Raw genomic sequence first — 69,604 nt, forward strand, 5'->3', positions numbered from 1 at the left:
GTGAGTTTTTGTCAGTAAATGTTGAGTAGTTTCAACTTATATACCCAGTGTACCTGAAATATTTATAGAGAAGTATTTAAAGGACACACAGTATGAATCTCCTGGTATTCTATTATATTCTTGGATCAGGTAGGACTATACCTTTGTCCACTTTGTTCCTTTGGCCCTCTTTTGTCCCCTGAAAAGATGTTTAGTGTGTCCATCTTTTAAATCCCCGTACTTATATTTACAGACACTGAGGACTTAATGTTGTATGTGTCTCAGAGTTAGGGAAAACTATCTGCTCTATTATGTAAAGAAAGAGCATTGAAGAAATATTTTCAGACCTTAGTGACAGAAAATGTCCATTTCCCATGGATACAGTTTATTAATGGTCAACTGTTTAAAAGATTCTTCGTTTTTTTTGCTGTGCTCTCAGGAAAATCAGAAGCAAACTTATATTTCAACCATGTTTCAGTATTAGATACCTATTTGTCCTGGAACTAGTCTAATACTACTATATTTTTCCTTATGGTGAGTTTTAAAAGTATTTATGAACTTTTGGGTATGAACCCAATATACCTCTCAATGTTCAGTGTCCCTCAAAATGAGTTAACAGACTGGAGATATACTATAGCGGATAGGGTCCTTGCCTTGCATGCAGCTGATCTGGCTTTGATCTCCAGCACCCCATATGGTATCCTGATCCCTGGCAGGTGTGCAGAGCCAGGAGTAACCCCTGAGCACTTCCAGATGAGGCCCCAAAAACAAACCAAAAAGAGTTAACAAAAAGCAGCTGTCACTACTGGAAAAGAGGCATCTGAGGGGTTGGTAATATCTTATTTTTATTTATATATTTTTGATGTCAGGGATAGAACCCAGGTCTTCACCTACGCAAAGCATGTGCTCTGTGCCCACAGTGAAGGGGGGGAGGAGGGCAACATTTTTTTAAAATAGAAACTCTAAAAAAATAGAAAATATATACTGTATATTGTTTGTGAAAATTGTGTTATATACTAAAGTGGAATCTTCTGTATGTATGTTTAGGAAGGGCCTGGAAGATGGTTCCAAAGGCTCTGTGCAAGCTTTGCATGCTGGAGCCCTTGGTTGAAGGCTGATGTTTCACCCCAGCACCACATGGTTCCTAGGCATTGCAGCACTTAGCAGGAAAAAGCTTCAGCACCCAAAACAAAGTTACATGCAAACACAAAAGTGGAGAATATAAGGTGTTTATATTCTACCAGCTTGTGCTATAGCTGCAATCCTAGAAGTGGTTTTATCGTTTGTTTTTAATTGAAGTAACTGCATCTATCATATGCGTTATGCAAGTTTCTGTTTTGTATCACTGCAAATTAACATGCAAGACACAATTCATTTCTGGTCCGGATTATTATTTTTTTTTCTTTTTGGGTCACACCCGGCAATGCACAGAGGTCACTCCTGGCTCTGCATTCAGGATCACCCCTGGCGGTGCTCAGGGGACCATATGGGATGCTGGAAATCGAACCCGGGTCGGCAGTGTGCAAGGCAAACGCCCTACCAGCTGTGCTATTGCTCGAGCCCCATGGACTGGATTATTCTTGTGTCACTAGTTTGCTCCTTAAAGCTAAACTTTCAGGGGAAGGTACAGTACAACTTCTGAGATAGCACAATAGGAAGGTTTTTGTCTTGTGCGCAACTGAATCGAGTTCAGAACCCAGACCTCTGCCAGGAGTGATCTGGAAGCACTGAACCAGGAGAATCGCTGGGAGTGACGCAAAATGTAAACCAACCCTAAACCTTCAATTTAAGCCCCTGGCACCTGGCCGCCCTGGAACTGCGCTCATCTCCACCCCTTCATGGTGAAGGGGTGGAGATGAGCAAGGCCCCGAGGACGAGGACGAAGCACCGCAGCCGAATGAGCCTCTAGCTCCTGCCCTTCTCCTCTATGGATGCCCCGCCACTGGCCCCAGGGCTCAGCCAGAGAGCAAGGTGAGCGAGGCGTGGGGGAAGTCGTGAAGCAGACCGCCCACCGGTAGTCAGGGGTGGCCGCTGGTCGGATGCTCTCCAGCCCCGGAGGCCCAGGCTCTCCGCTATTAAACGGCCACCGGGGACGGCGTTTTCGCAGAGCTGGGCTCCCGGGGCGGAACGGGCTGAGGAAGGAAGAGGAACCTAGGGAGGGGGAATTTCTCGAGCGAGCTGCCGACACTTCGCGCTCGGCCCACCAGGTCCTCGGCGCTCCGGGAGCGAGCACGACTTCCCGGACGGAGACGGGCGCAAGCGCGCACACCCGGGCGTAGCCTCGCACTGCGCGCCTGCGCGGGGAGCACGCCGGCCCCGGGCTCAGCTCTGCGGAACGCCCAAAGGCCCTTTGGGCGGGCCCCGCCGGAGAGCCGGACAGGGGGCGTGGCCTCGTCCCGGGGTGGGTTCGGATTCGACACAGTAAGTCGAGAGGGCGGGAACTTCGGCAGAGACCCCTAGCGATTGGCCAGACGCTGGAAGGGGTGTGGCCTGGGCCGGCGGGGCGGGTGGAGGGTGGCGGGGCTGGGCGTGAAGCTGAGGTGGTGGCGGCGGCCTCCAGCGAGTGACCCCTCGGCTCCTGCCACCGCCCTGCCCCGGGCCGGGGTCAGCCTGGGACTGCCCAGGGCCCCGGCGAGGTGTCGGGCCGAGGCGCCGTTCGGTGAGTGCGGCGCGAGGAAGGCGAAGTGTCCCGCCTTCCCTTCTTCCAGGCCCGCGCCTCCCCTCCGCGCCGCGCCGCCTTGGCCGTGCCGGCGAGGTGCTCTCGGCCAGGTGCTCGCCGGCCCGCGCACACGGCGCTGGGGGCTGGGGGCCCGGGCTCCGAGGGCGGCATGGCAGAGCCCCTGAAGGAGGAGGACGGCGACGGCGCCGCCGGGAAGCCCCTGGGGCCGGTGAAGACCGAGCCCGCCGAGCCCGCCGTCTCTGTGGCGGCCAAGAACCTCGCGCTGCTCAAGGCCCGCTCCTTCGACGTCACCTTCGACGTGGGCGACGAGTACGAGATCATCGAGACCATCGGCAATGGGGCGTACGGGGTGGTGTCGTCGGCGCGCCGCCGCCTCACGGGTGAGCTGCCCGGCGTCCCGCGTGGCGCGCGTGGGGCGGAGTCCGCCTGGGTGCCAGCAGGGCGCCGGCCCAGCCTCCCACGCCGCTCTCCGAGAGAGTGGGCTTTTTTCTGTGTTTTTGTTTTCGCCTTCGTTGTCTGCCAACTTCCTCCTTGGGCCAGTGACCACCTCAGACCCGCGTGGATGTAGATGCCTGTTTTCCAAAGGAGAAGTGTATTCGGACGCCGGAGGCTGGCACCAGGGGCGGGGGTGTGAGATGGAGTGAATTTAGGGAGGAGAAAGAAACACAGGCTTTGATTCACAAGCGTTGCAGAGCCCCACAAGTGACGGAGCCGGGCTCCCTCTCTTAACTTTGAGTCAGTGTCTGCCTTGGGGGAGAGATGTGAAGGGAACATGTGCTCACGTTCGCGGACTCTTCTGCAGGGCCTGGCATAGATTAGGCACAGGATGGCTCTTGCGTTCTAGGAGGTGTGAAAAGGGGCCTGGTGCCATCCTGCTGCTCCCCCAGATGCGTTAGGATATCAGCCTTTTCCTTATTCCCCAGGCCAGCAGGTGGCCATTAAGAAGATCCCTAATGCTTTTGATGTGGTGACCAATGCGAAGAGGACACTTCGGGAGCTGAAGATCCTCAAGCATTTCAAGCATGACAACATCATTGCCATCAAGGACATTCTGAGGCCCACTGTTCCCTATGGCGAGTTCAAGTCTGTGTAAGAATCATTGTTGGGAGAGGGAGGCGAAGTTGACTTTTTCTGAAGTCTGGGGCCATATTGCTACTTTTCTGGAAGGGATGCTGAACCTAAATGTCAGGCAGACTTGCCTGAATTGCTATGAATTGAGAATTAGTGCTCTCGCAGAACTTTGAGCCCCAATTGGGATTTCTTAAGAAGAGTACAGATGTATATAGGATAGTAAATGTAGGGTTCTCCTATTATAACTAGGGCTTCCTTGCCACATAGCAAACATTGCCAGTTACAAAACAGTTTCCTACAGAAAAGGAGAAGCCTCCACAGCTTTCATCAGAGTCCTTCAAGCTGTCACTACCAAATAATGGTGAGAGTTCTAAACACAAATCTGTTGGCCTGTCCTGGTTTAGTGTAATTTCCTCTTTTCTCTTGAAGGGAAAAACTAGTTTAAGTGAGAAAAATACTTCAGCTTAAATTCCTGGAAAAGTTAGAGTCTAGAAACTTTGTATCATACTTTGGCCTCTGTAGAGTCAAGGCTACTGCCATTACTTGCCTGGAGCTGGGATGGTGCATTGAGAAAGGGGCTGGGGTATTGGGGGTGGGGGCTCACATCTCTCTCCCCTTCCAGCTACGTGGTCTTGGACCTGATGGAAAGTGACTTGCACCAGATCATTCACTCTTCACAGCCACTCACGCTGGAACATGTGCGTTACTTCCTGTATCAGCTGCTGCGTGGCCTTAAGTACATGCACTCGGCTCAGGTCATTCACCGCGACCTTAAGCCCTCCAACCTGTTGGTGAATGAAAACTGTGAGCTGAAGATTGGTGATTTTGGCATGGCCCGTGGCCTGTGTACCTCCCCTGCTGAGCACCAGTACTTTATGACTGAGTATGTGGCTACACGCTGGTACCGGGCTCCTGAGCTCATGCTCTCACTCCACGAGTACACACAGGCTATTGACTTGTGGTCTGTGGGCTGCATCTTTGGGGAGATGTTGGCCCGGCGCCAGCTCTTCCCAGGCAAAAACTATGTGCACCAACTGCAGCTGATCATGATGGTGCTGGGTACCCCATCACCAGCGGTTATTCAGGCTGTGGGGGCTGAGAGAGTACGGGCCTATATCCAGAGCCTGCCACCACGCCAGCCTGTGCCCTGGGAGACAGTGTACCCAGGTGCAGACCGCCAAGCCCTGTCACTGCTGGGGCGAATGCTGCGTTTTGAGCCCAGCGCTCGCATCTCAGCAGCCACTGCCCTTCGTCACCCGTTTCTGGCCAAGTACCATGACCCTGATGATGAACCTGACTGTGCCCCACCCTTTGACTTTGCCTTTGACCGAGAAGCTCTCACCAGGGAGCGCATTAAGGAGGCTATCATGGCTGAGATTGAGGACTTCCACGCACGGCGCGAGGGCATTCGCCAGCAGATTCGCTTCCAGCCTTCACTGCAGCCTGTGGCCAGTGAGCCCGGCTGTCCTGATGTGGAGATGCCCAGTCTGTGGACTCCTAGTGGGGACTGTGCCATGGAGTCACCTCCTCCAGGCCCACCACTGTGCTCTGGCCCTGCACCTGAAACCATTGATCTGACCTTGCAGCCACCCTTGCCTGCCAGCGAACCCGCTCCCCCGAAGAGGGAGGGTGCCATTTCTGACAACACCAAGGCGGCGCTCAAGGCTGCCCTTCTCAAGTCCTTGCGGAGTCGGCTCAGAGGTTCCTTGTAGAAACTGGAATTGGCTGGGGAGGGGGTGGCAGTGGGGAGCTCCTGGCTGGCATGCGGCTGCAGGCTTTTTATTTTACTGCTGCCCAACTTCCCTGCAGATGGCCCCAGTGCCCCGCTGGAAGCTCCCGAGCCTCGGAAGCCAGTGACTGCCCAGGAGCGCCAGCGAGAGCGGGAAGAAAAACGGCGGCGGCGACAAGAGCGAGCCAAGGAGCGGGAGAAACGGCGACAAGAACGGGAACGCAAGGAGCGAGGGGTTGGGGTCTCTGGGGGCCCATCCACTGATCCCCTGGCTGGCCTAGTGCTCAGTGACAATGATCGTAGCCTGCTGGAGCGCTGGACTCGCATGGCCCGGCCCCCGGCTCCGACCCCAGCGCCAGCTTCCATACTGGCACCAGCCCAGGCCCCTGTACCCACAGCCCCCACAGCCCCCACAACCCAGTCCACCAGTCCTCCCATGGGCCCTCCACCACAACCTGCAGGTTCCACCCCAGCTTCTGCATCTCAGCCTGTCTGTGTGCCCCCTGGCCCTGTCCCCAACCCTGCCGGTTCTGGGCCCCTTCCTGGCCCTGCTGCACTCCAGACTGCCACTTCCTCTAGCCTCCTGGCCCCCCAGACTCTGTTACCACCGCCAGGGTTGCCTGGCCCCAGTGCCCCTGGTGTTCTGCCTTACTTCCCATCAGGCCCTCCCCTGCCAGACCCTGGGGGGGCCCCTCAACCCTCCACTTCAGAGTCACCCGACGTCAATCTGGTGACACAGCAGCTGTCCAAGTCACAGGTGAGATGCTTATGCTGTGGTGATAACTGGACTTGGCCTAGGAAAATGGGTTTGGGGAGGTTTGGGTATGTTCTTGGTCATGATAACCTAGCAGCAGATGGACTGTATCTCTCAGAACTTGTTGCTTTGCTCAGTGAAGGAGACAAGGGCAAACAGGGAGGTTGCTGGGAGACACTGAGGTGCTCCCTGGGAAGTGCAGGGCCTGGAGATGGTGGTGATGGGGCCTAGCCAGTAGTCAGTGACTGTTGAGTCAGCCAGTCAAATTTACGGGATGCCCGTAAATTTCCAGGCAGATTTGCTGTCTGCAGTCCTTGATTGACCTCTTGGTTATGCCACATAGTAATCTGCCATCATTCCCTACAGGTAGAGGACCCTTTGCCACCTGTGTTCTCGGGCACTCCAAAGGGAAGTGGGGCTGGCTATGGTGTTGGCTTTGACCTGGAGGAATTCCTAAATCAGTCTTTTGATATGGGCGTGGCTGACGGGCCACAGGATGGGTAAGATGGCTGGTCAAGCTTCTGGGAGGGGGTTATGGGAGGGGTTCTCTCCAAAAGGAGGTAGCCAATGGGACAGGTAGAGAGTCAGCCTCAGCTAACAGCACCTCTCCCATTTTCCATGCAGCCAGGCAGACTCGGCCTCACTTTCAGCTTCCCTGCTTGCTGACTGGCTGGAGGGCCACGGCATGAACCCTGCCGACATTGAGTCCCTGCAGCGTGAGATCCAGATGGACTCCCCGATGCTGCTGGCGGACCTGCCTGACCTCCAGGAGCCCTAGGACCACAAATTTGTGCCTTGCTGCCAAGAGCAGACCCAGCCCTGAGGTCCTTTGGAGCCTTCCGAACCAGCAGGGGATGCTTGGCTTGGATTATTTTGCAGGTTCATCTCAGACCGGCTTGACAGCTGTAAGCAACCACCTGAGCCACCACCGAGCCATGACAGATGGGGAATCTCCTCCCTGAGAGAGCTTTTCAGTATTGTATTTTTATTATTGTCATTATATTATTTTATTATTACATAACCTTTTCATTGTCTAAATGAGGCCTTTGGAATACAAGGTTCCTTCCAGTGCCTGACTCCGGCAGGGTGCCATAAGTAGGGGAGCAAAAAGCACCCACATTTTTGGGGCCAAGTATCCACATTTGCATGCACAAAAGTCAAAGCCACTTTATTTAGGTGCTGAGGTTTATTGAGACCTCTCATCCCCACTTACTCCCAGCCCTACAGAGGGTGCCCTCTGCCTTTCCATGGCAGAGGGTGAAGGGCCAGGTGGACCTCAGCTCTGTGCCCACCTTGGTTGTGGCTGCTTGGGGCTGGTATGCAGTAGCTGTGGTAAAATAGTCTCAGCATTGAGCTTTGGGGGTCTGGAATGGATAGGTGAGGGAAGCCGAGTACAATAGATGGGATTGGGGAGGTCCATGGTGCTCACTCCTGGGTGGTAAGTGGGTGGGAAGGAAAACAAGGGAAGATACCCCATGGCTGGAGGGAATGCAGGGATGAGACTTGGCATGTGCTGTGGATATTGGTCAGACCAGATGACCTGCCAGGGCAGCCTCAGAACAGTCCACGGCATAGATGCTGGGCTAAGGCGGAGCCCCTCAGGCTAGCTCTTAACCTCCGGGAGGGGACAGCGGTGACTCCTAGCATTAGGGAGCCCAGGCTGGGGTCGCCAGGCAGCTGCTGGCCACATTGTCGCAGGTGGAGGGACCAGAGGCCTGGCTTGGCTCTGGCTGTGGGTGGAGTTGTGTGGAGCACAAGCCTGCTTTGAGAAGCAGGTGCCGAGAGCTGCAGAGGGGACAGACTGGGGGCTGTGGGGCCAGGGCACAGGCAGGGCCAGCGGAGGGAGCACTCAAAGGAACTGGAGTAGTGGGGCAGGGGGCGGGGAGGGGGGGAACTGATGCCAGCACCTTAGGCCCGGCGAATTTTCATCTCAGTGCGCTTGAGGGAGTAGTAGAAACCTTTCCATTGGGCCCAGTTGATGCCATTGGCATAGGAAAGGTGGGCACCGCCTAGGTAGAAGCCATTGAGATTGGCAAAGTGGCAACTGCGGAACCAGAAGGCTCCCGAGGAGAGGGCCGCGCAATTCTGCACAAAGAGGTCCTGGTCCCGGTCGAAGGTAGAGAATTTCTGGCCACTGTGGTAGGATAGGGAGTCACCTGGTGGAGGGCAGGCGTGGGGACTGCTCAGTGTGACACAGCGCTGTCACTGTGACAGCCCCGCCACACCGGGTCAGCCAGGAATCCAAAGGCTGTTCTGCACAGGGCTGCTCTCCCCAGGACTGAGCCCAGGCTGGCTCTCAGCCAGCGGCGACCCTTCCAGGCCCCAGAGGGGAAAGGAGGGGCCTTCAATGTTTGGAGCAACTGAGCAGTGCCAGCCCTGCCTCCTCCCCTTCCCCCGCGCCCATTCCCTTTACTCAGCCTAGGGTACCTGCGCCACCGTCTTCAAAACCTGCCACATAGAGGGTATAGCCGTCCTCCTCAGCACTTATCGCGTTGGGGGAAATGGAGAAGTCCACATACTTGGCATAGGCCGTGTTGTTCTCAAAGTCTTCCAAGTCCACGCGCAGCTCGTACTTCTGCTTCAGGGTCAGGAGGTGCAGATTCTGCAGGCCTGTGGGCATGGGCAAAAGCTTAGCAGGGCCCTGGCTCGGGGCAGCCCCCCAGTCTGCTTGGCTTCTGCCTTACCTAGCCAGTACTCCCCGTCAGCGCGGCCGAAACCCAGCTTGTAGTCGTTCCACCCCCTGAAGAAACTCACTGAGCCGTTGAATCTCTTCTGGAAAATCTGGAGCAGAGAGGATGGGCCTGAACCTATAAGGGTCTGGGTAGGGGCCACCCCAGGCCTAGACCCTGTGTGCTGAGGCACATTGTTAAAGGACTGAGCTGTGGGTAAGAAAAGGCATATGCTGACTCGGGGCCCCTCAGTGAGCAGCTGCTGAGTGCCAGGAAGAGGCTAAAGGGGCTGTAGAGGATGTTTCAGAGTTCAGCCACCTGAATCCTGCTGCTGGCTCGTGACCTTGGCCAGAGACTTCACCCCTCTTGGGCTTGAGTTCTTCAGCTACACAAGGTACCTTCCAGAATCACTTGAGAATTATTTGTGCTAAGCAGTCTGAATCCCTTAGAATTGCCTGCACCTCACAGATGGTGTACCCTGTTTTCCCCACCCTAGAGATGAGGAAATGGGCTGGCAGAGATGATGCTTGGTCTTACGGCTGGGACTAGATCTGGGCACTTCCCCTTTGCATCCCCACTCACCGTCCACTTCCCGCCCTCAGTGGTCATATCACAAAAGACGGGCACAGGCACGCTGGGGCCGGAGGGGTAGATCAAGTAGACGCCGTCTGCCTGGTAGCCCTGGGCATAGATGTCATCACAATCCAGGGGTTGTTGAAGGCAAGACTTCTCCAGAGCTGGGGATGGGGTGGGGAGGATGAGGCCAGGGCCACCGAGGCTTCACAGACAATACCCCACAGTCCCTAGGAGGGAAATCCTTAGCAGGAACAGCACCTTCTACCTGCCCTGTTACTGCAGGGCTGGAGCTCGGTGGGAGAGGGGCTTCAGAGATGACTCAGAACAGCCCTTGCCTAGCCCGGCTAATGGTGACAGTGTGGGGGCCTTACCATCTCCCCGGATCCCAGCGGACTGAGGGGTGCAGGGATGCGTGGACAGAAGCAGGAACAGTGGCAGGGCCAGGAGGGCCTAGGGACGATGGAAGACAGAGTCATCCCACACTGCAGTCCTCCCCAAATCCCAGAGACCCCCGAGCCCCCTCTCACCAGCACATGAACAGCCCCCACCCCTGCCTGAAGCCCCTTGCCTAGCGTTTGACCTTTTCCCCAGTTCTCCCATTCTAGGTGTCAGGCCCAGCCCCCTGCAGGCTTCAAGAGTTCCTGCTGGGTCCCAAGCTTATGCCTTTAGAGCCACTTCTCTGCTGAGGGGCCCCACCAGAGTGGGCTCAGTCCCCCCATCCTGTGAGCCCCCCGCCCCAAGCCTGCTACCTCCATGCTGTCGGTTCAGCTCCAAGCGCTGGGTGTCTGCTGCCACAGACTGCGCCGCAGACTGCAGCCGCCCAGAGTTATGTGCTGGGGCCCTGCCAGCCCCCCAGCCCCGCCCCCTTAGCTGCAGGAGCCCCCCTTCACACCCCCTCCTGCCTGAAGCCGACAGTGGAGCATCAGCTTACAATGGGAGAATGGCTGGCGGTGTGGGCGCGGGCCAGGGGCCACCTGTGTCTCATTAGGCCTCCCAGGGGCAAGCACTGCAGACATTAACTCCCTGCTGGCTCAGCCTACTCCCGGGCCCCTCAGACACCACCCCCTGGACCTCTGGTCTATCTGGCACCCCAATCCTGCCATTTCTGATGCCCCTCCCCCGCAGCTGTCTGTTTATTCTCTCCCTCTCCTTCCCGGGCCTGTGTTCCATCAGCCATTGGAGAGGGGCTGAAGGGGTGGGGGTGGGGGTATGTCAGTGCTGGGAAGCAAAGGCCCCTTTTGGGGGAACAGAAGATGGGGTAGGGGGGCTAGAAAGGGGGAAGAGCTTCAGAGCTCCTGGTGTCTGCTGGGGCCTGATGGGCTGTGGGGTACAGGAGCATTGAGGGCCAGACCATCTGCTGGCAGGCCTAGGACATTTCTGAGCCATGAGCGCAGGCTGCAGGCGTCCAACTGCTGTCTGCCCCAGCTCAAGCCAGGGCCCCTCTCCAAATCCCCTGGCTCTGGCCCCCTCCGGCCCCCTCCTTTCCTTTCCAAGGACTTCCCTGGCCCATCTTTCTGGTCTACATACACGAGTATAGGGCCTCCTTTGTTTTCTGCCCCCTCATCTCTTCCTTTTAGACCTCTCATTTTGGTGCCCATTCTCCTCAGACTCCCACCTCAGCCCCCCTAAGCCAATGTCTCCTTGACAGGCCACTCCTTTGCGGCACCCATTGAGCCCATTGAGTTCCTGACCTGTCTTCTTCCCCGGACTGTCTCTGAGCCCCATCTGCTTCCTTCCCTCAGCCCCCTGAGAGCTGCACCTGGGAGTTCACTGCTGCACTGTCTTCACGCAGCATCCGGCTTCAGGCGACCTCATCCAGATCATCTTTTTAGATGGCCACTCTGACCATCACCACCTGTCTCCAGACTGGTGGCTTCCCATTGCCTCAGGCAGAGGCTCTGTTTCTCACTTGGACTGGAAAGGAGTTAACTCTGGCTCCTGACTACCATTATTGCTCACGACCAGAAAGTACAATCCAGCCACACACCGGCCCTCTCTGGAGATCCCCGACCTTGACTATTCTCACCATAGTGCCCACCTGCCAACTCCTTGTTGGCCTTCTGGGCTCACAGAGGTCTGGGTCTGTGCTTCCTATTCCAGTGTATTCAGCTCCCACCAACGAGCATGGCAGTCTCTCACCGAACAGTTAGCTTTTGAGCACCTATTTGTACCGGCTTCTGACGATATATCCAAATTCCAGGGTTCTGAAAGTGCTGAGGGAGCACAGGATATTAGATGAGAAAGTTGTGAAGAAAGGCCACTAAGCTCAATGAGAGAAAACAGTAGCATAGAAGGCTCAGCTAGCACCTACCAACTCAGCATATCCTCAGGCTTTAGTAATGTCATTATGAGATACATGTTGTAAAGTAAATAAATAAATCATCATCATAATAATAAATTATTTTGTGCCTTCTAAGGAGACAGGCTGGGGAAGTGTGGATGGGTAACTTGGGACATTGGTGAAGGCTGGTCACACTGGTGGTGGGATTGGTATTGGAATATTTAATATCTTAAATGACTATATTATGAACAACGTTGTAAGTCATGGTTTTTAAATAAAGTTCCTTTTTTTTTTTTGGTGTGTGTGGGGTACATTCAGTGGTTACTCCTGGCTCTGCACTCAGGAATCACTCCAAGGACTATATGGGATGCTGGGAATAAACCTGGGTTGGCTGCATGTAAGGCAAGCACCCTACCCACTGTACTATTGCTCTGTCCACCAAAAGTTTCAAACATTAAAAAAAAAAAAGAGGTGTAGTTATTCCTAATTTATTGTGTCCTGGAGATTCTGGAACCAGGCTGCATATGTCCAAAATTAGCCAGTGCAACCTGCTAGCTGGGGAATTATGGACAAGCTCCTTACCATCTTTATACTTCAGTTTTCTCCTCTGTAGAGTAAGAACTGTAGCAGTACTGGGGAATTGTGGACAAGCTCCTTACCATCTTTATACTTCAGTTTTCTCCTCTATAGAGTAAGAACTGTACCATACTTCAGAGGGTATGGTAAGGACTAAATAACCACATAACAAGTACCCATTATTGCCCATAATTAGTTGCTCATAATTATCCAAGTATTTAGTCTATATTAGCTGTCACCATTATATAAGCATAATGATTGTTTGTACATGAATGACTTGTCTGCCTCTCAACATCTATTTTTTGGTTTTGTTTTGGGCCCACACCCAACAATGAATGGTCAGGGCTTACTCCAAGCACTACACTCAATAGTCACTTCTGGCTCTGCTCAGGGACATATGAGGTCCTGGGAATTGGACCTGCTCAGCTGAGTGCAAGGCAAACCCTATCCTCTATATCACCTCTCTAACCCCTGAATATCTATTCTTCCCTGAGTCTTCAAGTAGGTAGGGCCTAATTTTTAACTGGGCTTCACCCAGTCTTACTGGCCAAGAAGATACAAGATACAACTATCAAAAAAGTAGGTAACTACTTCCTCTCTTGCTTCCCACCAAACGCACTGGACACGCTAACTAGGTCTCCAAAGACCTATGGATAGGATGAAGTCACATCAGGGCATGGGGCCCGGTAACGAGGGAGAAACTGGGTCCCTCATGATTTTGTGGAGTGAGTCCAAGACCAGCTCTGGACTATGGCTCTCTAGACCCCTTTTGTGTGGAAGAGAAAGAAACTTCTATCTAGTTTAAGCCTCTTGGTTTTTGCCTTCTATTGCACACCAGCTGAATCTAATCCTAATACATCACTCGGCAAATGCCAGCTAATTTTAGCAAAGGCTGCAAAAGAGGAAAATAATGAAAAATCAGTCATCAAAACAAATAATAAAATGTGCCCTAAGTCAAGTGTCAAAGACTTTTGGAATACAATAAACAAACATTGGAGTGAGAGACAGAATTAAGCAATTTAGTATTAGTCATAGTTTACCTATCCACTTTTTAAAACAGCAATGTGTATGGGTGCTGCAAAGCAGGTACTTTGTTCATGGGATATGATTGGAAATTTGTTTGACTCATTAAAGAAAGACACTCAACAATTAGTTCAAGACTCAGCATCTCTGATGATACCCTCTGTGGAAATGCTCCATCATAACCAAACTTAGACTTATATAGACTTGTGGACCTACTTGTTGGCTTTCCAGCGTGGGGAATCTCCCAATGTTTGAGGTTCCCCTCCTCATGTGAATTCATTTTCCCACGCTTCCCTGCACTTTGGTTGAAAACATGCCCTTGGTTTAGCTGATCAAATGTGCGGCCCTGGACTTCCTTTTGCGGGGAGCATATGAATTTTGGAAGCAGAAGCTCACATGTTTTGGGTGTTGCTAACCTCAATGGTGTCTGGATCCTTGGGTTTTGGACTGGTTAGTGGTGGATTTGCAGGCATAGTTCTGAGTCATACTGGTTTCAGTGTGAACTGCAAAGCCCCCAAATTGGTCCTCAACTCTCTGGCTAGGCTTGTTACTTTTTTGAGAAAGACCCCTGACTTCTGTGCATGAAGAGGATTCTCCCAGGGCTTCCTCATTGCCAGCAGTAGATGCCAACTCTAACCAACCTTGCAAGGAGTAGTCAAGACTTCAGGGGGTGCTGGAGGTGGGCTGGACCTTGAGGCTTGGGTAACAGGAGCTGGGGCTGCTCTTAGGTTCTGAGATATAGGTCTCAGGGCAACACTGTACGCTGGCATTATCTGCTCCAGAGCCAAATTCCAGGGGTGAGCACCCATGCATTGACCTTGTTGGATCACTTTCCCTCCCTCCTGACACTTTCTCCACAATTTTGCATCTTGTTCTGTCAGGACCAAACTGAATTTGGGTCAATAGTGGCACCAGCAGCAGGCAGTTGAAGAGAGAGAGGTTGGGGCTTCCCTGGCTCCTGCCTTTCTCAGAATTGAGGTGGCTGTGTCTCCTTTCTCCCCACCCCAGTTTCCTCCCTTCACTCCTTCAGCTTGGGATGGTAGGCCTTCTCCTGGTGCTAGTCCTGGGGTGCCTCAGTGCCCCATCCCATGCTGGTGTTCTAATACCCAGCCCAAGTAAATAACCCCCTCATTAAATTCTCTTAAAAACAAAATAAAACAAAACAGCTGAGTCTGCCTTTTGTTTCCTGCCAGGACCCTGGCTGACACAAGATTCGGCTTCATTTTTCTTCTAAAAGTCTAGCAGCTGGTTGGACGGAATGTTTTTAGCTTTCTCAGGCAATTCCCAAGGACTAGACCCCACTTCCTCCCCAGGGTACAAAACACCTGCTTATAGGACTTGTCAAACTGCCCGTTGATTATGTTCCCATTTTTAGTCTGAGCCAGAGAGGGTTGAGCGGGAGTGTTTTGCAAGGAAACCTCTAGAGAAGAGAGCTCTGGAGGAGGACAAAGGGTGTATCCTCTAGCTCAGGCCAAGTGAGGGACTCCAAGAGAGGCGGGGTTGTCTGCAGAGGGAAGTAGGCTGCTCCCTGAGGGGGATCCACTGGGGGGACAGGAGGCAGGGACAAGGCACTGACTGGCACCACAGATGTGGGACCCAACGGGTGTTGTGGAAGGTCAGGTCAGATGGCATTAGGGACCTCATAAGTGACCTCATTTTAATTTAAAGTCACATTCTGAAGTACCAGGGTTGGGGCTCCAACAGGCGTCTCAGGAGACACAGTCAAGTAGGCAGCATAACCTCCTAGAAGGCCCGGGCTGTATTTGGACCCCTGGAGAAAGAGCAGTAAACAGACTTCAGAGTGAAATTATGCCGATATTGTCAAAGGGAAAGTGAAGCAGGTGCCCAGGGAGCAAAGGTGTTAGGAGGGTTAGGCTGGGGCTGGGTCTAAAGGAGGCACATTTCCCCTACCGCCTAGGTTTTCTTCTTTGTAAAGAAGGAAATTAGGATGGATCAGGGCTTTCTTTCTACTTGGGCCATAGTTTGGGGCAATTTTAGTTGCTGGAGCTTAGGGTATAGCTTAGAAAAGAAGACGGTACTAGGGCAATAGTACAGTGGGTAGGAAACTTGCCATGGATGCAGCAATTGAAGTTAATCCCTGGTACCCCATGTGCTCCCCCACTGCCCCCAACAGAAGTGATCCCTGAGTACAGAACAGGAGTAAGACCTGAGCACTTCAGAGTGTACATCCCCCTAAAAAAAGAAGCAGGTTAGTCATGGGAGTATATTGGAAGTATATTGGAGTATATTGGAGTATATTGGACAAGACATTCAAACTGAAGGTCTTAGGATTTTGAGTATGTTAAGATATCAGCCTTGGGGCTGGAGTGATAGCACAGCGGGTAGGGCGTTTGCCTTGCACACGGCCAACTTGGGTTTGATTCCCAGCATCCCATATGGTCCCCTGAGCACCGCCAGGAGTAATTTCTGAGTGCATGAGCCAGGAGTAACCCCTGTGCATCACCGGGTGTGATCCAAAAAGAAAAAAAAAGATATCATCCTGTTTGAGCCATCTCCCAGCCCTGTGTTTGGCTTTCTCAGTAATCAAATGAACATGTAGTTGGAAAGAATGATTCAGAAAGGCTTGTCACTGAAAAGCAGCAGTCTCACTATGGTGGCGGAGGCCTGGGCCAGCTTTCCTTCACTGTGTGGGCCCTTGGGCTCTTGGTGGTCCTTCTGTACTGCCCGCTCATGTCATGGTTCTGAGAAAAGTCTCAGTGCTTCTTCATTAAAAAAAAAATCGCAGTTTTTTTTTAATCATATATATAAGATAATTTTATTCCTTCATCTTCTTGGTTGTTTCTTCCTTATATTTACCCTTTTCCTTTCTGATGTGGCAAGACTTGACTTTGCATTCAAGTATCTTTTTGCGGTCTTTGACTAGTTTTAGCCTAGTGATAACCGCCTTCCTGGAGAGGATGCCCGCATGGACAGTGTGCCCCTTGCTTTCTCCTGCTGGATTCATTCCACATAGATGGCATGTTTCTCTCTGGACTATTTTGCCCATTTGCTGACCTTGGTAGTGGCCTCTCACCACCTGAACCTCGTGGTCCTTTTGGAAGGGCGTGGATTGCACACTGTACTTCTGTCTCAGCTCTTTGGAAAGAAGGGAAGACATAATCCTCCCACAAATGTGGTGCATTGAAATGCTTCTTAAGGTCCTTGTTCTAGTCAGAAGTCACAAAAGGACCAGATTCAATTTTGGCTGTTACCACTTCAGAGATGGTCACAGAAAGGAAGAGACTCACACTCTACTTCCAGTTCTCTGGTGCTGCTTCTCCACCTTCTCTGTTCTTTCTGATCTTACATTAGTTAGAATTTGAGGTTTTCAAGTTGGCTTACCATCCTCTTTTCAAAACAAGAAAAGATCATGGGTCTGGAGAGATGGTCTAGTGGGTAGAGAGCTTGCTTTATATTTGGTCAACCCTGTTCTGATCACCAGTACACCATATAGTCCCCCACACTCCACCAGGAGTGATCTCTGAACTCAGAGCCAGGATTTGGTGCTCTGAACTGAGCACCAAAATGCAAACATCCAGACAAAAAAACATCACTCAGTGCCCTTCTGGAACTCCCCCTCCTTTAAGCAAATGAGCAGAAGCATCTCCAGTTACCCCAGAGGCTGCAGCTGCCTGGAACAGTATCACTCATGATGGAAAACACTGAGTTTCATGTTGTGCCCCACAAATTTATCCTTAATTTGTTCTATGTCTGTTAATTTAAATTTGAATTTGTGGGGGGTCTTGGAGCCACACCTGGTGCTACTCTGGGGGTATCCCTGGCTCAGGGGTGACCCCCAGTTGTGCTGGGGGACCATTTGCAGCACCAGGGAATTAACTAGGATCACAGGGACCAGCTGGATCAAAGTGCCTTGTCTCCTGTACTATCTCTCTGGCCCGTGTTTTTTTTTTTTTTATACCTATTTTTTTAAATTTATTTTTATTTATTTATTTATTTTTGCTTTTTGGGTCACACCTGGCGATGCACAGGGGTTACTCCTGGCTCTGCACTCAGGAATTACTCCTGGCGGTGCTCAGGGGACCATATGGGATGCTGGGAATTGAACCCGGGTCGGCCGCGTGCAAGGCAAACGCCCTACCCGCTGTGCTATTGCTCCAGCCCCATATTTTTTTTATTTTTAAAATAAAGTATTTTAATGAAGTTCTACTGATACACAGGCACAATATATTTAGTATATTTTCCCTCTTTTTTATTTTTGGTTTTGGGCCATACCCAGCAACCCTACACTCAGGAATCACTCCTAAAGGTGCTCAGGGGACCATATAGAATACTGGGGATCGAGCCTGGGTGGGCCACATGCAAGGCAAGTAACTTATCCACTTATTGTACTATTTCTCCATCCGCAGCATATTTTTTCTTTTGAAAAAAACTTTATACTATTTATTCATTTTGTTTTATTTTATGAAAGTCTTTTAAAAAGTCACATCTGTTTCGCTGATTTATCAGCCTAAAACCAGTTTGAAGTTCTTTTTCAAAACTATTGTTTTGTTTTCTTTTGTTTTGCTTTTTGGGTCACACCCAGCGATGCTCAGGGGTTACTCCTGGCTTTGCACTCAGGAATTACTCCTGGCAGTGCTTGGGGGACCACATGGGATGCTGGGGATCGAACCCGGGTCGGCCGCATGAAAGGCAAACGCCCTACCCGCTGTGCTATCGCTCCAGCCCTTAATTTCTTTAATTAAAATTAAAAAAAATTTTTTTAATCACCATGAGGTACAGTTACAGACTTACAAACTTTCGTGCTTATGTTTCAGTCATACAATAATCGAGTACCCATCAGTGCCCATCCTCCACCACCAATACAATAATCGAGTACCCACCAGTATCCCTCCCACCACCCTCCATTCCCCCCTGCCTCTGTGGCAGGTATATTCCCTTTTATTCTCTCTCTCTTTTTGGGTGTTATGGTTTGTGATACAGGTATTAAGTGGCCATCATGTTTGGTCTATAGGCTACTTTCAGCATGCATCTCCCACCCTGAGCTAGCCCTCCAAGCATCCTTTATTTGGTGTTCCCTTCTCTGTCTGAGCTGCCTTTTCCCCCAGCATGTGAGGCCAGCTGCCAAGCTGTGGAGCAATCTTCCTGGTCCTTATCTCTACTATCCTTAGGTGTTAATCTCCCATTCTGTTACTTTATATTCCACAAATGAGTGCAGTCCTTCTATGTCTGTCTCTCTCTTTTTGACTCATTTTACTTAGCTTGATACTCTCCATGTCGATCCACTTATATGGAAGTTTCATGACTTATCTTTTCTAACAGCTGCATAATATTCCATTGTTTAGATATACCAGAGTTTCTTTAACCAGTCATCTGTTCTCAGGTGCTCGAGTTTTTTCCAGAATCTTGGCCTGTGTGTTTTGTAAGAACTCTTTCTTATCTTAAGTGACTATACCATTTTTCATTCTCACCAGCAATTAATGAGGGCCCCTGTGCTCACACATCCTTGCCAGCACCCGGAGTTAGGATTTAGGATGTGTCCTTAAGTAGCTGTGTTGCTTTATTGCTTCAATGACTAAGTCCCCAGTGCTTATGACGTGGAGCACCTTTGCCATCTCCACATGACTTACTTTGGTGCCTGTTTCCTCATCACTGAGCTGCACTCTCAGTCCCCCGTAAGCATCCTCTCTCTCAGGCGCATGCTGGGCGGCCCAGCAACAGCAGCGAGGGTGTCTGTCTACCCCAGAGGCAGAGCAGAAACAGGCCTCAGATCACACTCCTCTGTCCCCCATTTCAGCTCAACCATTGGGTTCCAAATATGCCTGGGACCTGGAGAGAGTGGGGAGGATGAGAGAGGGAGGGAGAGGGAGAGGGGAAGAAAAACAGAGAAGGAGAAAGAAAGAGGAAGGGAGGGAGATGAGAGGGGAGGAGAGAGGAAGAGAGGGAGAAGTAAAACAGAGGATAGAGGGAGAGAGAGGGAAAGAGGAGGAGAATGAAGGAGAGAGGAAAGGAGAGAGGGATCGAGAGCAGGCTCTCTGTAGCCCCACAGGCGGTATATTTCCACGTCAGCTCTAGGTCGCCACTACTCCGACTCCTCAGTGCTTGCTTTTGAGTTCTCTTTAATTGGAGTAATTCGATAAATATTCTCGGTACCTATTTTCCCCCTGAAAACAACACGTAGCTACAACGATTTTTTAATTGCTCCATGGAGTGGTTCTCAAAGCACTTTGGGGGCCCACTGAGGGGCTCCCAAACTCTGCCAGGGTATCTGAGGGATGAGAGCAATTTTCCTTGTCACTCTGCTTTCTCTTGAGTCTCCAGGGGGCTGCTCTGGAGGCTTATGGTGTCTGGCTCCCCACAGTGTGGATGAAGACAGGAGAACCAGCTGCTTCTGACCGAGCCCGACAAGAGATTCACACACATGTAAAACTAATAACCCTGCTCTTGTTAGTTATTTTTGTGTTATTTGGAAATACAGCCTTAAAAAATAATGTTATTTATATAATGTGCAATGGACTTACTATTCTAAAAAATTAATAAATGCATACTTTTTTTGGAGAGACATGTCCAGCAATGCTCAGGGCTTACTCCAGACTCTTAGCTCAGTGTCACTTCTGGTGGGGACTGGGAGACCATATGGGTTGCCAGGGATTGATCATGGTTTGGTTGTGTGCATGTGACTTATCTACTATGTCATCACTATTATTGCCCAGGCCCTAAATATATAATTTTTTCTCTTTGTTTTTGAGTCACATACCCAGCAATGCTCAGGACTTACGCCTGTCTCTGCATTCTTGGAGTGCTCAGAGGACCATGCATGTTGTTGGGGATTGAACCTAGGCTGGCCGCATGCAAAGCCAGTTCCCTACCCGCTGTACTATCTCTCTGATGCCCCAGATAAAGCATTCCAATCTGCCCTTCAGGAGCCTCATCCTGGGAAGGACATGCTTCCATTTACCTTCTTTAGAAAACAGCTTGGCTGCTGGTGGAGGCAGGACTGGTGGGTGAGAAGGGACAGTGGTCTGGACTCTCTGTGATGGCCCTCACCATCTGCTCCAGCAGTCAGGGAAGCTGGGGGGAACTTGAGTCTGCAGAGGGCTTCCAAGTTTGCTCAGGCCTCTTGGCTGACCACGTCCATCATATCTACATCCGCAGGATGGAGCAATGGGGCCCCTCTGCACTTTGAGGGTAGCCCCTGTGCCAGCCACCACTAGACTTCTTGTTGGAAGCCAGAAGCAAACTCCAGCTTCCGACAGCCTCCTTTCAGGCTTTCCTGGGCAGCTGCTGCTTCCCAGCTCCCTTCCTTAGCTTTCACAGGCTGCACTGCTCAGGACCTGGCTGCCCGGCTGAGGCCATGGGACAAGGGTCATAACAGGGAGGTAATCGGCAAGAGAAAGGAGAGGTAGGAGTGTGTGTGTGTGTGTGTGTGTGTGTATGCAAGACACACACACACACAGAGAGAGAGAGAGAGAGAGAGAGAGAGAGAGAGAGAGAGAGAGAGAGAGAGAGAGAGAGCGCCAGGTTTGGTTGAGAGCCACTTTGATGACCTTGGTTCTTCATCAATAAAAAAAAGCCGATATTTTCACCAGGAATCTTTTTTTTTTTCCCACCAGGAATCTTAACATGTATGAGATCCAGGGATCCATCTCATCACAAATTTAAAATTTTTATTTTATTTCAGTTTGGGGCCACTCCTGGAGGTACTTAGGGCTTATTCTTGGCTTTGCACAGGAATCACTCCTGGTGTTGCTTGGGAGACCACATGTGGTGTCAGGGACTGAACTGCCTGTAGTCAACAGCCTAAAGCAGGTGTCTTAACCTCTTGCTATTTCTCTGCTGGTCTGGACCTCTTATTTATTTTTTGTTTTGTTTTGGACCACACCCTGTGATGCTCAAGGCTCTGCACTCAGGAATTTCGCCTAGCGGTGCTTGGGGGACCTTATAGGATGCCGGGGATCAAAGCCGGCATCATGCAGGTCAGCCTCATGCGTTTCCCACAGTACTCCAGCTCCTCTTACCCTCTTATTTGATGAAGAAGGGGGAGGACTTGGGAAGAGGCTGAAAACCAGGATGCTGTGTGGGGAGGTCTGGGCCCTGAGCCATGAGTCCTAGGATTCCCTCTAGGGCTGATGAACATTCATCAGCATTCACTGAGCACTGGCTGCACTTTCAGTGCCAGAGCAGCCTGCACAGAGTCATTATCTTCAGTGTTACAGCTGAGGAAAATGAGGTTGGGTGAGGGAAGAGGCTGGATGCAGGTAGCTGGGTGAAACCGGCGCTGGAAACAAGGGCTGCCAGGTGCGGCAGCTCCCCGCAGGCTTACTGTCCTGTTTGGTTGCTGAAGGGGGCTCCGGCAGCTAGTGAGAGCAGGTCTGTCTGCAGAAGCTTAGCCCAGCACCATCAGCCCTGGTCAGTGGTTGTCTGCCCACTTCCTGCCTAGGTACTGCTTCTCAGTGACAGGGCAGGGCAGGCCCGGGCCAGAGGTGAGGCCCTCATGGGGAGTCTTCTCCCCTGGGACCAGAAACTGCAGCCTTCTGTTTCCTGAAAGGTCTCGGACCTGGAGTGGTTGGCATGGGAGTGGAAAAGGGGGTGATGCAGAGAAGTGGAAGGGTCTGGAGTACTTGAGGGCCAGAGATAATCAGTGACTTGCTGGAGTGGTTAGAACCATCCAGAACTCAGTTGTCTGCTCAGAATACTCCCATAGACGGGTATAGGTTGGTTATTCCCACTGCAGGCTTCATACCCCAGAGGCAACTGAATGCAAAGAGCAAGATTAAGAATTTTCTCCCAAACTAATTAACGTGATTAATAGGATTTCCAAAACCAAGGAACATAGTGGGCAAGAGCTTAGGTTTAGAACCTGATGGTCTGGGTTTCTGGGCTTCTAACTCTGCTATTAGAAGTTGGACCTTGGACCAATGATTTTGCCTGTCTGATCTCAGTTTCCTTATCTGTAAAACGGGAGCATATAGGACCCCTAGGATGTATTGTTGAAGTGTGTGTGTGAACTCACACATAAACACCTTTGGAGAAACTGTGCATGTTCATCTGAGAACACGTGATGCATCCAGTCAGTGCGGGACTGGGATCTGGAGCCACTCCCGCCTGCCCTGCTGCCCACAGCCGTCTCCACCCCTCCAGCCTCTTCTTTCAGGCACATTGATCTACCATGGGTAACTGTATGCTAGTGAGGTTGTATGGGTCCATGCATCCATGAGTGTGTGTTTGTGGATCTCTGTGGACAAGGAGAATGATACAGGGGAGTAGGCAAGGTGGGGAGAGTTATGATCATGTAAATGTAAAAATTTACATGCCAGGCCTGGTAGGGGTGGTGGAATGAGTGCATGTGTGAATGTATGTGCAGAGTGTGAATGCACATGCATGTTCTTCTGATGGATAGTGTCTCTGGACTGAAGCATGAGATCTAGAAACTTCTTCGAATAGGGTTCTGGTTTGGAAGACTTTCTTTCATGGTCTTTGTTACCTTTTAATTGAAGTCACAGTGGTTTACAAGAATATTCATTTTTTAGGGGTATGTTACAATCTTATAACCTGATACCTACCAGTATCCTATTCCCCCTCCGAGACCTCCTTTGTCCCCGCCCATGCATACACACACACACACACACACACACACACACACTATCCACAAATCCCTTCCCTTTTGCCTTCCTTCCACCTCTGCTTGGTAGACTCGTTTCTTTGTCAGAGTCTAAGATTTGCCTCCATTGGCTGTTTTCTGTTCCCTTGTTCTGTTGCTTTGTATTCCTATGGTGAGATCCTCTGGTACTTGTCTTTCTTCTTCTGGGTTTTTTTTTTTTTTTTTAATCTAACATGACCTCCAGTTCCATCTAACTTGTAGCAAAAGACAAGGTTTCATCTTTCCTTAGTATTGAGTGGTATTCCATTGTGAATCCAGACCACAGTTATCTCCTTCCCTCCCTTCCTCCCTTCCTCCCTCTTTCTCTCTTTCTCCCTATCTCCAGTGTGCTCAGGGCTTACTCCTGGCTCTGCACTCAGATATCACTTCTAGTGGTGCTCAGAGAACTGTTTGGGGTGCCAGGGATTGAACCTCGGCCAGCCAGATGTAAGGCAACTCTCTGCCCACTGTACTATCTCTCCAACCCCCAGACCAAACCTTTTATTCACTCCCAGTTGTGCACTTGAATTGCTTCCAGATCTTGGTAATTGTGACTAGTGCTAGCAATGAACATAGCTATCCATGTATACTTTCAAATGAGAGTTTGTGTACTTGGGATAGAATACCTAGGAGTAGAACTGCTGGATCATTTGGTAGTTCTATTTTTAATTTTTTGGAGATGTCTAGGAGATTATATTTTCCCTTCCTGTAGCTGGTTATTCCAAAAGTGACTCCAGTCCCTCACTTCCTGTGGACTCAGAAGTTGGAGCCCAAGGTCAAAGCAGTCAGTGACCTGCACCGGACACCAGATACCTGGTCCCACAAGGAGGAGGAGGCAGGAAGCAGGAAGCAGGTGCTGAGAACTGTCAGTTTTGGGACCTGGAGACAGAGGGCCAGATTGGGACAAAAGGGCTGAAAAGTGGGTTTCAGAGGGTGACTTTTCTGGGCAGGAAGGAATCTCTTCCTGGGCAGGGAGGCTGCTGCCCCCTGCCTAGGACTTTCCTGGTCTCTGGGACTGTCCAGGAGTGGGTCCTGCTGGAAGCTGAGCTGTGGACAGTGGCAGATATTGGGGCATCTCCTGAGCCCTTCCAAGGTCCTTCTCAGTCCTTATCTAAACACTGCACAGTTCTCAGTTCCAGAGAAGGAACTTGAATACCAAAGGATTAGCCAGACGGCAGAAAAGTGCATTCCCTTCCCAAGGTCATGCAGCAAAAATGGTGGCCCCCAGCTCTGTCTGTCAGTTTGTAGAACAATGGGGCAGCTTTGAGGACACCAAGGCTCTGGGACACTGTTGGGGACCCTATCATTTCAGTGTTTCACTGGGGTCTCATCAGTGTGAGGGGGAATGGAGTCTGTGTATGTGTGTGTGTGTATGTGCGTGTGTATACACATGTGTGCAGTTGGGTGAACTTGAGCTCCTGCCAGGCTGAGCTGCCTCGGGCACAGACTCTAGTTGCCCAGTCACCACCGTCTATCCCCTCTTGAAGCTCTGTATGTGGGTTCAAGGAGGATTGGGGACCCTGGACATCATGGAGTGGGGAATGGGGCTGCAGACACTTCTGGGGACTGAAATGCCGGAGGGTGATTCTCAGCCCGAATCCTGGCAGGAGCACATCTTGACTCAGAGGTGGTTTCCTGGTACCCATCAGCTCTGTGTGTGTGTGTGTGTGTGTGTGTGTGTGTGTGTGTGTGTGTGTGTGTGTGTAGGGGTTTGTGTGGGGGAAGGAGGAGGTGGGGATGTGGGAGGTGTGGGAGGGGGACATTGGCTTTCCTGATGGGGTCTTGTCACTTCCCTTTGCAGCCAGCACTGTGAATCACAATAGCACCCCTCACTTCTGCTGACCCTACCCTTGCCGGGGCCAAACCCTCTCCTCTTACTCCCTTGGCTTTTTGGTGCTCACCGAGCTTCTCCTGTGAATGACCTCCATGTCCCCTGCCCTCCTGTGTGTTAGAATAACTATCTGGACCAAGAGCCTTGGAGTCTTTAGTGAGGGGACACACCACACTGGCTGGGACTCAAATCTGCATGAGCCAGATTCCAGGCCAGGCACCAGCGAGTGGGAGGGATCCACCCAGCAGGATGTCAAGTAGGGTAGTGTGGTGGGATGTGAAAGTGGGGTCCCCAGAAGTCCCTTGCAGGCATAGGCAGGGCAGGAGGGCTGGATGGTAGGAAGCTATGTTAGGCATTTGAACAGTGAGAGGTGGGCTGGGCTGGGGCATCCTGCTGGCTGTGTTCTGGACAGCAGATGGGAGGCTGAGTCCAGGGCCAGTCGGAAGGTCCAGAGAGATTCCTTCTGCAAGCCCGGGGGAGGTGAGAGTCTCAGAAGGAAAAGACAAGACCCAGGGGAAAACAGATAACCAGGTCCGGAAGCTGTGGGTAGGGGTGGGGGCCAGGCAGGGTGCTGAGATTTAGAACTAAGGAGATAATCATGGGGAGGGGCTGCACTGGGTGGCACGGCGTGGGGGCCTGGCCACATGATGCTCTGGGGAAGGGCACTGGTGAATGGTGAGGGAGGCTCGCTCAGCCCCTCATGCCGGGTTCACTTCCTCTTACCCCTGCCTGGGCCCGGGCAGGGCTGTCCCTGCCTCGTTGCCATCTGAGAACGCATATGTTTCTCCCCTCCCCCTCTCGTCCTCATCTTTCCTCACTACATCTCTGTCTCATCTCCGTCTCCATGGCGACTCACCCCCTCAGCTTGCCTGCATCCAGTCAGTGCGGGACTGGGATCCGGAGCCACTCCCGCTCGCCCTGCTGCCCGCAGCCGTCTCCACCCCTCCAGCCTCTTCTTTCAGGCACATTGATCTACCAGCTCCTCTCATCCAGGGTCTGCTCCTCTGGGGAGCCTCCAGCCCCACCTGCCGCAGCCTGACCTTGCAGCAGAGAAGCCATCCTCCTGCCCACTCTCCGGCCCCTGCTCTCGGTTTTGGGGGGACCAGTTCCCCACTGCCAGCAGCCCATGCCGAGGTCGGCCTTGTCAGTCATTTCCTTTTGTCACAGGCTTGGCAAACAGGCAAGTCCTGGGTCAGATCTCTGGTGGGTGGGGGTGGGGATCCAGGGAGGATGTGGCCTCTGAGGGAGACAGGGGTGTCTCTGAAATCCCAGGAGGAAGGGAGAAGTTGGGGTGCTCTTCTAATTGTTTCTTTTGTAAAACATGCCATTTCTGTTGTTTCTCCTGAAATTTTCTCTCCAAGGAGAGAAAACGAATCTTCATGGGAAACAGCAGCAACAGTTGGTGAGTGGCTGCCTGTCCCCAGGAGGCGCCCGGCAGCTGCTGCCCAGTGATGGGCGAGGCTGGAGTCATGGGGGCCTGGGGGTCTGGAGGGAGGACCCCAGCCTCAGCCAAAGTTGCCTCCTAAGAACCAGAGCCACCTGCCCTGCCTGAGCCAGGGAACTCCCTTAGAACCCTCCCTTGGTTAAGCTGCTGAGGGAGGTGGAAGGGACCTTCTTTGGGGTCCAGCCGAGTCAGAGTCAGGGGCGGCGGGAAGGTTTGCGTGACAGAGACCTCCCCAGTGGGCCCTTGGGGCTGGTGCTGGTGGCCCTGTTGACAATTGGAGTCCAGGCACTGACGAGTGGGGGTGCAACCTAGGTTCTGGGGTGTGAGCCAGCGAGGGGCGAGCAAATCCCCCGTCCAGATCGGTCCCTCTGTCCCCCAGGTCCCATCCGCCGTTCCCCAAGCTGGAGCTGGGGCTGGGCTCGCGAGCTGCGGCGCCCGGGGCCCGGGAGGTGCCTGCTTGCTCCATCTGCCTGGAGCGGCCGCGGGAGCCCATCTCGCTGGACTGCGGCCACGACTTCTGCTCGCGCTGCTTCAGCACCCACCGCGTCCCCGGCTGCGCGCGGCCCTGCTGCCCCGAGTGCCGCGAGGTGTGCGGGCGCCGGAAGGGGCTGCGGAGTCTGGGGGAGAAGATGCGGCTGCTGCGGCGCAGGCCCGCGCCCCCCGCGCCGCAGGTCAGGAGTCGGCCCGTCCCGAGGAGTATGTGTGTGTGTGTGTGTGTGTGTGTGTGTGTGTGTGTGTGTGTGTGTGTGTGTGTGTGTGTGTGTTTGTGTGTGTCTGTGTCTGTGGGTCTGTGTGTGCGCGTGCGCGTGTGAGGCTCGGGGATCGCCCCCCCGCCGGAGCCCCAGGGAACCCTCTCTCTCGGCCCAGGAGACCTGCACTGTGAGGGCGGAGCCGCTGCTCCTGGTGCGGATCAACGCCTCTGGCGGCCTCATCCTGAGGATGGGGGCCATCAACCGCTGCCTCAAGCACCCCCTGGCCAGGGACACGCCCGTCTGTCTCCTGGCAGTGCTAGGGGAACAGCAGTCCAGGAAGAACTTCCTGCTCCAGCACCTGCTTCAGGGCCTCCAGGGCCTGGTGAGGCCCAGGCGGAAGGGAGGGTGGTGGGGGAGGTGGGGGGGTAGGGGGTGGGGGGGGCGGCTGGGGTCCAGTGAGGGCTGGACTGACCTGCTGCTCTCCTTCTCCACAGGAGTGTGGCGAAGGTGGTGGGCCCAGAAGTGGGGTCCCCCTGCCCAGTGTCAGGTGGGGGGCCAGCAGCCTCACCAGGGGCATCTGGATGTGGAGCCAGCCCTTCCTGCTGGGGAAGGAGGGGAGGAAGGTGAGGGGAGAAGGAGGGGTTGGGTGGGGATGAGCAGGGGATGGCCAAGGGTGGTGTGGGGCAGGAGGAGCCGGGGTAGGCTGCGGGAGCCTGGGGCAGGGGGAGGCAGCCTGATGTCTCCCATGCCCCCTCAGGTGGCTGTCTTCTTGGTGGACATGGGGGATGCCATGAGCCTGGAACTGAGCAAGGAAACCAGGACCAAGCTCTGCGCTCTTACCACGATGCTGAGTTCTTATCAGGTGAGCCCCACCCTGTGTGCCGGCCCGTGCACTCCTGCCTCACACATCCCTCCCATGCCCCCTCCCCTAGTGCCTCCCCTCTGCACCTTCCGTTCCCTTGTGCCCCCTCCCGCTGTTCAGCTCTCTCCATGCCAGGAGGCCCTGCTCTCACAGGCTTCTGTGTCCAGGGTGCCAGGGTGGGGGGTGCCTGCTAAGGGGAGAGGCTCCCAGTTGGTGAAGGAGACATGGTCTGTTCTGAAGGTGAGTTAAGGGTCTCTGGATGAGCCTGGGGGTCTGTAGGGTCACCTCCTGTCCTGCTGCCCACCCCTGTAAACTAGCTGGGGAAGCTCCAGGTGGGATCTCCTGGGACAGAGCCTCACAGACCCCCCTGAACTCTCTCCTGGCTCTTATGGACCCTCTTTCCTCTCTCTCTTCTCCAGATTCTTAGCAGCTCACAGGAGCTGAAGGATGCAGACCTGGAGTATCTGGAGGTGAGGCAGCGTCTGCTCTTGCAGCGCCATCCTGATGCCCTAACCATGCAGGCTCGACCAGGTCGGACTGGTGCCTTCCAGTTCTGGCCTGGGGTTTCAGGACTGGGAAGCTGGGTGAGGAATGGGTACAGTGTGGGAGATGTTGGGAAGGAGCGTGGTCGCGACCCTCTTTGCTCTGCTCCTTAGATGTTCGTGCATGTGGCTGAGGTGATGGGCAAGCATTACGGGCTGGTTCCAGTCCAGGTGAGTCATGCTTCAAGACTTGTGGTCCCCAGGCCTGGATGCCCTGCTCCCTGGCTGCTGGCGTCAGGACCCCCTTTCTTTTTCAGCACTTGGATCTCTTAGTTCCAGACTCCTCCACCCTCAGCAAGGCAGGGCGGGGGCACATGGGCGACATCATTAGGGTGAGCACAGCAGAATGGGCGGGCCAGGACAGGGCCGAGGGAGCCAGGGGGTCCTCTAGAACGGGGGTCCGAGACTGAGCTGTCCTCTTGTCTCAGAGATGCTCCAGCAAGTACCCCAGGGTTCAGGAGCTGCTTCATGGGAGGAGAGCGCGCTGCTGCTTCTTGCCTGCTCCAGGGCGCTGGGCCAGCAGAGGCCCCAGGAGTCCGAGCGGTGAGTGTCCCCAAGAGCCAGGGCCGCCCCAGCTCGCCTTCTCCTGTAATGGAAGCCCCCTTGAAGAGGCAGCTGCTCCCAGCCTGACACCCTCTCTCCTCCCAAGGCTCTCAGCCCCCAGCCTCCTCAGCATGAGGAATCTCTTCCTCAGACACAGATGACGAGTCCCACCACCTCCATGCCTATGTGGCGGAAGTGCTGAGTGCAGCCCCTCAGCACGCCAAGAGCCGCTGCCAGGGGTACTGGAGCCAGGGGCGCCCTGTGGCCCGGGGGGACAGACGCCTGCTCACAGGGCAGCAGCTCGCCCAGGAGATCAAGGTGGGCAATTCCCCAGGGGGCCCAGATTTCAGCCTCTCGCCCCCTCCCCACTTATTGCCTGACCCTCTCTCCTGTTCTCTGCAGAATCTGTCGGGCTGGATGGGAAGGACCGGGCTGGCCGTCACCTCCCCAGACGAGGTTTGGAGGGGCCCACGGCTCGAAGGGGCGGGGGGGGGGGGAGGAGGGAGGCAGCGGATGGGTGAGTGTGCCCTGGAGGCCCGAGGGCAGCAGCCTGGGTTCCCACCGGACAGATGGCCGCGCAGCTGCACGACCTGAGGACCGTGGAAGCTGCCAAGAGGGAGTTTGAGGATTTCGTGTGGCAGCAGGTGAGGCTGGGGCTGCGCGGGGGAGCGGCCGCGGGCGCCGGTCCCCTCGCCAGAGCCCTGCTTCCCTCCCTGCCGCAGGACATGGCCACCAAGCGCATCTTCTCCGCGCTGCGCGTGCTGCCGGACACCATGCGGGCCCTGCTGGGCACCCAGAAGGACGCGCTGCTGGCCCGCCACGGCGCCCGCCTGCGGGGCCCGGAGCGCGAGCGCGCGCGGGCCCTGGCCGCGCTGGACGCCGAGCTGCAGGCCGAGGCTAGGCTCTTCATGGACTCCTACACCGTGCGCTTCTGCGGCCACTTGGCCGCCGTGGGGGGCGCCGTGGGGGCGGGGCTCATGGGGCTGGCGGGCGGCGTTGTGGGGGCGGGCATGGCCGCCGCAGCGTTGGCCGCAGAGGCGGGCATGGTGGCGGCGGGTGCGGCCGTCGGGGCCACGGGCGCCGCGGTGGTCGGGGGAGGGGTGGGCGCGGGGCTGGCGGCCACGGTGGGCTGCATGGAGAAGGAGGAGGACGAGAGGGGACAGGAAGGGGACCGGGAGCCCCTCCTCCAGGAGGAGTAGTCGCTCTGCGGGACAGAGGTGAGGGAGGGGAAGAAGGAAGCCCGGGAGGGGGCTGAGACACTGTTCCAGATTCTCTGGCAGGGTAGCCAGCTGAGCCGAGCGTCCACGTGGCCCCAGAAACCTGGGGGACCGAGGCATTGTCAGGAAAGAAGATAAATCCTGCTAGCTGCAGACAGTTGCTAACCTACCCTCGCCCCCAGATTAACTTGACCCGAGCAACTCTCACCAGCCCTCGCTCCCAGCCTGCCTCCTTTTCCTGGGGTCATGGAAATACCAGCCTGGGCCTCTCCTCTGGGTGGACAGGGTCTGTTGTTTCCCACAGAAGTGAGTGGCCTTCCTGTGGGGGCCACGGCCCTGTTACAGAGCTGGGAAGGACACAGGAGCTGACCCCACCTCAAACACCCCGTGCGCTCGCTGTGGACAGAGGCCCAGAGTAGTGAAGCTCATTCCTGTGCTCCTTCCCAGAGCCCAGGGTACCTGGTGGGGTCCCTGTGGGTGTGTCCTCTGGTGTGAGGTTTCTGAGGGGCAGGTCTGAAGGTGGAGCGCCCATGTTCGTGCAATGCCAACTAGCCAAAGAATAACCCCTTGAGCTGCCTTCTGAGTGAAGCCCACAGCCCTGACAGAGCCTGTGATGGTCCTGCAGGAGAGCCCAGGGCTCAAGGCCATCCTGGGACCCATCTTTCTCCCTGGGACCGGAGAACTTCACTGTCATGTCAGCAGAAGACCTGCTGGGAGACTTCTGGGATGTTAAGCTATAAAGGGTTATTGGGCACACTGTGTGAGAAATAAAGTGTGTGAGCTTGAACGATGGCTTTCTTGTATGGTATTGAAATGGTCCTTGAATCCAGTGCAGAGAGGGTTTGAGGTCCAGGAGAACCAAAGTGTCCGTTACTGGGGCTTCTGACATGAAGACAAAGACCAGAATTCAGAGGGCTGGTGGCCAAGAGCTGGAGGTGCCCTGCTCAGCAGAGCAGGAGGGCTTGGGCCTGAAGCCCAGGGCACACCCACCCTGGAGCCCAGGGCACACCCAGACTTTTCATTAGGACTTGAGGGTTCTACTCCCATGCCTGGTCTCCTCAAAGGAAAAACATGATCAAGGTTAGTGTGGGGGTCCAAGCTCTTGACTTTACAGCAGAAAAGAATTCAAGAGTAATTCAGAGAAATAAAACACAGAGAGTATTTTGTTAAAACAAAGTATACTTTGAGTCAGAGTGCAAGCATGATAAATACCGGCATTGTTTCTAAGACAGGCAGTTTATGAAAAGGAAGAGAATGCAGTCAGAGAAATATACTACAGTCATACTCCAGAGAGACTAGCATTGTGTCTATATGAATTTTTAGGTTATACAGGTATAGAAACAGGGTAAATTAATAACAGGCAAAAAATGCATAGGATTTCAGAAATGGAGAAAGTTGGAATGTTGGTTTCCCTGTGTCAAAACACTACCCAGATTCTAGCCATATTTAGCTGCTTCTGAGCGATGCCAGGGCAATTGTAAATTGTCACAGAGCAAGTGGGTGTGATTTTTATAAGGTAAACATTTTCTCTTCTTAGTGCCCAGCATTTGCAACTCATTAACTCTCTTGGCATAAACACCAAGCTCCCAAATCGTGCCTGAGTTTGTAAGAAAAACTTGATCAAAGATGGGAACAGATAAAAAGTGGGAGGTGATACTGACACATTCAAGGACAGGGTACAATAATCCCAGTCCTTGTCCAAGCTCAAGGGAACAGCAGAATGTGGCATTACGAAGCTTTGTTGTGTCTGCCCAAGGGAATACTTAATTTTTTTCCAAGAGAGGCAAAGATTTCTAGTTCCTTCCTCAAGCAACTAGACCCTATTTTGGCTGGTCATTCTCCTATCTCAGTCTCTCCTGCTCAAATGAACATGTAAGAGTTTGGTACGTAACATCTGTCCGGCGAGAGGAAAGAAGGAGACAAAACCTGGTGCGAGGAGGCATCAGGTCCAGCTCTGCATGCTCAGCAGATGGGGCTTGGCATGCTGATTCTCCTCTCTCCCACCCTGAAATATGGAGCAGTTGCTGTGTCCAAACCCTTCAGGTATAGATGCAAATCCAGACAGAGGATGTTTTGCTCAGGCTCCAGCTGGGTAGCAGGCGCAGAGCAGCCGGTGTCTGCCAGCTGAGTCTCTAGACACCAAAAGAGACTTGTTTAAGGTCAGCTGTGCTGAAATCCAGACTCTTCTCTAAAGTGTTTTCTTCTGCAGATCTAGTCCAGTGCTAGGAGTCAGTGCTGGAGACAGACAGAGAGACGTGATCTGGGACATATGGTGCAGTGGAAGCTGCAGTCAGTCGATGGGAGACTAAATGTCAGGTGCAGAGAAACAGCAAATGAGGGGAAGAGAGTGGGTGGTTGCAGATGGAGCACTGAGAGTGAGTCCAAGGTCTGGGGACTATGCCATAGGTGGGGACAAAGCCCAGACTCTGTGTGCGTGTGTGTGTGTGTGTGTGTGTGTGTGTGTGTATCAATCAAGAAAGGTTTTCTGGAAGCTTCTCTCTAGGTCCTTCCAACATCATGTGGTAAACTTACCAGCTACAAAAGGCTTTGAGGATGGCAGGCTCAGGATGAGCCTTGGAGGAGTTCTGGAAGGGGCTGGCCATGGCAGGGACCAGAAAGGACGATTCTTCCTGCCCTTTGAACAGAGGTTGACTTGGCAAAGCAAGAGGAGTTACATTAATTTGCATTTGTCTCATGCCTGGGGGTGTTCGAAGCTGCTTCCTAAATGTCTCCCTGAACACTGGAGCCCATCCCAGTCTGTAGGGAAATCATCCACGTTTTACAGATGCTCCAAGAAATAGAGGATAAGGTAGGAATAAACTTATTTTTGCTTACAAATTCCCCCACTTGTCTCTCCTCATCACCGCTCCTCAGGTCCACCCCTGGTTTTGGGTGATGTCCAGGAAAAGGCCTCACTGAGAAGTAGGTGAAGAGTTAACTTCATTAAAGATTGTGAGACTTTTGCTTTTTTTTTTTTTGCCACACCTAGTGGTACTCAGAGCTGACTCCTGGCTCTGTGCTCAGGGGCCACTTAAAAAATTAATTTAATTATTTTTTAAATTTTTTATTAGTGAATCACTATGAGTTACAGTTACAAACTTATGAACTTTTGTGTTTGCATTTCAGTGATCATTTACCCATCCATCCACCAGTGCCCATTCTCCTCCACCAGTGTTCCCAATATCCTTCCCACCAAACCCACTCCAGCCTCCACCACCCCACCCTGCCTCTGTGGCAGGGCTTTCCCTTTTCTCTCTCCTTTTGGGTGTTGTAGTTTGCAATAGAGGTATTGAGTGGCCTGAATGTTTGGTCTATAGTCTACTTTTGGCACGCATCTTTCAACCTGAATGGGTCCTCCCAACATCCTCTACTTGGTGTTCCCTTCTCTATTTCAGCTGCCTTTCCCCCAGCATATGAGGCCAGTTTCCAAGCTGTGGGGCAGACCTCCTGGTTCAGGGGCCACTCTTGGAGGGACTTGGGTGCTCTTTTGGGGTGCTGGGGAGTGAACCAGGGTTGGCCATGAACAAGGCCTTACCTGCTGTGCTGTCACTCTAGCAGACCCTAGAGTGAGAATTCGAACCTCCATACAGTCTGAAAAGACTGTGAAATTCCCCGAGAGAGATACTTCTCAGCCCACTATCTGTACCCCATTATAGGGGAGTGAGGGGCAAAGATGTGGTTCTGACAGGGGCTTCCAGCTGTCATTCATGGGGTGTAAGCTGTTTACATCCTAAATTATCTGTTTATGTTTTGGTGGCGGGTGGCGTTCCAAGCAGTGCTCAGGAAGCCTGGAGCCCCCTTCCGGCAGTTCTCAGTCAATAAGGCCTGTGGTCAATGCGAGGGCCTGAGGAGACGGAGCTGCAGGGCACACCTGGGGCCTCTAGGCTCATACTTAGTGCTGTTGGGAGTACCATGTGGCCCTGGGAATCAGACATGAGAACTCTCCCCTGACCCTGCTAAGCCATGTCAACCTAAGGAGCGTTGATACTATGTCTGTAAGGAGGAGGATTCATTGTTCATTGTTGCCCTGACTCCTGAATGATTTCCCTGGACTAGAGGAGGTGCCCATCAGCTCTCCCAGCCCTGCTTCTTGGGTCCAGCAGACATGGTGGCAGCTGGCTGCTCATGGGAACTGGCTTCCTTGCTCTCCTGTGCCCATGCAGATGACTCGGTTCTTTGGCCTACTAGACCAGGGAGTGGGTGGGCCTGATGATTCACAGTCTGGTCACAAGGACTTACAATGTGGGATCTAGAAGTCACAGGATGTTTGGGACCCTGTACCTAAGGTCTCAGCAATGAGCTGAAGCTTGACCCCTCTCTCTGCTATGACTTGTTGCAGGTGGCCATATGCAAAAGCCTCAATGACAGGCTTCCTACTCTGGAGGTTACTCTCACTCGACAGAGGGCAGAGCTCTGATTAAAGCAACCCGCACCCCTCAGCTGAGCAATCATCTTATGTCTGTCCCCCTCCCCGCATGGATGCCCAGTGGAGGCTGTTAGGAGGTGATGGGGTAGGGAAGGTGATTAGTTCACCAGGGTGGAGCTGTGACGAATGTAAAGAGTACCCTGAGGATATCTGTCTATGAAGCAGGGAGTGTGTACTGCTGGCCACCACATCAGGGATGCAGCACCATAAACCTGCTCTTTCAAGACTCTGCATGTTGATTTCTTTTTCAAGGTCACCAGTATATACATCTTATCACAGCAACCTGGAAGGGTCTGTCTCACACCAGTCAGGGTGGGGTGGCTGCTCTTCTCAGGGATGCGATGGAGCATTTCTGGCTGCAGTGCCATTGCTGCACAGGCGCTGGTCCTTGATGTGGGAGGTGCTCACACAAAAACTGAAGCGGCTGGCAGTGAAAAAAATCTGTGGCCTGCACTGACCATGACACAGCGCTGAAACTGTCATTACAGTCACTTGAAAGGGACCATGCTCTATGGAGGAATTTTTTTTTTTTCTTTTTGGGTCACACCCGGCAATGCTCAGCGGTTACTCCTGGTTATGCGCTCAGGAATTACTTCTGGCGGTGCTCGGGGGACCATATGGGATGCTGGGGATCGAACCTGGGTCGGCAGCGTGCAAGGCAAACACCCTCCCTGCTGTGCTATCGTCCAGCCCGGAAAAATATTTTTAAAAAGAAAACCTGCTGATCTAGAAAATCCTTTCCTCAAAGGTAGGAAAAAAATAGCCCTATTATTGAGAAAGCATTAAAGCACGCTGGACTACAGGGCGGGTAGGGGAATTTGCTATTTGGAAGGTGAGTTTAGGGGCTGGAGAGACAGGAGGTCAGGGCCTTGGCTTGCCTTGCGCATGGCCAACCTGCGTTCACTCCCTGGCACCCCATAAGGCCCCTAAATCATGCCAGGAGTGATCCCTGAGTGCAGAGCCAGGAGTAAACCCTGAGCACCATTAGGGGTGACCCAAAAAGAAAAAAAAACATGAGTTTATAAAGGCAGAGTTCAAATCCCATGATTTTCCTATTGCCCAGCAGATACAGCCTACCATACACATTGTGCTCATGGATGAGGACTTGCCAGGAAAAAAACTCTACAGCACATGTGCTTTCACATCTCACTCCAAGTAGTCCTGCGACTAGTGACCATTTAGATTCATTAGTTGACCTAATTTGAAGGAAAAAGTAGAGCTTCTTTTATTTCTGTAGCAAGCCCTGGTTAAACTCCCACAGTGAAAGGGAGATGGGTGCTGTCTCATTTGAATAAACTGACACTTAATAAAGGAGCCTGGAGAGCCAGGAGGTGATTCAGTGGCTAATGTCAGTGCAATGCCTGGTCCCACCCACTGGACCATTCTGGCCACGCTGCTGTCTGTGGGCCCCGGGGCTGCATGGAAGCCTTGCTGGCAGCACCATATGCCATGACACTTCTGCTTTCACAGCCAGGTGTGTGAGAGTGACATGGATGCTTTAGCATGTGACCCAGGAGGCCAAACCCTGGTGAGCACATGTGTGGGCACTGCATCAACCCCTATGGAGCACCACTCCCACACTGTGTGAGCACCACAGCTCCAGAGCATGACCCCTGGGAGTGTGCATTCTTGCTGCTTGTTGAAACAGCTGACCCCAAATGGAGCTACTTATGCCAAGTCCTCTGTCACCAAGTGGGGACTTAATTTCAAATTTGGTTCTTTCAGAAATGGAATCTTAATTCAGTCAGTCAAGAGTTGCTGGGTCAGCTCTAATCAGGGACCCTACTGGTGGGCCTCTATCTCCCATCCAGGGATGCAAGCTTGAAACAAGCAACCGGTATCTGTATTTGTATCTCAGGCCACTCCCTAATTTCTGATCCCTTTGACTGTTAAAGTCTTTCATTTCGTCCAGCTCCTCACCGCTCCCATCTGCTAGAATCATTGAATGAAAATGAAGTAAGAAGATTTTAAAATTTTTACTTGTTTGAATTTCATTTTTATTATTTTTATTTTGCTTTTCAGGTCACACCTGGCCATGCACAGGGGTCACTCCTGGCTCTGCACTCAGAATTGCCCCTGGCAGTGCTCAGGGGACCATATGGGATGCTGGGAATCAAACCCGGGTTGGCCACGTGCAAGGCAAATGCCCTACCCGCGGTGCTATCACTCCAGCCCCTGAATTCCATTTTTAAAACTGGCACACATCCAAAAGAACAAAAGCAACAGGTGTTGACAAAGATGTGGGGAGAAAGGGACCTTCCTTCACTGCTGGTGGGAATGCCGACTGGTTCAGCCCTTGGAAAACTATATGAACGCTTCTCAAAAAATCAGAAATTGAGCTCCCATTTGACCCATCAATACCACTTCTGGGAATATATCCTGGAGAGGCGAAAAGGTATAGTCGAAATGACATCTGCACTCATATGTTCACTGCAGCAGTGTTTACAATAGTCAGAATCTGGAAAAAACCCGAGTGCCCAAGAACAGATGACTGGTTAAAGGAACTTTGGTACATCTATACAATGGAATACTATGAAGCTATCGAAAAGGTGAAGTCATGAAATTTGCATATAAGTGGATCAACATGGATAGTATCATGTTAAGTGAAAAGAGTCAGAAAGAGAGGGACAGACATAGAAGGATTGCACTCATTTGTGGAATATAAAGTAACAGAATGGGAGACTTACACCAAAGAAGAGTAGAGATGAGTACCAAGAGGTTTGCTCCATGGCTTGGGAGCTGGCCTCAGATATGGGGGGAAAAGGCAGCTCAGATAGAGAAGGGAACACTAAGTAAAAAGTGCTTGGAGGGCCTGCTCGAGTTGGGAGAAGCATGCTGAATGTAGACTATAGACCGAATGATGGCCACTCAATACCTCTATTGCAAACCACAACACCCAAAAGGAGAGAGAGAGAGAGAGAGAGAGAGAGAGAGAGAGAGAGAGAGAGAGAGAGAGAGAGAGAGAGAGCGCAAAAGAGAATGCCCTGCCTCAGAGGCGGGATTGGGTGGCGATGGTATGGGGGTGGTGTGAGGGAAACTGGGATCATTGGTGGTGGAGAATGGGCACTGGTGGAGGGATGGGTACTCAATCATTGTGTGACTGAAACGTAAGCATGAAAGTTTGTAAGTCTGTAACTGTACCTCATGGTGATTCATTAAAAATAAATAAATAAATTACTGTCACTGTCACTGTCATCCTGTTGCTCATTGATTTGTTCGAGTGGGCACCAGTAACGTCTCTCATTGAGAGATTTATTGTTACTGTTTTTGGCATATCCAATATGCACGGGTAGCTTGCCAGGCTCTGCCGTGCAGGCTCAACTCTCTCGGTAGCTTGCCGGGCTCTCCGAGAGGGGCGGAGGAATCGAACACGGTCGGCCACGTAAAAGGTGAATGCCCTACGGATGTACCCAAATAAATAAGTAAAATAAAACATACTCTTCAAGGGCTGGAGAGATAGTACAGTGGTTAATTGCTTGCCTTGAATGCAGCTGACCAGGGTTCTATTCCTGGAGCCACATATGATCTCCCAAGTCCCATGAAGAGTGATCCTTGAACTCAGTGCCAGCAGTAAGCCCTGCGTGCCACTGGGTGTGGAAGAGAGCGGCTTAGAAATTCACTTACTATATAAACACTACAAATGAAGATGTGTGAGCACTGCCACCAGAAGTGAGCCAGCACACTATCCACCACTGTGACCCCAACGAGCACTACACCAAGTACACCAAGTACTCGAACACCAAGACTGAAAGAGTGCAACCCCCAGTGAGCGTGGGTGCTGGAAGGTTATAGTGCACCCTGAGTGAACCCTACTGACCGCTAATGAGGCTGTGGTAGTGCCGTATCTCATGGGTGCACTTCGTTTGCCAGGATGGCATAAGGGAGCACGGAATGCAGCCTGGTGACTACCAGGAGCCAGATGGGGATAAATCCTGCCTTCTGCCCGAGGGCACAGTGACCTTTTATTCTGGGAATGTGTCACTATCTCATCACCAACCACCATTTGGTCCTGAGCAAACCTTATAGGTTCAGGCACTGCATCACTGAGCCCCAGACTCCTGTTTAGCACCACATCGAACACGTGCTTTGACTACCAGTCATGTGACAGCAGCTGAGGACCGTTACTTAAAGGAATCACTGTATCACTGTATCACTGTCATCCCGTTGTTCATCAATTTGCTCAAGCGGGCGCCAGTAATGTCTCTCTCTATTCGTCTTAGCCCTGAGATTTTAGCAGCCTCTCTTTACTCGTCCTTCCCAACAGTCCTGCATTAGAGGCTCTTTTAGGGTTATTGGAATGAGACCCATCATTGTTACTGTTTTTGGCATATCAAATATGCCACGGGAGCTTGCCAGCCTCGCCGTGCAGGCAGGATACGCTCAGTAGCTTTCTGGGTTCTCCAAGAGGGAGAACTAGACAATAAGTGGCTGGGAGCTTTGTTTTTTTTTTTTTCTTTTTGGGTCACACCTGGCGATGCTCAGGGGTTACTCCTGGCTCTGCACTCAGGAATCACTCCTGGCGGTTCTCAGGGGACCATATGGGATGCTGGGAATCAAATCTGGGTCGGCCGCATGCTAGGCAAATGCCCTACTCGCTGTGCTATCACTCCAGCCCCTGGGAACTTTGTTTTATAGTCTCTGGATGTTGGCCGTTGATGGGATTACACGGCTGCCAGGGGCAGTTTGTGTGTGCCTAGCTACTGGAAAATGGGGGATCTGGGAGGAAGAGGCCGAGTCCCAATCCGAGCAGGCTTGGAGATCTCAGCCCTGGGTCCTGCACACCTGGGTTCCTCTGCCAGTTCCTTCATGCGTGAGGCTTGACCGAGTGTGTGGAGAGGGGCCTTGAGCATGGCTGTGGCTGGGTTCCGGAGGTCTTCAGTTACTGGGGCTCTGCTCAGGGCAGGGAGGGAAACTCAACCCACCCCCCTCTGAGGCCCATCCCATCAATGGCCAAGATCCAGACACTATAAAACAAAGCTCCCGGAAGAGAGTGTTGCAGAGTCTCCTGCCCCCGCATCTGGCTATCTTCACTGGGGCCCCTCAGAGGAGGGTGGATTGAGTTTCCCTCCCCCATTTTCCAGTACCTAGGCAGTTACACCTAGAAACTGGCCCCAGCGCAGTGTAATCCCATCAACTTAAATGAATAATTTACATTTGATAAATTACTTAAGACTATTACTTAAAATAATAGTCTCAGGGTGACGGGGACTGGCCCTAGGTGAACAGGCATGAATGCCACAAGGGTCAGAGAAGAGACAGAAAAGAGACAAGAAATGAGACAGAAGTAAGAGAAAAAGCGTGGGGCCAGCACTGAGAGCCTGACTCTCTTCCTCTGAATTCATCACATAGAGCCAGTAATCACTTGGGTTTTTTCCAGATTTTGGCTATTGTGAACAGTGCTGCAATGAGCATACTGGTGCAAATGGCATTTCTACTGTGCCTTTTTGCACCCCCAGGATATATTCCCAGAAGTGGTATTGCTGGGTCATATGGAAGCTCAATTTCTAGGTTTTGAAGGAATATCCATGTTGTGCTCGAGAACAGATGACTGGTTAAAGAAACTTTGATACATCTACACAATGGAATACTATGCAGCTGTTAGGAGAGATGAAGGCATGATATTTGCTGATAAGTGTATGGACATAGAGAGTATCATGATAAGTAAGATGAGTCAGAAAGAGAGGGACAGACATAGGAGGACTGCACTCATTTGTGAAATATAAAATAATATAATATGAGACAGACACCCAAGGTCAGTAGACACAAGGGCCAGAAATATTGCTCCATAGTTGGAAGCCTGTCTCATGAGCTGGGGGAGAAGGCAGCTGAAATAAAGAAGGGATGATGGTTGGAGGAGTCATTTGGGATGGGAGATGTGTGCTGAAAGTAGATACTGTCACTGTCATCCTGTTGCTCATCAATTTGTTCGAGTGGGCACCAGTAACGTCTCTCATTGTGAGACTTACTTATTACTGTTTTTGGCATATCTAATACACCACAGATAGCTTGCCAGGCTCTGCCATACGGGCGCAATACTCTTGGTAGCTTGCCAGGCTCTCTGAGAGGGGCAGAGGAATCAAACATTGGTCGGCTGCATGAAAGGCAAACACCCTACCGCTGTGCTATCATTGCAGCCCGAAAGTAGATAAAGGACCAAACATGATAACCTCTCAGTATCTGTATTGCAAACCATAATGCCCCCAAATAGAGAGAGGGTACGGGGGAAATTGTCTGCCATGGAGGCAGGGGGAAGGTTGGAAAAGGGGGGGGATACTGGGGACATTGGTGGTAGAGAATGTGCACTGGTGGAGGGATGGGTGTTTGATCATTGTATGACTGAAACTCAAACATGAAAGTTTGTAACTGTATCTCATGGTGATTCAATAAAAAAAAAGAACGTGTAATCACCAAAAGAACAATAACATAATAATATTCTTTGGTCAAATAGCTATCTTAGACTTTTACATACCAGAGGCCCCCAATATATGGCAGTCATTGTATTTGTAAAGGGCTTTCAAACAGGAGGTCTTTCCTGGGAAGGAGACAGAAAACAGACATAAGACCCCCACCGGGAGCAGCTTCCACCTGCTCCCCAGCATTCTGGATTGAAAGGCCCCATAAACTGCCCTGTCTTATCTACTTTCTAGTTCCCATCGTCAGGGGTCAGAGTGGTAGCACAGTGGGCAGGGCACTTGCCATACACACGGCTGCCCTGGGCTCAGTCCCCAGCACCCCACATGGTCCCCAGAGCCTCGCCATTGGTCAGTGATTCCTGAGTGCAGAGTCACGAGTAAGCCCTGAGCAATATCAGGTGTGGCCCCAAAGCACTTTCCCCCCTCAAAAAAAAAGTTTCTCAACTACTAGAAAACTTTTTGATTTAACAGACATTTTATATGGGAACCCTCCTGAGGAAATGAAGAACCAAAGAGGTGGCCCTACCTGAGTGTTTTCGTGTGAGGCTTGATGCAGAATGGGGAGTCGTGGGATAATGTAATTGAACTGGGCCTGGCTTGGCTTAAGTGGCAGAGCACAGCATGTGTGAGGCCCTGGTTTGGATCCTTAAGGCTGTGTGCCCCCGCCCCCCAAGCCCCATTTCTTAGCAGAGCAACCCGAGTGAACAGAGCACAGGCAGAGTGAGCCCCACAACAGTTGGAGAGAAAAAAAGTATGAGCCAGCTATAGTAAATTTCAAGGATCTCAGCAAGTTCTGGTCACTCTGAGTCCGTTGTTCTTGCCTCCTTGTCCCTCCCAAGTCAGGACATCAGGACTAGAGCAATTATACAGCAGGTAGGGAGCTTGACCTGCATGTACCAGATTTTGGTTTGATCCCTGTTACCTCATATGGTCCTTCAGCATCCTCAGGGGTGATCCCTGAACATGGAGCCAGGAGTAGTGCCTGTGCACCATCTAGTGTGGCCCCCAAACAAAACCAAAACAGAACAAAACCTCTCATGTGAATTTGTTATGTGAGGGGGATGCTGGGGACCCCCAGGCACCATTTATAGTGATACTAGGCCTGGGGTATGGTCTGGTGGTTAGTGCTCAAAATGGAGGCTTGGGGGCTGCCAGGGGGACACTCAACAGTGCCGAGATCTCTGTGGTGCCGAGGAGAAATGTTGGGGCCTTGACTACGCCATCACATGCCCCACCCCTTTGAGTCATACCCCATTCTCATGAGAGAGCTTTACTACCTGTCTCAGGAGAAAGTCTGAAAGTCCTTTCTAAATGTGCCATTTCTCGACTTTCTCCAGCTTGAGATATTCAGCAGGATAGTTTTATAATTTGAGTTATTATGTCCTGAGCCCCATCAATTAGAAGTTGCAAGAGTTCTTTGCCATACATTACTCTTATAAACTCTGTGCTGTCTTGATTGCTTGCATTTTCTTTTCTTTTTTTTTAAATTGTAACTTATTATTTTTTATTTGATTTTATGAAAGTTTCTCCAAAACTGGAAATAAAGTTTAAGCTCAAAAGCTTGCTTACCTATAATGTGGGATAAAAGGAAAAGATAAAATATATGTATTGTCTCCCTACATAGATAAATTGTATGATGTAAATGGAAAACTTAGCATTTTATACTTAAAGAAAAGATCTATTTACACAATATTTGTTTTTCTTTTCTTTTTTCAGGGGGCCAGGTGGTGTGGGCCACCCAGAGATGGTCAGGGTTATTTCTGGTGACAGTGCTCAGGGGAACATATGGGATGCTGGAGGTTGAGCCTGGGTCGGCTTCTTGGAAGGCTAGTAGGACCCTACCTGCTGCGGTGTCTCTTCACCCCATTGATTACAAGTGTATTTTCATATGGTAGTTTGAGTGTATTTTGCATTTAACAACAAAGTCCTCGCCCATCTAAGGAGGGAGGATAACTCTAGGGCTGGGTCATCAAATATACTGAGGTTTTCTTTGAAGGCCTTAAATCTTTCTCTTGTATTCCCAACAATTGCATAAATTATTTTATTCTTAGTGATAATTTAGGCCCTTCTGAACATTGCTCTTTTGTTCTACAGAATATTCCCAGATGCAAAACTAAAGATACCATAGTTGTTATCTAGAAGCAAAACTTTCTTAGTTACCACTTTGGAAGGACACAGACTTGATAGTGCACGTGGGGACCACTTTGCATCAGTCCCTGTCAGTGATTCTATTATAGAACATATTATGCTAAACTAGTGGCAATAACTCAAGAGCTGATTTGCAGCTGATACTAATTACCAACTGGTTTTACCAATGAGTCTCTCTAAGACTTTGGTGTGAGTTTTAATTCTGTATTAAATGTCCCCCAACAGACTAATTCCAAATTTCCCCTTTATTTTCTTTGCTATTGTATTATGTGTTTTTGTAATTGTCCTAAAGCACTGTTGTTTGTTTGTTTGTTTGGGGCCAAACTCAGCAGTGCTCAGGATTTACTCTTGGTTCTGTGCTCAGACATCACCAACTACCTGTTATGGTTTTTCTTAGTAACTTTCCATCCACCGACAACCATTTCTCAGCTCTTCAGCTGTTGAAGCTGATTTAATACTTGGATATTTTTTCCTTGTTGTATTGGGAGTTGAGTCCAGTATTTCTTTCCCACTGCAAAGCCCAATCTCAGTGGTTCCCACCTCTACCACTAAATAAAACCTGCCTTATTTTCTCTAACAATATCCAGATGCATGCCGGTTATTTCATTTTAGTATTACCAAAGATTACAAATGGAGATGGTCCCAACTTCACTTTTTTTGGCTGTTGGCATGGAGTGAGTGCATACCCAGCCATGCCCAGGACTTACTCCTTACACAGAGGGATCACTCCTAGTGATGGGGCTCAGGGGCCATATGAGATATTGGAGAATCAACCCCGATGGGCCATGTGCAAGGGAGATGACTTACACACTATATTATCTCTCCAGCCTGGCTTCCAACTTTACTTTGCTGATTATTTTGGATTCTTGGACTTATAAGTCCAGACCATCTCAATCCATGTCAATCCCGGGAATATGAAATAGAGAAATAAGTAATTGTGGAGTCCATTACCGAGGAGACTAGAATAAATGCCAATGTCATGGATAACAATGTTTCCTCTTAGTAAATTGTGAGTCTTAAAGTAATTGAGAAAAACTCTGAAGAGTTTTTAGTATTCAGTGTAAAACCAGTCCTCAGGGTAGCAGAACTGGGCATAGTAATAGTAATATAATAATTTCACCGTTAAAAAGTTCTATTCAGTTGCGTTCAACACCAACATCAGAGTCTAAAAGATGTAAGTTCGGGTCCTTGTGTGAAACTCAGTTCATTCTTCCAGCTGTGCTGGATTCCTAGCAGAAATAGCAATTCATCTAGAATTTTCTTTCACTTGAAAGCCTTTTCAAGTGAAATCAGCTGTTGAAGCTGATTTAATACTTGGATATTTTTTCCTTGTTGTATTGGGAGTTGAGTCCAGTATTTCTTTCCCACTGCAAAGCCCAATCTCAGTGGTAAAACCAATCCTCAGGGTAGCAGAACTGGGCATAGTAATAGTAAAGGGGGAAGGCCATCCTTCCAGTAAAGCCTGGAAGGATGGCCCCCAGGATGGTGGCCTGGGTCTTTCTTCCAGAACCTTAGGAACATGACATGACATGACTCTCCTGACAGATGGGGCTGGGAAGGTCTTCTCTAGAGTGCCCCATTCTGGTCTTGGACACAATGTCACCATGTCTCAGGGCTTCTTTTTCTTTGCTCAGGGATTTCTCCTGGCCCTGTGCTCAGGGATCACTCCTGGCAGGCTTGGTGGACCATAATGGGCTCTGGGGATAGAGCAAGGCAAGCACATTACCCTCTGGACTATCTCTCTAGCCCCAGGAGTCTCGGGCTTCGAAGGGAAGAGTGAAGCCCTCTTCAGTATTAAACATGACTTTTGGGACATAAATAGTAGAAAGGGTAGAGGACTTGCCTTGCATACAGTTGACCTGGTTTGATTTCCGGCACTGTATAGGGTCACTTGAGCCCCGCCAGGAGTGATCTCTGAGTACAGAACCAGGAGTAAGCCCTGACCACTGCTGAGTGTGGCCCTAAAACAAAATGGAAAGAATGAAGGAAAAAAAACCTTGGTAGTGAAAGAACTCAGGTCAAGTAGGCACATTATATGGTGAGATTCCAATTCTAAGGCCTGCCTGATTTCAGTTCAAAGGATGTGATGAGGTCCTTGCAGGGAGAATGGCCCTTTCATTTAACAAGGCTTGTGAAGCTCGAGGCTATTTTAATTTGGGAAACTGATTAATCAAGTTGTCAGAGTTGGATTCATCCTCTTGACTTGTCTGAGATCTGAAGGCAGATAAGATCTCTGAGTCCTGAGTGACAGTGGACTCGGACCATCTGGACATCCTGCAAACACTGTAGCAGGACAAAAATCTCTCACCTTCCACAGACCTTGGTTCTAGGGAATTCAGCCACTATCAGATTCCTTGGTAAAGCTGGTCAAGAACCTCCTGTGCTTTCCCTGGCAATGGACTGTCAAGAATTCTTCTGGCAAACAGCCACTCTCTGGGCATGTTAGTAATAGCATCTGTTTGGTGGGCTTGCTAAGAATCTAGTGTCTTTCACACCTCCTTGAAGGACTGGCTCAGAGGTTTTTGCCAGTGATGTGTTTTAATTAGCAGAGGAAAGAATGGTGCAGGAATTATTTTGTCAGCTGATTCTTGTAGCCCAGAGACCCCAAGAATCTTTTAGTCCTTTTCTCAACTTCTTTCAACTGGTTTTTGCCTGCTTTGCAGAAGTCGATCTTAGCAAAATGGTTTAATTGAGAAATGTGATCATTTCACTCGGTGTGACTTTTACATAATGAATTACTGGTACCTGCATTATAAAACATCAAATGACTGAATTCAATTTTTCTCTGAGATACTTCAGTTTTCATCAAAGTCAAGATTCCCATATTATTCTAAGTTTAAGGAGTCACTTTAAGTCTGAACTGACTTCTGGATTCTCTTGAGCTAATTTTTATTGTAGGCAAAATCTGAAGCTTCTTCTTTTCGGGGAGGCTAGTAGAGGCCACACCAAGTGGTGATCAGGGTTTACACCTAGCTCTGAGCTCAGCAATCACTCCTGATAGTGCTCCGGAGACCATATGTGGTGCTGGGGAGTCAAACTAGGGTCAGCTGCATGCAAGGCAAGTTCATATCTCTATGGTTCCAGACCTGAAGCCTCAGAGGTGTCATGAGAGGCCAGCAGCCAAGGGAAGCCTTACTATAGTCATCGGTCGCCAGCAAGGGATCCAATGTGAATTTTGAACAGTGTCAGGCAAAATAAGATCAGTATTTGAGATCTTGCTCTGCTGCCCCCACCTCTTGAGCAGTCTATTGGCAAGTGTGTTCTGGGGGGGAGGGGGGAGAGAGGAGGGGGGAAGGGTGACAAGCCCCTGCGGACCCAGCTGTTCAGCACGAGAAAGAACTGTCACTACACATGGGACATCCAGCAAGTTGCTCTGGGGGTCCCGTCCTGTCCAGCAGGGAGGACCCTTTGTGGGGCTGAGGAGGGGACACAGCCGAATGAACAGATGCTGAACCAGAAAGCAGCAAGAAGGAGGAAGAGAGTTTATTCTACTGGCAGTTACAATATTTATACCTCTCTGCTGGGAGGAAATGGTATGGTATGCCATACCATTTGGGTGTCTGGACCCCCATACAAATGCAGACTGTGACATGTCCTTTTGTTTTGGGCATAGGTTATTGAGAAACAAATGGCGATCATAATGGCAACCTTGTTACAAGCCTCTGTTTGATCAGAAGATAAGAGCTAGGCTCTGTTTTACTAGGAAATAAGAGCCAGGCTTGTAAAGCGGCTCCCTACAAGTTGCCAACTCAGAGAAGAGCTTTGATCTTTCTAGAAAGTGCTGCTGCCACTACCGGGACAGCTTGAAGGTATCAGAATTACTGAGAAGCAGACAATCGAGCCAGAGTCTAATGCCAATGTTGGAGTTAAATTCTGCCTGCAGTGCTTTTTGTTTTTATGGCAAATCATGTGGAAACGTTTTTTAAGATTTGGAAACTTTCAGAGCCTGGAGAGAGACTAGAACTAATGTCAGTTGTTCAAAAGTCTCTTTTGAGTCTAAAAATTCAATCCAAGTTTCTAGAGTATTAGAAATCAATAAATCAGCCATCAGAGGTTTTTGCCTGCTTTGCAGAAGTTGGAATTTACAGTGGAAAAAAGTTCCTTGGTTCCCCAAATAGTCTAAGTAGCTTTTTGCTGTGGGCCATTTCACCAGCAAAAACTGGCCAACTCTCAGCTTCTAACACATCGTGACTTTCCATAACAAATGCCCTAAGTATTTGACCTTGGTTTGGCAATACTGCAATTTGCTGGGTGAGACTTTATGTCTCTGCCAGGTGAGGAATTGAAGAAAAGTCAATTTCCTATTGCTGTTCTGTTATGGAGGCTATGGGCAAACCATATGCCTATTGAGGAACTATAGATCAGCTTGATGGGACATATTTCCCCCAAATTTGGATAACAAAAGAGGAGGAATCCCCAAATACTGAAGGAATCTTTGCTTAAAATGTTGGATTCCTTCACAGATAAGAGCAAACAAGAATTTGGACTCACTAGTTAAAGGGACAGAAAAAAAATAAGAAAAAGGTCTACAGAAAAATATTTTTTAGGTAGTAAATAGATTCAAAGAAAAGTGCAGGGTCAGGGCCAACATGGTTTAAGAGAATAGTACACTCCCTCACTCCTCTAAGAGCCATGCGAGTAGGACAGGATGCGTGTCTGTTTTTTTCCCTCTTTGTTTTGGTGTTTGAGCCATATCCTGCACTGCTCAGGGCTTACTCCTGACTCTGTGCTCAGGAATCACTCCTGGCAGGGCTTGATGCACCATACGGGGTGCAGGGATTGAACCTGAGTAGGTTACACAGAAAGCAAACTCCCTGTCAGCTATCCTACCTGTCTGGTCCTTGTTTAGTGTGTGCTTTATTTAATTTAGTCACTGTGAAATATGAAATTACTCATGATTGGGTCTCAGACATATGATGTTTTCACATCAATCCTTTCGCCTCTGTCCATTCCCCTCCACCAACGCCTGCCCCAACCACCTCCGCTTCCTACCTCTTAAAAAAATACAATGGATGTTTTCCTCTAATTGAGTCCTTAAAAAAGAATATTATTTTAGGGGCCAGGTTGGTTCTATCCCAGTGTAAGAGTGTCTAATGAATTATACCCTGCATTGTGGATATTCACCTAGAAGCTCCCAGGGGCTGATGCTAGATACAGAGGTGGATGTCATGGGATCAAAGGTCACTGTTACCCGGCAACCCCACTTCTTGGGAAGAACCCCAAGGGCCCAAAAACAAGATGGAGAAAATACATTGACATCATATGTTACTTGCAGCACTACCTACAAATGCTAAAATCTGGAAACAACCCAAGTGCTCCCTAACAGATGACTGGAAAAGGAAATTGTGGAACCTATACACAATGAAATACTACTCAGCCCTAAGAAAAGATGAAGCCATGAAATCTGCTGCTACATGGAGGGACCTGGATAGAATCGTGCTGAGTGAAGTTAGTCAGAGGAAGAGAAACAGACTCTGAATGAGAGACCACATGCGGCACATAAAGAAACACGGTGATGGAATAATAAGCACTCAAAAACAATGGAAACAAAGACATGAGAACTGGTCTTCAGTAGGAAATATGCCACTTGAGGGTGCTGGGGAGAGGCCAGAGATGGGCAGTGTCTGTGGTCTGGGAGAGCGTTCACCAGGAGGAGGTGGTGCTGACTGGCAGGTGTGTGAGGTATGGGACCCTATCCGCAACAGTGCTGCAATTCATACTGCAAAAATTGTACACATACATATATTTATTTGTTTTAAAGGCGCCTCTTGAAGAACAAGAGGAGAGGGAGAGAGAAGTGGGAGGAAGTGGGCACAGGTGAAAGGCTGTGCGTGCCTGAAACCAGTTATAAATAACTAATTTCACAGTGACTAAATATAACTGTTAAAGATTGGAGGAAGGCGGGCCAGAGCGATAGCACAGTGGGTAGGGCGTTTGCCTTGCACGCGGCCGACCTGGGTTCGATCCCCGGCATCCCATATGGTCCCCCAAGCACTGCCAGGAGTAAGTCCTGAGTGCAAAGCCAGGAGTAACCCCTGAGCATCGCTGGGTGTGACCCAAAAAGCAAAAAAAAAAAAAAAAAAAGATTGGAGGAAGGCAGTCTGGTGAGCAACGTGGCCGGAGAAATGCTCTGGACCTGAAACCAGGCCAGCAACACCGGGGATCCAGATGGAGGAGGTACAGCTGGTACACCTTCTCCAGATGGAGCCCTGGCGACACTGAGCAGCAACTAACACGGCTCCGGGTTGCGGGACTGGAACACATTCGAACCGCGCGGCCTTCAGTTTTTAGACCTTTTCTAAAAACTGAAAACATACAATCTTTTCATGGAAAACCAGTTATCAAATGCTTTCTTAGTAGGGCTGTCTTTCTTGGGGGGAAACTCCAACAACAATAGTGAGTCTTGTTTTGCAATATGGAACGTAATCAAGGTAAAGAGAAAATGAAGTGAAATTCATCAGTTATACAGTTGGGGGTGGGGGGGGCGGGGGCGGGGGTATACTGGGGATTTTGGTGGTGGAATATGGGCACTGGTGAAGGGATGGTGTTTGAATATTGTATAACTGAGACATAAACCTGAAAACTTTGTAACTTTCCACATGGTGATAAAATAAAAATAAAAAAAAGAAAAAAAAGATTGGAGGAAAGCTTTGTTAGTTTATAAATGCAATATTTGGCTTCAGAGGCTAAGAATGAGGAAAGTTAGCTTAATGCCAAACGTGGATGCTCCATCTGCAAATCGGCACAAGATTACCGGTGGAGAAGCAGGTCGGAGACCTTGTTAGAGATAAGAACCCCTTGGCCCAGAGAAAAAGAACAGCGGACCAGCACTGGCCTTGCAGGTATCTGGGTTTGATCCCTGGCATAATATATGGACCCCGAACCTACCAGAAATGAATCTGAACTAAGGGCAGTAGTAAGCCCTGAGCATAGCCCAGTGTGGCCCCCAAACAAATACAGAACCCCTGTTTCTGTAAGCTGGGGTTTGCCTGCTCAACTGCCACCAGAGCTTTTGAGATTGTACTCAACCGCTATTTAAAGTCTGCTTTAACTCATCTTCCAATCTCTAGAGTCTATGCTTTTTCAGACAGGTAGAATATTTTTCACACCAAGACTACAAAAATATTTATTTTTACACATGGCATGATTTATTCCTTTGGTAAGTTGCTTTTATCTTTCTAGCATCTCCAATTAAATCATTCCTTGGGGTCCAAGGCGGGACATGTCTTCCTTGGCCTCTGCTGTTGCTGCTGCTCTGTCATTCCCCCTTTTGATACAGCAGGAGCTGAGGTGTAGAACGCCAGGTCACTTTAAATCTCTGCTCATGGAACAGGTAGCCAATCAAAATGTAGAATGGAATAGCTGGGGATGGGATTTGGCAGCAGATAAAGCCCCCATATTTCTCGCTCCCTCTCTCCCTCTCCCTCTCCTTCCCCCTCTCCCTCTCCTGTTCCCTCTCCCCCTCTTCCTCTCCCTTCCCCACTCTCTCTCCCTCTCCTTCCCCTTCTTCCTCTCCCTTCCCTTCCCCTTTCCCCCTCCCCCTTTCCGTCGCCCCTCCTTCCCCTTCTCTCTCTCCCCTGCTTTGTCTCTCTGTCTCTGTCGCTATCTCTATGTCTCTGTCTCTCTCTCCCTCCCCCCCCCCCCCCCCGTAATGACAAGGTACTGAGCACAGGACTTTTACCCACGTGCACAGGTGTTGCCGGAGAGTAGGAGAACCAGGCCTAGATAACAGAAACTGCTGGGGTACATCTGGGAGGCCCAGCGAGGTACTGCACATACAGCTCTTGCCCCCAATGGGCAGCTGTGCCAGAGATGAAGGAACGCGCCCATGGGGTAGAGAGCAATGCAGGGACAGGACCCGGCCATCGTGAATGGGAGGCCAGTAATCAGTGGGCCTGGACAGGGAAGTCAGACACGGTGAAATATGTGGTCCCCACAGTGGCTCGTGTGAGGTGGAGAGGAGAGATGGTCACTTTCTCTGGATCCACCCCTGCCACCCCAGGGCCATCAGGGACTGATAAAGTTTGCAGTGGCCCTGCCCTGCTAGCCCAGCAAGGTGGCCATCAACGCTTGGTCTTCTTGGCACCTGATTTCTTGGTGGACTCAGTTTGGAATGCAGAATTGCTCTTTGCAGAAAGCCAGTCAGTCCTAGATTACGGCATTCTTGTCCTGCCTCACAGAAAAGAATTTCAGGAGCAGATTTTTAATTTCAGGAGCAGTTTTTAGGAAGCGGAGGAGGCAGGGAAAGTGAGAGTAGAGTAACACGCTCAGAAGAGAGCAGGGGCTTCAACATGCCCCTACACACCCCAGCATTACATATGAAAGTACATATCTCGAGGGGAGATGTGGGCGACACATGTGCTCAGGCACGTGGGCACAAGCAGTGCATGGGCTCGGGGAGCATATGTGTGCCCTTCCTTTGTACAAGGTGGCCTTTATAGGGTTTCTCCAATCCACCCCCATGCCCCCACATGGGTTTTCTGGCTACGTAAGTGTTTGTTGCTAGGATTGATGCTAAGGGGGTAGAGTTAAGAGTGGTCAGTCTTTGAAAACTCCTTTTTTTGACCTTTGTTCCTGCTGGGTCTTCTCCCAGAGAAGGTCCCGCCTTCTCTGGTCAGTGCTAGCTGAGGGTAAATCAGATGAAAGGAAGGAATAGAGGGTTCTTCAGTAATTTTCTTCACGCCCTTTCTGTAGGGAGGGGTCCAGTCTGCTCACGGTGTACTGGAGAAGGTCTCATCAGGTCTTGCTTTCTGAATCCACAAGGTGGGTCAGACTTAGGACCGGTGGCTTTATTACTTCCCAGAAATTTCATTGCCATGATCAGGGGAGCACCTTCCCAACCTAATCCACCTCCCAACATCAGCTTTACTTGGCAGAAATTGTATTGGCAGGGGGCCCTCCTTTTCTATCTGCCTGCCTGTATCAGTGGTATTGGGCAGCATCAGGGACGGGACCTGGTAATCATTCACGGGTAAAGGAGAGGCCTGGACATCTGGGGAGGGACCTGGAACCATCTACCTTTTCTGTACAATAAACTAACTTTAAATCTTTTGAATTTTGTATATAAATCTTTCATACAATTCTCAAGAACCCACCAGCACGGGAAAATCCACTTTTGTGCTAACACTTTCTCTCAGAAGGCACAAACAAACAAACAAACAAACAAACAAAAGGCCAAGGCAGGGGTTTCTCCCAGCTAGCTGCATAAGCACTTAACTCCATTGAGCCCAGAAGACAGCCTGTAAGTTGCAGGCAGGTTCTCCCACAAGAGATTACAGGGCAATCAGGAAAAACATCTTAATGCTTATTCCTCAGACAGAGGATCTGTGTGGGAAACTATTTCAAGGAACAGTTGAAAATAATTTTATTGTTATTGGGTGGAGTCTTTAGTATACTAATTAGTTCAACATGGTGGAGAGCGACGCCAAATCTCTTTGCCGATCTGTGTGCACTTGATTATCAATTATGGGGGAATGTTGCAATCCCTTAGAGTTCTACTCATTTTTCTTCATGCGTTTTGAAATTCTGCCCTTAAGATTTAAATGCAGCATGATGAATGCTTCTCTGTAATGGCACAGCAGTCCTTTGCAAGCTCACTTTGTGTGGATAATTTGTCAGTGGTACACACTGTGTCTCCTTTCTTTCACTGTAACAGTCTAAATCTTTCTATTCAGAGGGTTTGTTTGTTTTTTGTTTCTGGCACCCAGCAGTGTTAAGAACTAACTCTTGACTCTGCTCAGGGATCATTCTTGACATTGGTGGGTGCTGGGAATTGAACCCAGGTCGGCAACTTGCAAGGTAACCTTACCTGCTGCAGTACCTCTCCAGCCCCTCAGTTCTTTCTGCCATACCCAGCAGTCCTCTGGCCTTACTCCTGTCTCTGTGCTCAGGTATCATGTCTGTCAGTGCTCAGTGACGTTATGGGCAATGGGGCTCCAAATCTGACTGCTGTTTGCTAGACAAGTGCCTTCCCCAAGTACTACCTCTGACATCAAGAGGGCTTCTGATAGACAACAGATTGGTGTCTTGCGTTGGGAGGATGTGTGTGTTGGGATAACTCAAGGCCTCATACATGAGAAGCCTATGCTCTACCACTGATGTATTGACTGATTCAGGTTTTAATTTTTTTAATGGAATCTGAAAAACAAATAAAATCTGAGTTTATATCTGTCTTTTGTTCATGGTATTTGGACCATTTTAATTTACAGTTATCATGACCATGACTTCATGTGGTTTTCTGCTCGCACTGCTTCCCGCCATCTGGGCAATGCCGCCTTGTTGATTATACTTTTGGGGATTCTTCTTGAGGCAAGAGAGCTTTGGAGAAATTGCCCCAGAAATGGCAAAGGGCAGTACCAAAAGGGGTGCCCTCTTCCCATAATTTGTAATCACTGCTGCTCTATTACGAGCCCCTTAGCTATAGGCCTCTTTTTCTTAGCTAGAGGTTATGCTAATGAGCTACCTGCCACCCTCTTGTCTCACTCACTGCAATACTTTGTGGAACTTCAACTCCTCAGGGAGACTCACAGTTTCCTGTGTTCAACTTCTCCTTTGTGCTACACTCCCTGTGTTGTTTCCCAGTCTCACCCACCCTCCCCGCCAGCAGCTCCTCTTCCCTATACGAAGTCTGTTTGATTGGGAATAAAGGTTGTTGATTCTTGTCTGGTGATCTGTCTGCAACCCGGTCCCATTTATCAGCCAGGAACGTCTACTGGTTCCGATCAACTGTCACAGCAGGACAGTGACTCAATTTTCTTTTCGTGTCTTCTGCTTAGGGTTCATTGAGTTTCTGCATTCATTTGTCCCTATTAAATCTGGAACATTTCAGAATATCATTCTTCACATTTTTCTCCTGACCTTTTATTCTAAGATCCAAGATCATATGCGCTGATTGTGTGATACCATACTACAGTACCTGGTATTCTGAATTTTCTTGTCTCTGATCATTTTTATTATTTTTATTGGAGTAGGGACCACACCCAGTGTTGCTCAGGGGCCATATGGTGCCAGAGATTGAGTCTAGAGCTTCCATATGCAAAGCGTGAACTCTTTGAGCTATCTCCCTTGCTCTTCCTCAAATTCTTTTTCTGTAATATCTATTCTATTGTCAATCCCACCTACTCTCTCTCTCTCTTTCTCTCTCTCTATCTCTTTGTTTTTGGGTCACACCTGTGCTCATGTGCTCAGTGATCATTCCTGAGTAGCTCCAGGGGACTACATGGGTGCTGAGGATCAAACCGGTCATCTGTGCGCAGGGCACGTGCCCTCCCCACTGTACCACAGCTCTGGCCATTGCCTCTATGTCTTTGTCTATTAATGCCATCATCTCTGTAGCTGGAAAATTTGTTTCTAGCTGATTTTCTCCTGGTCCTGGCAGTATTTTCCTGATTATTTTTATGCCTATTGATATTTAAAAACTTAAGTTAAAGATTTATATATATGACATAAAATTTACCATTTTAATTGAGAGGACACCTACCTAGGATAGAGCCTATGAATTAAATCCTTAAAGAATTTAGCCTTGTAAACTGAATATGATGTAGGCAGGTAGATTAGGGAAGGCTCCCCTCCAGCCCCCACCCCCCAACATGGCAATTAAATTTCTGGGAAGTAATAAAGTCACAGTCCTAAGTTTGACCCACCTCGTGGATACAGAAAGGAAGACCTGATAAGACCTTCTCCAGCAGTGGACCCTGAGCAGACTGGACTCCTCCCTACAGAAAGGGCATGAAGGAAATTACTGGAGAACCCTCAATTCCTTCCTTTGATCTGATTAACCCTCAGGTAGCCCAGACCAGAGAAGGCTGGACCCACTCGCTGAGAAAAGATCCAGCAAGTCAAGAAAAGGAGTTTTCGAAGAGGATCATCGACCGCTCCCAGGTCTACTTCCCTAGCAATAGACTCTTACCTAGCCAGAAAGCCCCACGTGGGAATAGACTGGAGAAATCCTATAAAAGCCATCTTGAACAGAGTAAGGGCAAACTTATGCCACCCGAGCCCATGTGCTGCTTGTGCCCACGTGCACATATGGTGCCCGCATCTCCCTTCTTCAGATGTGTACTGTCGTGCTTCCATACCTAATGCTGGAATGTTACATGTAGGGGCTCTCTCTGCCTTTGGAAAAGCCTGTGCTCTCTCTTAAGCATGTTACACTCTCTCATTCTCTATCCCTCCTTCCCCTTCCTAAAACCTCCAAATAAAATCTGTTTTCACTTCACTGCTCATCTACTCCTGAAATTCTTTTCTGCTGTTGAGACAAGAACCTGGTAACCCTGGTCCCCAGGTGGCAGAGGTATATGGTGGCCGTCTCTCTCCTCCCAGCCGCACATAAGCCACCTGGGTGCCCAATGACTGCAGGTTCACAGTGGGACAGAGACACCATCTATGACGAGCCATCTATGACTAAGCCTTGTTAGCTAAGTTCACAAATTCTCTTTCAAGGACATTAAGAATAAGATCATTGTTTATCTTTATTTATAGTTATTCATTATTACTTATAAGGTAATCATGGTGCCACTTCAAAATGGCTCACATCTGGTGAATAACATTTGGTTAGGAGCTACCCACCGCTACCCACCTTTGTTTGTAAATCAACAACTCTTAATATTGTGGTCTCTAACCACCTGGAGAAAAACTACTGCCAGCAGCAATTATGTATTTTTCTGTGTAGAAAGCCTACTTTTTTTTTTTTTTAGCCTATTATATACTCCTGGTCCCATTCGTTGGGACAAGATTCTTTCTAATCTACAGGTATTCTCTTCTATACTACATTATTGCTCCAGGCCTGACCATTAATATTGAACTGATTGTGAATTTACCATTCACTTCACTTGTATCACTTGTCATCCCATTGCTCATCGATTTGCTTGAGCGGGCTCCAGTAATGTCTCCATTCATCCCTGTTGCATGCTAGTGTAGCCCAATGATGTCTGCTCGCTCCAGGAACATGAAGAGCATTAAACCATTTTACTATTACTGGGTCCCAAATACTGTAGAATTCCTTTTAAAGATTGTGGGATTTTCTGCTAGTAAGCAACTTGAGGGACTGGAGCAATAGCACAGCGGGTAGGGCTTTTGACTTGCACGCGGTAGACCGGGTTTGATTCCCAGCATCCCATGTGGTCTCCCGACACTGCCAGAAGTAATTCCTGAGTGCATGAGCCAGGAGTAATCCCTGTGCATCGTTGGGTGTGACCCAAAAAGAAAAAAAAGTCAGCTCGAAAGGATTCAGCTCATTCCAATCACCTTAGCTGTGTTCGGAACAATGTGGATTAATATTTCAAGGAAGATATTATCTAGCTCCATGTATTACAAGGGATTTCCATGCTAGAGTCTTCCTAGCCCTGGGAAGCACCATCACTGTTTAGTCTACACATCCTGAAACCGATTGCTGGCAAAGCCCCTGAGGGGCGCTATGCTGATATGTGGGAAGCCTCGAGACACCTTGCATCTGGAAAGAAGTGTACAATGCACTTGTTCCTATTCTAATATTCATTAATATACTTTGAAATATAATATTTATACTTATGTGGACCAGACTGGTACTTGTCCGCCATATCTATCTCATCCTAAGACATGGGGAGACGCATCCAGATATTTAAAACTGTGGCCAGGGGACTGGAGGGAGCACAGCGGGTAGGGCATCTGCTTTGCATGCAACTAACCGAGGTTCTATCCCTGAATCCCTACTATTCTCCAAACCTTCCAGGAGTGATCCCTGAGCACAGAGCCAAGGGTAAGCCCTGAGAGCAGCCAGGGTAGCCCCCAAACAGACAAACAAACAACAAATAAAACTTGCCAGTAAGGTGAGTGGTGAATCAGCAACAGTGAAAGAAAAGTGCTCTCTCCTCCCTTTCCAACCTTGCCAGACAATGGGGGATGGTTGCAGGGAGGGGAGGCGGCGGAGGAGGTGGTACCAGAACTCATAAGTCTGGATATAAGATCTGATCTCAGGGCCTGGGTTCATTGTCTATTCTTTCCAAAAAGAATTTGGGTGGCCCGAGTCCAGTGATTAGGGTGCTCGCCTTGCACATAGCCAATCCAGTATCCCAGACATTCCCCCCAAGCCTGCCAGGAGTGACTCCTCAGGGAGTAACACCTGAGCACTGCAGGGTGTGGCTCCAAAACAAAAGCAAGCAAACAAAACAAAACAAAACAAATAATTTTGGGAGATGACAGTGAAGCAAAATACTTTTATTTATTTAGGACATATAAAAAGAGAGAGAGAAAACCAGGGTCAAGAGAGAAAGCTAACTTTATTTTAGAGAGTAAAAGAATAAAGTAAAAGAAAGGAATTATATCCCCAAAGTTTGGGATGTGGGAGAGCTCCCCCCACCCCATGGCTTGTCAAAGGGAAAAGCTAACATACCAGGAATAGAGTAATTCCTCCAGAATGCAATCTGCCCTACTTAGTTTTGCAAGTTGGTTTCACAGGCCTTTTGCTTGTTGGTTTGTTAGAATTCTGGGTTTGAAGCTTTCTGTGCAGGAAAGAGACTGTTGCTACAGCTTTGTCAAGGAAGCACTGGTGGTCTCTAGTCAGTCTTTTTTTCAGGGTTTGTTTGTTCTCTTAGGCCACACCTAGTTGATGCTCAAGGTGTTACTCCTGGCTCTGCACTCAGGAATCACTCTTGGTGGCATTTTGTTCCTTCTCTCTCTCTTAAGGGGGTTCAGCCTTGTCCTTTGGGGTTAGCATTTGTCAAAGTTTGATTAGGCCTTGTAATGCCTCACCCCTCGTTCCCCCTACACACACACACACACACACACACACACACACACACACACACACACACACACACACACACACCTGAATCCTCTGCTGAGTAAGTCTGGCTTTGGGGTTTGTGCTGATTCCTGTCTGGGGCTGGGACTGAAGGCAGAAACTCATTTTCAGATCATGTTTTGGTTCCATAGCTTCCAAAAATTCATTGCCAAGAACCCCCACACCCCACTTAGCTCATCTGCCTGCCTGCTTCAAATCTATTGCTTTTTCAGTAAATCACATTTTGTAAAGGGCTCTCCAGGACAGAGGCGATGATTTGAGTAGTAGAGCATGTGCAGGACTAAACTTCCAGTGCCACATGGAGCACTACTGGGGCTGACCATGGTGTTTAAATTTTAAATCAAGTGTCAGAGCAACGCCAAGGTCAAACTTGAGGAGGAGAAAATGTCACCTGGTTTTATGCTCCCCTGCAAATTCTCTCCCTTTATTATAACCCAGGGGGAAAAACCCAGTCACTCTTTTTTTGTTTTATTCTTGGGCCACACCTGGAGGTGCTCAGGGTTTACTCCTGGCTCCTAATTTAGGAATCACTCCTGGTAGGGTTGTGGGAACCATATGGGGGTACTGTGATTTGAACCTCGGCCATGGGCAAGGCAAGAAGCCTACCCATTATACTATCACTTCAGACCTCCAGGTCACTTTTAAATAACTGCTAAGTGACTCCAACTCATTATACAATCATCATAGTGTGTGTGTGTGTACATATATATACAGTGTCTCTTGTCCCCACGCATGTCTGTCTCAACCAGGGCCCCTTGGAGGGGGGTGGGTTGAGTTTCCCTCCCCACCCTGAGCAGAGCCCTGGCAGCTGAAGACCTCTGGAACCCAGCCACAGCCGTGCTCAAGGCCCCTCTCCACACATTCAGACGAGCTTCACGCAAGAAGGAACTGGCAGAGGAACCCAGGTGTGCGAGTCTCGGGGCTGAGATTTCCAAGTCTGGGCCTTCTCCACCCAGATCCCCCATTTTCCAGTAGCTAGACAGTCACACCCACAAACGGCCCCAGTGCCATTTAATTTCATCAACGGCCAACACCCATAGACTATAAAACAAAGCTCTCAGAAGTGCACAGCCGCATTTGTGGCTGCATGCCCTTTCATAGCCTGGTTCTTCCTCTTGGAGAACCTGCCAAGGTACTGAGAGCATCCTGCCTGCATGATGTATTTGATATGCCAAATACAGTAACAATGATGTGTCTCATTCCCCTTACCCTTAAAAGAGCCTTCAATGTGGCACTGCTGGGAAGAATGAGTAAAGATAGGCTGCTAAAATCTCAGGGCTAGGATAAATGGAGATGTTACTGGTGCCCGCTTGAGCAAATTGATGATCAATGGGATGACAGTGATACAGTGATGATATGTATATATATGTGTGTGTATATGTGTGTATATATATATACACATATGTATATATATGGGGATGGCACACTTGGTGATATTCTGGAGTTATTCCTGGGTCAGCACTCAGCAATCACTCCTGACAGTGCTCAGGGACTATATAGGATGTTGGAGATGGGACCTGGGTTGACCACATGCAAGACAAGTACCCTACTCATTATTCTATCACTTTGGTCTCTCATTATAGTATCTTTACATATATAATACACATATATGTGTGTGTATATATATATATGCAGATGTGTGTATATATATGTATATGTATATACCCTCACTGCTACCACGACAGTTTTATAGTTATCATGTAAACTATAAGGAAAGTGGCCAGGCTCTTCGAGAGGGACAGAGGAATCGAACCTGTGCTATCATCCTCCTTCATCATCCCCCATCCTTCTTGGGGGGGTACTTGGTATCTATGCTGCTGCTGCTTCTCTTTTTTTTTTTTGTTTTTTGGGCCACACCCAGCGATGCACAGGGGTTACTCCTGGCTCTGCACTCAGGAGTTACTCCTGGTGGTGCTCAGGGGACCATATGGGATGCCGGGAATTGAACTCTGGTAGGCTGAGTGCAAGGCAAATGCCCTACCTGCTGTTCTATCACTCCAGCCCCCCTGATTTTCTTTCTTTCTTTCTTTCTTTCTTTCTTTCTTTCTTTCTTTCTTTCTTTCTTTCTTTCTTTCTTTCTTTCTTTCTTTCTTTCTTTCTTTCTTTCTTTCTTTCTTTCTTTCTTTCTTTCTTTCTTTCTTTCTTTCTTTCTTTCTCTCTTTCTCTCTCTCTCTCTCTTTCTTTCTCTCTCTCTTTCTTTCTTTCTTTCTTTCTTTCTTTCTTTCTTTCTTTCTTTCTTTCTTTCTTTCTTTCTTTCTTTCTCTCTTTCTTTCTGTTTTCTTTTACTTCTTGTTTTTTGGGTCACACTTGTCAGGGCTTATTCCTGGCTTTGTGCTCAGGGCCTAATGGCAGGGCTTGGGAAATTTATATTGAGTACTGGAAAGTGAATTAGGCTGACTACGTGCAAAGTAAGTGCCCTATTTGCTACACTATCTCTCCAGCCCTCCGCCTTTGGTCCTTTTTTTTTTTTTTAAAAAAAAAAACTTTTTATTAAATCACCATGTGGAAAGTTACAAAGTTCTTAGGTTTATGTCCCAGTTATACAATATTCAAACACCCATCCCTTCATCAGTGCCCATATTCCACCACCCAAAACCCCAGTATACCCCCCGCCCCCACCCCCTTCCCCCTACTGTATAACTAATGAATTTCACTTCATTTTCTCTTTACGTTCCATATTTCAACACAAAACTCACTATAGTTGTTGGATTTTCCACCCAAGAGAGACAGACCTACTACCAAGGAAGCATTTGATAATTAGCTTTCCATTGCTGGGAATGAAGAGATATGTAGCCCCACGGCTACAAGTACATAACTCTTCTTTTTTTTTTTTGTCCTTTTTCCTTTTCCCTTTTTTTTTCCCCCTCATCCCCCTTCCGCGCCTCATAGTATGGTGTACGCCACGCTGCATCAGCCAGCGTGGGGCTTTTGCTTAGTTCACAGTCCAGAGAGGTGGCTGCTACATTAATAACCTTCAATATTTCAACAAAAACTTACTGTTATTATTTGGAGTTTCCCCCCCAAGTCAGACCTGTTCAAAAGGAACCGTTTCACATAGCTGACAATTATAGATGTTAAGTCACGCGGACGTCCGAGCGGTTTTGGATTTCTGTATAAAGTCCAGGGAAAATTCTACCAGAAATTGCATAGCCCAGTTCGCAGTCCCAGTGCTTTGTTATTAGAAGCTGTGTTGTATGCTCAAAAGGTGTTAGGTCTCTGGAATCAAAGTCTTTAGGAGCAGAGGGTCCGCTTCACACTCAGCAGCTCCGAATTTATCTGGGCCGCCTTTGGTCCTTTTAATGTCACCATTTCACGATTTAATACTACATTGTCATCATAACTTCCTTTACTTTACTTTTTAATTTTAAGTTTTTTTCTTTCTTCTTTCTATCAGGATTTCCTTCATTTCTGTGAACATATTTATGATGACCACTGTGAAATATTTTTCTGTTGTATTCAACATTATTTCACTCATTGAAAGTTTTTCTTGCTTGGTTTTTCCTGGTGTGTGGCTAATCCTTTCTTGTTTCTCTAACTTAAAATATTTTGTTGAAAATTAGAAATCTCAGGGCTGGAGAGAGATAATACAATGATTATGGTGCCTGCCTTGCATGTGGCTGGCCCTGGTTAAATCTCTGGCACTACATAGGATCCCCCAAGTACCACCAGGAGTAATTCTTGAACACAGAGTCAGGAGTAAGCCCTGAGTAGCACCAGGTGTACTTTTTCTGGCCTCAGACCAAAAGACAAAAGAGAGAATAGGAAAGTCTCAGATAATATTTGGAACAAATTTGAGCACTGTCCCCCCCCCCCCCCCGAACCTCCAGCCCCCACCAACCCCAGTCTTGTCATTGTTTGCTTGTGTGTGCGTTGTTGACTTGCCAGGTTGTTTTCTAATGGTTATCTAAGCCCATTGTGGACAGGCCCAACTGGCAGCCCACCTCCCTTTTCCCATCACTTACTCCCCAAAGTCCTAAGTCTCTTCTTTTGTTCATCAGCATGAGTGGGGCTTGAGGATGCCCAACCATCCTGAACTGATGTAACATCAGTAGGACTTTTTGCCCCTCCTATCCTCATTACACTCAGCTACTAAATTCACTACTTACTGACTGATTGCTTTATTGCCTTCAAAAATGTCATAAACTGTCTTACAGACTAATCAAATGTTGGCTCACAAGCAGGCATCGTTACTGACGTCAGTGTTAGATGTCAGGTTGGCTTCAAGAGGGCTCCTCATGTGTGTGTCCTGCCCTACTTCTCTTCCAGGCCCCACAGCTGCCTGTCCTCATCACCTGCCATGTGCTAGGGAACATGCTTAGACTTGAGCTTCTGCATGTTTTACTGCAGGTAGCCTTAGGGAAAAAAGGAATATAGATGGACATATATTTCTTATATCTATAAATATCTCTCTTTTATATAAAATATATATGCACAATTTTTTATACATATATATGTATATATATATTTTTTCCTGCTCCTTTCTTGAAAAATCTCTAAGTCAGTCTGGAGCAAAAGTGCTCCAAGACCTGGGAGTTGGCAGAAGCCTTAAGTCCTCTTTAGTGTAATTCTCCTAGTGTGGCCTAGGAGCTGGGAGTAAGGATGGTTAGGGCCTTATTGTTCTGCATTTTGTTTGTTTGGGGAGCACAACCATATGTGATCAGGGTTTATTCCTGGCTGTGTGCTCAGGGATCACTCCTGGTGGTACTCGGGGGGCCATGTGTGGTATAAGGAATCAAATCTGTGTTTGGCTGTATGTAAGGTTGGGCCCCATCCTCTATATTATTGCTCCAGACACAAAGACTTACTTGAGAAAGTGTGTTCTTGTGCAAGGCACAGCCTTATTCCATGAATGAGGACTGGGCAGAAGGGAACCTCCAATCTCTCCAGGCCCCATACTGAGCCAATTTCTTCTTTTTTAAAAATTATTTTATTTTTTAAAATTTTATTGAATCACTGTGAGATAGTTACAAGCTTTCATGTTTGGGTTACAATCACACAATGACCAAACACCTATCCCTCCACCAGTGCACATATCCCCGGTATACCCCCCTTTCCCACCCTCCCCCTGCCTCCATGGCAGACAATATTCCCCATACTCTTTCTACTTTGGGGCGTTATGGCTTGCAACACAGACACGGAGAGGTCATCATGTGTGATCCATTATCTACTTTCAGCACGTATCTCCCATCCTGACTGATTCCTCCACCATCATTTTCTTAGTGATCCCTTCTATATTCCATCTGCCTTCTCCCCTCCGCTCATGAAGTAGGCTTCCAGCTATTGGGAAATCCTCCTGGTCCTTGTATCTACTGTCCTTGGTGTCAGCCTCATTTGATGTTATTCTATACTACACAAATGAGTGTAGTCCTTCTGTCTGTCCTTCTCCATACTGAGCCAATTTCACTGGGGCACCCCAGATGGAGCAGGTGTGATCTCCCCACCCACTCCAGTGGAATCCCGGCGACCAAGATCTTCCACAAGCAAGGCCCAGGTATGCGGGTTCCAGGACTAAATCTCAATCCCGCATGGTGGCAGAGGCTCTGGGGTGTCCTTCCTCGGCTCTCCGCCCGCTCGTTGGCCTGGCTGTCACACCCACAATATGCCTCCGGGTGGCATCTTAGCGCACCAACAGCCCTGATCTAGAGACTCCCAATTGAGTCTCAAAGTGCATTAGTGCCCTAAAGAAATGTCTCTGGAACCCAACCATCTACAATCTAGGATTCCAGAAGTGCATGGCCAAGGCACCCATAATATTCAAAATGAGCAAGGAACAATAAATGATCTAGCATCTGCCCCGGGAGGCAGGCTTGGTGGTGGGAAATTCAAGCAAAACAGAATGCCCAAAAGTAGAGAGAGAATACTGGGGAAATTGCCTGCCAAGGAGGGAGGGTGAGGACTGGGATGGAGGTGGGGGGGATATACTGGGGACACTGGTGGTAGAAAGTGGGCACTGGTGGAGGGATGGGTATTCAATCATTATACGGCTGAATCTCAAAGATGAAAGCTTTGTAACTGTATCTCATAATGATTCAATAACAAAAAAAGTAACATGGAGTTCATGCCCAATTCAATCAGCATAGTCAATGGCTGAATAAATAGCAGCACTTCTACATTTAAAAAAAAAGAAGGGAACCTCCAACTCTCAAACACATGTTCTTGGGCCTTAGCAAGAGGTGACGGGGATGGGGCAGGTTGGAGGCTCTATAAGAAACCCTGAAATGCAGTATCTCCTGGGAGAAATCCCTCCGGCCGGGAGTTAAGAGAGAGAGAGCTTCCTCCTGAGTGGGAGAAGTGTCTGTGCTCTTGCTCTGAGGGAGGGAGAGCCCATGTCGGTGGCTTGCTGCCTGCAGTGGCACTCTGCTCAGGGAGGGAAAGAGCATGGTGCTGTCTGGCTTCAAATCCCACAAACTTCCATAATGTCCTCTCAAATTTTTAATATATTTTCTTGAATAGAATTTTTTTTTTATCCACTAGTTTCCCTTAGGATCATTTCCAAAGTCTTTGGGTGGTTGTTCTTAAAATAAATGTTACTGGTTTTGCCGAGGAATGAGTGGCAGTCCTTGAGGACCACCTGGCCACACCCAGTGGTGCTGTGGGGAGGCCCATGGGACAGTACTTGGGGCCTTAGGCCTGTGAGGCACGTGCTCTATCACTCGAGACACATCCCTAACACCCAACTTATGTCTATTTAAATTGGAGTTTAGTCCACTTATGTTTGTGGGAGTTACTGAGAGGGAATGACTTAATTTTGTCTTTTTTCACCTTTCTGTTATGTCAACATTTTCTTGTCTTTCATTTTCTCCATCTGTCATTTTAATGTTTAGGGTTTTGGTTTTTTTTTCTTTCATTTGTTTTTTGGTGGGGACCTGGATATGCTCAAGGCTAACTGGCTCTACACTCAGGGATCACTCCTGGGGCTCAGCTACAATATAAGGTGCCTGAGATCAAATCCACGTTGGCTGTATGCAAGACAAATGCCCTACCCACTGTACTATTGCTTCAGCCCCTCTGTATAGTTGTTTAAGTAACACGTTTAAATTTCCTTTAGTTCATAGATATTTTCTTTGTTGTCACCATGGAAATTACTTGACATTCAAAAGTTATAAATATCTACTTTGAATGATACCAGCTTAACTCCAGTTGCATACAAGACTGTCAAAAACTTTCTTCTGCATTTTATATTGACACCACTACTTATGTCTTTATATATTATGTATTCACAAAGAGATTTATGATTAATTTTTATGTAATTTTTAAATTCTGTTAGAAATAAAAAGTGGAGTTATAAACCAAAATGTCTGTGATACTAGTTTTCCTATTGGCCCATGCATTTACCTTTACCAAGCTTTTTAAATATTTGCTTAGCTTCATGGTGACTCTTGGTCCCCTTCACTCCAACTTTCAGGACTCTATTATTATTTTAAGGACAGATCAAATTGTGGTAAAGTTCTTCAGTTTTTATTTTTTTGCTTTATGGGTCACACCCAGCAATGCAAAGGGGAGCCTCCTGGCTTTTCATTCAGCCCCAGGTTCTTCAGTTTTTGTTTAGCTAGGACTGCTTTTATTTGTTCTTTATTAAGTTTCAGAAAATTGTGGTAAAATACCAAAACACAAGGTTACTACTTAACCACTTTCAGTGTGAGGCTCAATAGTAATAGTTCTCATTATCAACCTCTTTCATTTACACACCATGGTTTACAAAGTTGTCATGATGGATCTGGAGCAATAGCACAGCAGGTAGGACATTTGCCTTGCATGTGGCTGACCTGGGTTTGATTCCCAGCATCCTATATGGTCCCCCTGAGCACTGCCAGGAATAACTCCTGAGTGCAGAGCCAGGAGTAACCCCTTTGCATCACCGGGTGTGACCAAAACAAAACAAAACAAAAAACAAAGTTGTCATGATGATTTCTTACAAGCACTCAACATTCCAACCCCGGACCCATCACCATTGTCACCTTCTCTCCCCTCCACCTATGTCCCCATTTTTCCCAACCACCCCTCAAGCCTGCCCTAGAGTAATTTATTTTATATTGCTTGTTATGCTAAATGGCAATGGAATTATCAAAAAATACTTCAGTAAAAGAAAATTTGTGAAAATTGTTGTATCTCCTCATGGGGACAGTAAGTCCTTGCCTGAGGGTTTGCTAAGATGTTGTTGCTCACTAAGCCTTCTGTGTTAATGTTGTTAGCCAAGCTTATTCGCTTCTATATTACATTCCCATCAATCTGGTGTGTTTCTACTGGGTTTAACATGCATTTAAGAGCCAATTAATACATTTCACCATTGCATTCGGTGTTTCATGAAGACAATGCCATATCAATTAATGAAATGCCATGTCAATTAATACATTTCAGTTTAAAAAGAGTCTAGGGTTGAAGAGAGAGCATAGTGGGTAGGCCTTGCATGTGGCTGACCCTGGTTTGATCCCCAGCATCTCATATGGTCCCCCAAGCACCGCCAATAGTGACTCATGAGTGCAGTGCTAGGAATAACCCTTGAGTATTGCTAAATGAGCCTCAAAAACAACAACAAAAAGGAGTTTAAACATGTGATCTTAAGCACATGGTTCACACATATTGAACTACTGACTTTAAAGACATAAGAATATAGTCACACATTCATATATCTGTCTTTGCTAAACAAGATTACTGTGTATAATTATGTATCTCCTAACAATGGGATAAATGATCCACATTCTCAAAAATGGCATCTCAAGGTAACAATACTCATTCAATTGTGAATTTCTCACTCAGACTATAGTTGAAATGTATTCAACAAAAATTGAAATACTTAAACAGTCTACTCCTAGTATTGTCATACAATTACTAACTTTAATATAGTGTTCAAATACATATCACATAACAGTGAATTGTTTCAACCACAGGTATCTACATTTTACAGAAATAATACCATGCCAGGACCAGAGCAATAGTACAGAGGGTGGGACACTTGCCTTGCATACAGCTGACCCATTCAGTCCCTGGTATCCTACACAGTCCCCTGAGAACCATCAGGAATGATTCCTGAGTGAAAAGCCAACTGTAACACTTAAGCGCTGCTAGGTTTGGCCCCCAAACCAAAAACAAACAAGTAAACAAGAGCAAACAAAAAAATGCCCCCCCAAACAAACAAACAAACAAAAGAAAACCAAAAAACCGCAAACAAAGAGGAATAACACCATCCTTATTCTTTTATTCATTCACCCAGTATTCTTAAATTGAAAGGGTTGGCACCTTAAGGGTTAAAGAAATTTGAAAATTGATGAAAAATGCTTCTGCTAACCTGCTAAATTGCTTTCTGTAACAGCTCAGCAGCTTTGAGGTTCGAACATGGGCTGAACCCACCAGGTGGCCCACAGCCAGGTAAACAGGCCAGGATACTGCTAGATAAACAGGCTGCAGCCATCTTAGATAAGCAAACGGCTCCAGGAACCGTAAATGTGCAACCAGGTCAAGCTGCATTAGGAAAGACCACAAGAATTTGACAAGCTGTGTAATCTTTGTTCCAATACTGTATAAAAACTGCTTGCTTCTTGAGCTCGGGGCTCTCAGCCCCTACCTGCTTCTAGGTACGCTGTTGAGCCCCAGCATGCTGGCCTGAATAAACCCCGTGTGTTTGCAGAAAGAGTTGTCTGTCTAGTTTCTCTGAGCCTCCCCTGGGTAGAGGTCTGCTTGACCCTAACAAAATTATATAGGCCTTCCCCAGCCATTACAGCAGAGCCCGCGCATTTCACAGCCAATAGATTTGTAATATTACAAACTTTCTTAACCAATCCATTTAAAAGAACATCACTCCTTAGCCTATGGTTTTAGAGATCAGTATTTGTGCCAATATTCAGGAATGTCCCGGTTCTGGGGGCAGTCCTGGGTCTTGTGACATGGGTCTTGTGATATGGTTCTTGTGAGAAGCATCTGGTTATTTGGTCTGACCACCACCCTTCTTGCAACCCGGGGATCCTGTATCCGAATTCCTTGCAGAAAAACCAAGTTATTCTGCAATGCGGGCTCCTGTAAAAAGAGTCTTGAGAAAGCTAAATTGATTCCTGTGGTCTGTTCTGGGCCAGTTCCTCACAAATACAGTAGGGGTAAGGCATTTATTTGCCTTGCACATGGCCAACCTAGGTTTGATTTCTTACACCACGTATAGTCCCTCAAGCCTTGCCAGTAATGATCCTTGAGCACAGAGCCAGGAATAAGCAATGAGCACAACCAGGGGTGGCTCAAAAACAAAAACAAAAGAAAAAATGTTTTTGTGTTCTTGGGACAGATACCAAGGAGTGAGAAATGGAATTACTGGATCATAAAATAGTGCTATTTTTTAACTTTTTGAGAAATCTCCAGACTGTTTTTCCATAGAGACTGAATCAGTTTGCAGTTTCTCCAACAATGAATGAAGTTTCCTTTCTTACCACATCATCATCATCACTGTTTGTATTTCATAGTATACATTTGTGTATGTAAGTATATATCACAACTTCTTTATTTACTCATCTATAATTGTGCATTTATTTTCATTTCTTAAATATTGTAATTAGCACTTGCTATTTACAACTTGCTATTTCTTAAAAAAGAAAAGAAAAGACCTTGCAGTGTCCAGGATTGAACCTAGGTCGCCCATATGCAAAGCATATGCTCAGTTCATTAAATGATTTCTCTGCCCTTCAATGCATAAAAACTTTAGATATGGACTTGGATGTGACACTTGCTTTGCATGTGGCCAGCTGGGGTTCAATTCCCGGCACTCTATATGGTCTCCTGAGCACTGCCAGGAGTGACTACTGACTGCAGCCAGGAATAAGTAAACTCTGACCATTGCTGGGTTTACCCAAAAAGCAAAACCAAACAAAAGCCCTCCCCTGCCTCTCCAACCCCAAACAAAATGAAAAACCTTTTCCAAAAAGCACTTTATTTTATTTATTTATTTATTTATTTATTTATTTTGCTTTTTGGGTCACACCCAGCGATGCTCAGGGGTTACTCCTGGCTTTGCACTCAGGAATTACTCCTGGCAGTGCTTGGGGGACCATATGGGATGCCGGGGATCGAATCCGGGTCGGCCGCGTGTAAGGCAAACGCCCTACCGGCTGTGCTATCGCTCCGGCCCCTCCAAAAAGCCCTTTAGACAAGGATATCAAAGAGCAAATTACAAGAACCACACATACTTATGAAGGTGTAACATTGTAACATTTACCTTCTGTACTTAACTCTGTTTCAATGCAGTCTTTAGAAATGCCACCTATGGGCCAGAGCTGGACTGATAGTACAGCGGGGAGGGGTTTGCCTTGCATGGGACCCACCTGGATTCAATCCCTGGTATCCCATGTGGTCTTCCGAGCACCACGAGTAGTTCCTGAGTGCAGGGCTAGGAGTAACTCCTGAGCACTGCTGGGTGTGACCCAAAAAGACAAGAAAGAGAGAGAAAGAGAGAGAGAGAGAGAGAGAGAGAGAGAGATGCATCCTTGAAGAATTAATTTAAATTTTTTTAATTTTAACGAATCATCGTGAGATACATTTAAAGACTTACAGATTTTCATGATTGCATTTCAAACAATGTTCAAGTACCCACCCCTATACCAGTGCCCATTCTCAACCACCAGTGTTCCCAGTAATCCTCCCCCCCCACCCCTTCCCACCTCTTGCCTCTGTGGCAGGCAAAATCCCTCTTGCTCTCTCTGTCCTTTTGGGTGTTATGGTTTGCAATACAGGTAAAAAGCAGCCATCATGTTTGGTCCATAATATACTTTCAACATGCATCACAGATATAATAC

At 48.9% G+C, this 69,604-nt stretch overlaps 3 protein-coding genes and 1 pseudogene across 5 annotated transcripts; 2 read left to right on the forward strand and 2 right to left on the reverse strand.

Annotated features, from left to right (window-relative positions):
* The first annotated feature begins 2,500 nt into the window (after nt 1-2,500).
* On the forward strand, nt 2,501-7,243 carry MAPK7 (mitogen-activated protein kinase 7). Of its 3 annotated transcripts, XM_004612843.2 has the most exons (6): nt 2,501-3,039; nt 3,583-3,748; nt 4,353-5,431; nt 5,540-6,216; nt 6,580-6,713; nt 6,838-7,243. In XM_004612843.2, exons 1-6 carry the CDS (start codon nt 2,808-2,810, stop codon nt 6,989-6,991), a joined length of 2,442 nt encoding a protein of 813 aa, XP_004612900.1. In that variant the 5' UTR covers nt 2,501-2,807; the 3' UTR covers nt 6,992-7,243. The 3 variants fall into 3 exon arrangements, with proteins under 3 accessions (XP_004612900.1, XP_054992626.1, XP_054992627.1); XM_055136651.1 differs by lacking the exon at nt 2,501-3,039 and having other exon boundaries at nt 3,060-3,732; nt 6,838-7,236; XM_055136652.1 differs by lacking the exons at nt 2,501-3,039; nt 3,583-3,748 and adding an exon at nt 3,770-4,091 and having other exon boundaries at nt 6,838-7,236.
* A 192-nt stretch (nt 7,244-7,435) lies between these two features.
* MFAP4 (microfibril associated protein 4) lies at nt 7,436-10,632 on the reverse strand. Its single transcript, XM_004612844.2, has 6 exons — nt 10,208-10,632; nt 9,830-9,908; nt 9,465-9,619; nt 8,898-8,994; nt 8,641-8,823; nt 7,436-8,369 (listed from the first exon to the last, which is right to left on the reverse strand). Exons 1-6 carry the CDS (start codon nt 10,211-10,213, stop codon nt 8,122-8,124), a joined length of 768 nt encoding a protein of 255 aa, XP_004612901.1. The 5' UTR covers nt 10,214-10,632; the 3' UTR covers nt 7,436-8,121.
* A 5,482-nt stretch (nt 10,633-16,114) lies between these two features.
* On the reverse strand, nt 16,115-25,613 carry LOC129404329 (60S ribosomal protein L26-like; annotated as a pseudogene).
* A 29-nt stretch (nt 25,614-25,642) lies between these two features.
* Nucleotides 25,643-30,859, forward strand: RNF112 (ring finger protein 112). Its single transcript, XM_055135092.1, has 14 exons — nt 25,643-25,947; nt 26,129-26,169; nt 26,591-26,882; nt 27,079-27,285; nt 27,398-27,526; nt 27,661-27,765; nt 28,185-28,235; nt 28,422-28,478; nt 28,565-28,639; nt 28,736-28,850; nt 29,002-29,168; nt 29,253-29,306; nt 29,420-29,494; nt 29,573-30,859. The coding sequence occupies exons 1-14, from the start codon at nt 25,894-25,896 to the stop codon at nt 30,047-30,049; spliced, it is 1,899 nt and encodes a 632-aa protein (XP_054991067.1). The 5' UTR covers nt 25,643-25,893; the 3' UTR covers nt 30,050-30,859.
* The last annotated feature ends 38,745 nt before the right edge of the window (nt 30,860-69,604 follow it).

The sequence above is a fragment of the Sorex araneus genome, chromosome 4 (genome assembly GCF_027595985.1).
Source record: "Sorex araneus isolate mSorAra2 chromosome 4, mSorAra2.pri, whole genome shotgun sequence".
Lineage (NCBI taxonomy): Eukaryota > Metazoa > Chordata > Mammalia > Eulipotyphla > Soricidae > Sorex > Sorex araneus.

Bases quoted from the DNA above. Each gene is read 5' to 3' on its own strand.
- MAPK7 (XM_004612843.2), top strand. From the start codon at position 2,808: ATGGCAGAGCCCCTGAAGGAGGAGGACGGCGACGGCGCCGCCGGGAAG. The intron at 3,749-4,352 runs GTAAGAATCATT...CTCCCCTTCCAG, and splicing joins TATGGCGAGTTCAAGTCTGT to CTACGTGGTCTTGGACCTGA. The intron at 5,432-5,539 runs GTTCCTTGTAGA...ACTTCCCTGCAG, and splicing joins CTTGCGGAGTCGGCTCAGAG to ATGGCCCCAGTGCCCCGCTG.
- MFAP4 (XM_004612844.2), bottom strand. The intron at 9,620-9,829 runs GTAAGGCCCCCA...CCCCATCCCCAG, and splicing joins CGCTGGGATCCGGGGAGATG to CTCTGGAGAAGTCTTGCCTT. The intron at 8,370-8,640 runs GTACCCTAGGCT...GCCCTCCACCAG, and splicing joins TTTTGAAGACGGTGGCGCAG to GTGACTCCCTATCCTACCAC.
- RNF112 (XM_055135092.1), top strand. From the start codon at position 25,894: ATGCCGAGGTCGGCCTTGTCAGTCATTTCCTTTTGTCACAGGCTTGGC. The intron at 27,527-27,660 runs GTGAGGGGAGAA...ATGCCCCCTCAG, and splicing joins TGGGGAAGGAGGGGAGGAAG to GTGGCTGTCTTCTTGGTGGA. The intron at 29,169-29,252 runs GTGGGCAATTCC...TGTTCTCTGCAG, and splicing joins AGCTCGCCCAGGAGATCAAG to AATCTGTCGGGCTGGATGGG.